The sequence below is a fragment of the Sorex araneus genome, chromosome 5, assembly GCF_027595985.1.
Source record: "Sorex araneus isolate mSorAra2 chromosome 5, mSorAra2.pri, whole genome shotgun sequence".
NCBI classification, from domain to species: Eukaryota; Metazoa; Chordata; class Mammalia; order Eulipotyphla; family Soricidae; genus Sorex; species Sorex araneus.
In genome coordinates, this window is record NC_073306.1 from 57,092,489 (window position 1) to 57,161,766 (window position 69,278).

At 58.0% G+C, this 69,278-nt stretch overlaps 1 protein-coding gene across 1 annotated transcript; it reads left to right on the forward strand.

Moving 5' to 3' along the window:
- Window positions 1–13,274: 13,274 nt before the first annotated feature.
- Window positions 13,275–45,345, forward strand: EPHA2 (EPH receptor A2). Its single transcript, XM_004603367.2, has 17 exons — window positions 13,275–13,476; window positions 18,328–18,395; window positions 20,893–21,562; window positions 30,117–30,272; window positions 30,363–30,695; window positions 32,251–32,366; window positions 32,881–33,034; window positions 33,477–33,576; window positions 33,885–33,940; window positions 34,142–34,267; window positions 34,360–34,545; window positions 34,664–34,725; window positions 35,349–35,558; window positions 35,762–35,911; window positions 37,654–37,847; window positions 38,360–38,515; window positions 44,347–45,345. The coding sequence occupies exons 1-17, from the start codon at window positions 13,392–13,394 to the stop codon at window positions 44,450–44,452; spliced, it is 2,928 nt and encodes a 975-aa protein (XP_004603424.1). The 5' UTR covers window positions 13,275–13,391; the 3' UTR covers window positions 44,453–45,345.
- Window positions 45,346–69,278: the final 23,933 nt, after the last annotated feature.

Sequence of the window (69,278 nt, forward strand, 5' to 3'; positions counted from 1 at the left end):
CTGGCATCTGGAGGGCACCAGGGCAGACCCCAGGAGGGGCAGAGTTTGAGCCGCGGGCTGCAGAGGGTCTTGCAGAGAGAGGGTCTTGCCTCTTGGGGCTGGTTCTGCTCCCTCCGGGTTCCCCTCAGCCCAGACGGGGAGGTTTACGGGTTTCCTGGGTGTCAGAGTGGGGTCAGCAGGGCAGGGCCCTGCAGGGCGTGGGGGTCAGGAAGCTGGTAGTTTCGATGACTGGTTTTGGTGACGCTTTTTTTTTTTTTTCTGATAAGAAAAAGGATGGGCAAAGTCTGTGAGAGCTGACCGGACCAGGGCATGGGTCTGAGTCCTGGTCTGCCTGGCAGCGTCCCCTTGCTGCCCTCGGTCTAAGGACCGCTGCCCCCTCTTCCTGCCTGGCACCCCCCTCAATGTTGGGGGGAGGGAAGGTCAACAGATGATCTTAGATGGTCAGGGCTGAAAGAGACAGCATCCAACACAGAGCGGATGGGCTGGGGACCGTCCCAGTCTGATGGCAGAGGCTTGACCTCTGCCCTAGAAATCTCTCTATCCCGAGGACACCACTTGCCATTCCTCGAAAGACACCCTCACCCCCACTCCCACCACAGTAGGCTGCTGGAGGCATTTCCTTGGTGGCAATGCCAGTCTGAGGACAGAGGCAGACACACACATACACACACAAGGCTAACTGTCCACTGCTCAGAGTGCTGGGCCGTTTTGGAAGTGCGCAGGGCAGGGCAGGGCAGGGCAGGACTCCCAGACCTCTCACCCCCTCCAGGGATCAGCCTGGGGTCAGGCCCGGCTGTGGAGGGGTGGGAGGGGGGGAAATTCTCTGTCAGACTGGCCCCCCGAGGCATATTTTCAGGCTGTGACATGAGGAGGAACCGCTGTGCAAAATAGTTATTACCGCCTGATCCTCTGGTCCCGGCAAGACAGGGAGGGTCTATTACAGGGTTGGAGCTGCAGGCGGCCCTCCCTCCGCACCCCACCCGGCCCACCGCACGCGCACCGGCTCCGACAGGCACGCAGACAGACGTGCTCATTGTGAGGTTTGCAGCCAGTGCCCTCGCCTCCCTGGGCTGCTTCCTCTGGAGAGAGAGTAGGAAGGGTGTGCGGGCCTGGGTGTGGCGTCGGCCCGCCGTGTGCCGGTGCCCGCCTCCCTGCTCGCTCCACTCCTTTTCCCCCGGCAAAGCTCTGGGCATCTGTGCCTTCCCGCACACCTCCTGGCCACTCACGGATGCCCAGTGCAGCCCTACCGAGACCCTCCAGCCACCCGGGAGCCTTCATACGTGGGCACACCTCTAGGCGTACGCAGCCAGGGCAGCACAGTAGCGTACCCCAGGACCCTAAAGGGAGCCCTTATATTCCCAACAGTATTCTGACAACTTAGCCAGACCCCCTCCCCCACCCCGCAAAGTCTGTTCTTTCAGTGCCCTTTCAGTGTTCTCTCCTGGGGAAATGTCAAATTGGCACCAGGGGAAGGCTGTGACCTGACTTCAAGTGCCAAGTCTACCCCTGCGCCTCAGTTTCCTTGTCTGTAAAATGGGGATAGGGAGAGTCAATGAGAAGCCAACAGGCGAGGGACAGAGGCCAGGAGATGATCTGTACTACACGGAATGTGGAGAAGTTTTCTGGACACACTCCATGGTCAGTAAACACAAACTTAGATAGCCTGGGAGAGGCAGGACCCACTCAGCGCAGAGATAAGGACAAGTTTAGTCAGGTGTGGCCTCAAGCCTGTGAGGTGGACTGGAGATGACAGCGGGTAGGACGCTTTCCTTGCACGTGGCTGATGCACATTCCATCCCTAGCACCACACATGGTCCCAGAGCCCGCCGGGAGTGACCACTGATCCCCCGAGCGCAGGAGTTAATGGGCATGGCCAAAACAAACAAACAAGCCAACACCTGGAATGTTCTCACCCATAACCTGAGCACAGGGGTCCCAATTTTTTTTTTGGGGGGGGGAGGATTGGGAGGCCTCTCCACTGGTGCTAAGAGGTGTCTCCTGGCTCTGTGCTCAGGAATCACTCTTTTTTTATTTTTGGGTCATACTCAGCAATGCACAGGGGTTACTCCTGGCTCGTCATTCAGGAATCACTCCTGGCGGTGCTCGGGGGACCATATGGGATGCTGGGAATCAAACCCGGGTTGTCCGCGTGCAAGGCAAACGCTCTCCCCGCTGTGCTATCGCTCCAGCCCCCTCAGGGGTCACTCTTGGGGGGCTCTGAGAACCATATGGTATACCAGGGAATCAACCCAGGTCAGCCATGTGCAAGGCAAACTCTACCCACTGTCCTATGGCTCCAGCCCCCGGGTTGTTGCTCAGGCAGTGGCCCCTGGACTCCTTCTTTCTTTCAGAGCCTGATTGGGGAATGTGTCAGAGGGTCTGCTGCAAGGCTGTCTAGTTCCTGGTCCTGAGGACCCCACATCTCAGGCACAGGGTGAGGGGCTAGTGCTGACTGCTCACTCAGAGACAGAGGTGGCTAGCCACAGGCATCTGCATATTGTCAGTGACCTCAGACCTCAGGATGTAGCAGAGATGAGACCCACACAGTCTAATGGGAGAGGCTTTCCACCCCCACATGTCATAGAGTCCAGTCAGAGAGGGGAAGCAACAGAATAAGCCAGACCCTTCAGAATACTGGACCTGGGGCTGGAGCGATAGCACAGCGGATAGGGCATTTGCCTTGCATGCAGCCGACCCGGGTTTGATTCCCAGCATCCCCTATGGTCCCCAGAGCACTGCCAGAAGTAATTCCTGACTGCATGAGCCAGGAATAACCCCTGTGTATCACCGGGTGTGACCCAAAAAGCAAAAACAACAACAACAACAACAACAACAAAACCCCCAGAATACTGGACCTGGGGTCAGAGGAAATAGCTCAAAGGGGCGAGTAGCTGCTTTGCACATGGGAGGCCCGGGGTCCATCCCCAGCACTACTTGAACCGCCCAGCACTGCTGGGGGAACTCCTGAGCACAGAGCCAGGAATAACCCAGAGAACTAGTTGTGGCCAAACTGACTTGGGGCCTCCAAAAGAATCTTAGAAGATACACCCTTTAGAAGAGATGTATCAGAATCATCAGGAAGAGATTCTCTGTGGGGGGAGGGGTGCCCAGGAAATGCAGAGGAGTCTGTGGTCCTCGTCCAGGATGGTCCCCTGGCAAACCCCAGAAGCAATTTTAGGAGCAAACTTCCCTTTTACAGATGGGAAGACTGAGGCTAAGAGGAGGAAGCAGTGTTCTGCCCTTGGGATCCTGCACAGGTTGCCTGGCAACCTTGAGGACAAACCCCAGCGCCTGGCCCAGTGGATCCTAACTATGGCGATGATTATTTATTACTATTGTCTTGGGTTTTGCACTACACCTGGCAGTACTGGAGGTGCTGGGAGGACATTGCGGTGCTCCAGCCCATGTCACCTTTTTTGGTTTGGTTTGGGGAACACACCGACGGTGCGCAGGGCTTACTCCTGGCGTTGCTGGGGGACTCTATAAGGTGCCGGGGATCGAGCCCCAGTCTCCGCGTGCAAGGCAAGCGCCCTCCCCGGCGTCCCCGCTAAGGCCCCTTCGTGTGATCATTATTATTAATACTGTCGCGGAGCGCCACCGGGACCGCCAGGCGCGGTGGCGGCGGCTACGGCTTTCGGGGGAGGCGGCTCCTCCAGGCTGGGAGGCGAAGCCAACGGCGACGCCGGAGTCAGAACCTGGCGAGCGTCTGCGAAGCGCGTCGGGCGCGCGGAGGCTGCGGGGGCGCCGCCTCGCCGGGCTCCGGGTCGGCATCCCGCGCTGCCCTGTTCCCATGGCGACCGGGGCCGCCCCTCGCGGGCCCCCTGACCCCTTTAACGAGGCGCAGAGGCGGTTGCTCACAGCGGGGAAGGGGCTCGGGCCGGGCTGTAAACCGCACGCGGCGACCCTCAAAGGCGGCACCTGCGGGGCCGGAAGCGCGGGCGGGCCGGGGTGCGCGGCGCGAGTGGGGGCGTCGTCCCCTGTCCCCCCCCGCCCCCGCCTCCTCAAAGCGCTTCCCGCCGGGGGCCCCCGACTTCACCCCGCGCGCTCGCCCGGCCGCTGGGGCGCGCGCGCCGCGGGGAACCGGAGCTGCGACCGGACACCCCGCCCCTGGCCCGGCCTCCCTGCCCGGGGCCGCCGCTCGTTCCATTGTCTCGCTCCCGCTCCCCCTCCCTTCTCCCCGGCTCTCCCCGCTCCACGTGGCCCCGCTCCTTCCGGGGGGCGGGGAGGGGGCTCCTCTGGGCTCTCCGTCGGGTCCCACCTCCCTGCGCTCCTTGTTTGTCTTTCCCGTCCTCTCTGTCCCAGCGGGGCGGTTCTGAGAGCCCCTTTCCGGGAGGGGGGTTGGCTGGCTCCAGGGGGTGCCAGGGACCCCCCTACGTTGGAGGCTTTAGTAGGGTCCCTCATAAGGAATCAAGAAATCAGAGTAGAGGTTGTGGAGCTCGAGAGACTGCACACAGAGGAGGGGGCTGGCCTTGCGCCTGCCCGACCCTGGGTCCATCACCGGCATCCTACCCGCCAGGAGTGGTGCCTGAGTGCGGAGCCAGGAGTAAGCCCTGAGCATCGCTGGGTGTGCGCCCTCACTCCAAAAAAGGAGAAAAGAGTCGCGATTGTTCCCCCCGCACACCCCACCCCTTTATGGATTGATTTTAGAACAGGGCATAGAGGCATATAGGGAAAGGGCCACAGCACACAGGAAGGGCAGAGGAAAAAAGGTAATAACCCTGCACCCGCACCTTGGTTCCTGTATTCTGGACCCCAATATCTCTAGGCAGGGCTGTCTTCAGGTGGCCAGGCCAGGAGGTTCCCTACAAACCAGATGTGACATGGAGCTGAGTCTGCGCACCCCCTACCACTGTGGCTCAGGGCTCAACGGCACTTGGGGGGGGGGGGGGAGGCAATCACGGACTGTGCTGGAGGCCGGGAGGGACAAGTGGCCTGAGGCATGACAGATGGCATGGCAGACAGATGGATGGACTGGTGGACAGACAGACGGCCGGGAGCTGCCAGAAGTGACTACCAGAGTGACGGATGGGACACAGTCTGAGAGGGGCTAGGTCCACTGGGGGATGGAAGGAAGTCAGGACGATAGATGGACAGAGACTGACAGACGAGGGAGACAGATGAGGGACTGTGGGGCTGGGGAGCTTGGCAGGGAAGGAGCCACGCCGGGAGATCCTGCTGAGAGAGGGGCCTGAGTCTCACCGAGGAGGTGATGGCAGGGATGATGCATGGGACAGGGTGAGGATGGATTGCCCACCGCTGGCTATAGACGGATGGACAGACAGATGGACTCGTAGGGTGGGTGGGAAGGGGAACACGGAAGACGTGGCCAGACCCCTGCTGGGAAGTTGGATAGACAGATGGAAGGAGAGAGGACAGGAAAGAGAGGAGGGGGCGTAGGAAGCCCATGTCTCAAGGTGGTTCCTAGGGAGACCCTAGCCCCGTCTGAGGGGCCGGTGCATGGATGTGTGCGTAAGGTCTGAGGTGATGGGACGCGTGCCTGTACCTGTGTGTGAGCAGAGGCAGGGGCGGCCGCGGCTGTGTCGGCAGCCCCTTTCAGCGTGTGTGTGGGCAGAGTCCCGAGGGTGAAGCCTGGCCAGAGGTGAGGCAGCGGGGAACCGGAGTGTGGGATTCCTATTAGGTTCCTTCCGGGCTGGACGGGGTCCCAGTGGGTTTATCCGGGGAGCAGGGCTGGAAGGGGACCTGGGGGCGGGCTCCTGGTGAATGAGCCCTGTGTTTCTGTCAGCGCCCGAGGTAAAATGTGGTGGTTCTCAGAGGCAGAAAATAAACAATCGCTTGCTTCCCTTCCCTTCCTCCCTTCCTCCCTTCCTCCTTTGGAGCCTCCGCCGGGCCTGCCACCGAAGTGTCGGGACTCAGGAAGGAGGGTGGCACCTGGCAGGTACTGTGCCAGCCCGGGCTCCCAAATATGGTGTCAATGATAAAAATAATCACGGCTGACATTTCCGAAGGACTTGCCATGTGCCAGGCACCGTGCCAAGAGCTTTCACACCCTCACAGCTCCCCCACAAGGTGGGCATTGTCTTATTTTTATCCCCACTTGACCAGGGAGAAAACAGAGCCCTGGGAGGTGGCACTCCTCAGCCGAGTGTCACAGCTAAAGGATCTGAGAAGCCGGAAATGTGCCCTGAGCCCTGCGCTATCCTCAGAACACAGCGGGGTGGAGGGGGGAGAGGATATGAGGGTGAGGAAATGACAGGGGTGATCTGATGAGGGGGGCCAGGCAAACAGCATGGGGGGAGGGAACCGTGTCCCCCTCCTCCCCATGAACTGGGGTGTTGAATCCTGGCTTTGCAGGTACCCGTGTGACTTCAAGAGGTCCTGTTCTCTCTCCAGCCCTCAGTTGTCCCTGACAGGTTGGACGTACTACCCTCGCAGTGTCCCTGTAAGGATGCCACGGTAGGGAATGCAGCTGGCCTTGGGGAGGAGAATCCTGGAATTGGGTCAGGCCACCTGGGGCAGAGGGGGACCAGGCACCATGTTGCCCCACCTTCTGCGGCAGCTGGAATCCCCTATTAGCCCTGTTAGTTGTTAGCTCCGGAATTCGTGCCGGGTGTTGGGGTGTGACAAAGAGCTCTTAACCAGTGCCTTTCTTCACACCTCCCGTGGGGAGGGGGCTGTGATGCCTCCACGGTTTACTGATGAGGAAAGTGAGGGAAAGAGGGAAGTAGCTCAGGTCACACCCAGATCAAGAGTCCTTAGCAGTTGCCGGGAGGCCAGGGAGGCCATCGCCTCTGCCTGCAGCATTCTGCAAAGCCCGTTGTGAGGGCAGGGGAAGGGCACCAGGAGCCAGCGGGCTGCAGATCTGGCCCTCCGGGTCCTCTTGGCACCTACATACTGGGGAATGGAGGTGGGGAGAGGTGAGACTGACAACAGATACACAAAAAGCTTGAGGAGGGTGGGGGTGAAGAAGAGCAGGTGGGGACCCAGGGGGAGCCGGGCAGTTTTAAATAGCTCAGTGAGGTGAGCAGGAAATGGATCTTTGAGCGGAGTCTGCAGGGAATGAGGGAGGCACCCCTGAATGAGGGGCTGAGATGGAGGAGTGGGGATGGGGTGGGGGGCTGAAGAAGTGATGCAGACAGAGGGAGGAGTAAGTGCAAAGCCCTGAGGTAGGGCCCGGGCCTATTTCTGGGTTCCAGTTCTGCTCACTCCCAGCCTTCCTGATGCGGCATCTTCCGTTCAGCTGACAGCTTTGGGTGCTGCTGTGAGGACAGAGGAGGACCAACAGTCCGAGCACTGAGCTAGGAGTCAGGGTGCTGATTGTCACTCTCTCTGGGATCTTCAGTAAGTCTGTTGCCTGCTGTGGGCTGTAGTTTCTACCCTTGTAAAACACAGAGTTTGGTGCAGGAGAGAGCTCAGAGGGGCTGAGCAGATGCATTGCAGACCGGAGGCCAGGGTCCCATTCTCTAGCAACTTCGAGCACTAAGCTGCAAGTAGCCCCTGAGCACTGCTGGGCATAGTGCACGAAACAAAATGAAAGTATGCCTTTGAAGAGTTTGGTCTTTATCTCCAAAGATTCCCTGGGAGGAGGGTCCCACCTGGATGGCCCAGGGGCTGGTGCAGGGAGGGACTTTGGATGTACTTCTGTCCCTTCAGGCTTCTAATTGGGCTTAGTGACTGAGCTTTGGACCATTGATTTCTCTTCTATGAAAGGGGGCTGGGAGGCAGGAAGCCCCTTTCTTCTCTTCTGGGGGCGCTTGTGTGCAGGGGCTGAGGTCATGCTGCCAAGCTCTAAGCTCAGGGTCTGATGCTTCATCAGTCTTCAACAAGTGGGCGTTGCTCCCATTCTGATTTTGGAAACACCTGGTAAGGACGGATGCTCAGAGAAGGGAGAAAGACCAATGGTGGGGGTCATCAGGGTGGGCCTCCCAGGAGAGGCGGGGTCACGAAGGATTTTGGAAGGAAAGGCAGATGTGTCCAGAGAGGGAACAGGAGCCGGAAGCCGGGTGCTCCAAATCCAAGTGGAAGGCGCCCCAGACGGCAGTGGAGCCCCCTAGCTCCAGAGCTGGTGAGGCTCCGCCCCGTATCCAGGCCCCGTATCCAGGCCCTGCGGGGAGGATTTGCCCAAGAACCCACTTCAAAGGGTCCCAGGAAGCTTGAGCAAACCCCAAAGGAGGCGGCACAGCCTCTAACCCAGCTCCGGGGGTGGGGGAAGCCCCGCAATTATGGGGGGGGGGTGCTTCCTCCCTCATGCTGGCCCCTTCCCAAAGCGGGAGCCCACATTGAAGAACACCCTCTACTCGGGAAAGCACCCCCTCCGTGCCCCCAACCAAACCACCTCCTTGAAGAGGGGGGAGTTCAGCAGGACGACTCAGGCAAGTTCATACGGAAGCCTCACATGAAAAGCTGGACGTGGAGTCTCAGTTCAGAATGGGTTCTCTTGGAAAGGGGTGAGGGTGGGCAGGAGCTGAACACATTTGCAACCCACAAACCTTTTTTTTTTTTGCGGGGGGAGGGCGCCTGGCGGACCACCGTGACACCAGGAGTCAGGCCCCACCTCAGAAGCACCAGCCTGATGGCGAGCAAGTCAGACCTTATAATATATATGTGGGAGCTGAGGTTTATTCCAGGGAAAAACCTTTGATCTGGCCTCAGGGTGGGGTGGGGTGGGGGGCTGGGGGGTGGGGGTAGGGGAGCCCAGCCAGCTGTCTCAGAAGTGACTTTCCACTGTGCAGGTAATTGCACTCATTTCTGGGTCATAAACAACAACAGCAACCTAGTAGGAGACTAAGACCCAAGGACAGTAGGAACAAGGATTGGTCCACGCTTGGAAGCCTGCATCAAGGGCCAGCGGAGAAGGCAGTTGGGATAGAGAAGGGACCACTATGACAAAGTGAGTTGGAAGTGATTGCTCTGGATGGGAGATGCATGCATCAAACATGAAGGCCTCTCATCGGTATCTATGTTGCAAACCAGAATGCCTAAAAAGAGGCAGGGGGGGAAGAGAGAGAGAGAGAGAGAGAGAGAGAGAGAGAGAGAGAGAGAGAGAGAGAGAGAGAGAGAGAGAGAGAGAGAGAGAGAGAGAGAGAGAGGAGCCTGCCTGGGAATGGGGGGAAGGGGATTGTGTTTGAGGTGGGGGGGGGGTATTAAGAGGGATACAGGGACATTCATTAGTGGTGGGAAAATGTACACTGGTGGAGGGATGGGTGTTGGAACATTGTATAACTGAAACCCAATCATGAACATATTTGTAACTGTGTATCTCATGGTGATTTAAAAAAAAATAGCTGAAGGGCTGGAGCAATAGCACAGCAGATAGGGCCTTTGCCTTGCACGTGGCCAACCCAAGTTTGATTCCCAGCATCCCATATGGTCCCTTGAGCACTGCCAGGAGTAATTCCTGAGTGCATGAACCAGGAATAACCCCTGTGCATCGCTGGGTGTGGCCCAAAAAGAAAAAAAAATAGCTGAGATTTAAGCACAGAGTGTCAGTCTGGGTGCAAAAGTCTTCACCGGTATAATCTCATTTAATCCCAGCCTCGAGGGGAGGAACTATGGTCATGTCCATTTTACAGACTGGGTTGCTGAGGAGAAAAGGCTCCCCCACAACCAAGCCGTTGGTTAAGTGGCAGAATCTGGTGTTCCAAATCTGTCATGTGAAATCCATTCATGCACTCATTCATTCATTCATTCATTCATTCATTCACCCACCATGTCTGTCTTGTATAGTTCAGGCCCTCTCGGATTTGAGGGGCTCCAGAGTCTTTTCTCTCCTAAGGTGCTTCAAATTTTTTTTTTATTATTATTCGTTTATTTTGGTTTAGTGCCTCACCCAGGGGTGCTGGGGGCTATCCCTGACTTGGTGTTTGGGGGTTGTACCAGGAGGTACTCGAGGGGTGCTGGGAACCCACACCAGGGCCTTATCCTTGTAAGGTCAATGCCCTTCTCCTGGGCCATGTCCTCAGTCCTTAGCTCCAACTGAAACAATTTCTAGGGCTTGGCAGGTGGTACCAGGCTTAGGCTCGTGCCTTGCATGTGGCTGGTTTCCATGGCACCGCCTGTGCTTCCATAAACATCCTCTAGTCGTAACCTTTGAGCACAGAGGCAGGAGCAAGCCCTGACTACCACTGGGTTTGGCCCTGATCCTCCAACCGCCCCCCAATTTATAATGCATTTATTTCTGTTTGTTTAGGTTTGGTGCTAAGGGGTTGCTCAGGTGAGCTGTCTCTCTCAGGCCGCTGGCATCAACTTTCATGAGACAGTGTCCTAAAAAGTGACCCTTTGCAAAATGGGAGCAGTCACAAGGTCCCTCCAAGGGGGCACAGGAGAACTAAGGTGGTCAGAGTAGAAGCGCCCGGAGCTGGGCTGGAAGAGTGCAGTGCTTGTATAAACGTCAGGGACAGGCCTTTTCTCTGATGCTCTTGGTCAAAGGTCCCTCGAGGGGGACTGTTGCCTCAGTGTTTATCTTTGGTGCCTGCTTGTTCTCCGCCAAGTCCTAGCAAAGGTGGGCACCCGAGGGCTGGGGCTAAGGGTCAGCAGGGGAGTCCCAGGCAGCTGCCGCTCTCAGGCGCTGCCCGCCCTTACCGGAAGCCTGGCTGGCTACAGTGGCACTCAGGCCCTGAGGGCTCTTTGGGGCCTTTATGGGGTAATTCCATCTCCATTAGGGCTTATTATGTCACTATAAATACCACCTTTCCTTGCTGCTTTTTAAGACTCACCAGAGAACTTTCCTTCTGTATCCAGTCACCCAGAGCGGGAAGGACTTTGGGTTGGTCGGGAGAGGAAGAAAGGGAAGGGTGTGTCACTGGTGAATGACTAAAACCAGAGAACTGTCCCCACCCCACCTCCTCCTGCCACCTCATACCTCTACCACCAGGCTTCTGCTCACATCACTTCAACACCCAGCTAGGCAGCTAGGCTCACTCACTCAGCCCATGCTGGACACACAACACGCCTGCCCAAACTCTGGCGTGTGTGTGTGTGTGTGTGTGTATGTGTGTGTGTGTGCGCGAGCGTGCACACGTGCAACCTGTCAGGCCACTCAGAGAAAGCTCCCGATGTGCCACACAACAACCAACCCAGGGTGCAGAGATAGTACAGCAGGGAGGGCCTTGCAAGCAGCGGACCCAGCTTTCAATCCCAGCACCCCAGCACCCCATATGGTCCCCAGAACCCCACGAGGAGTGATCCCTGAGTACAGAATCAGGAGCAAACCTAAAAAACCCAAAACGACCAAATAAAAGACCAGTCAACCCAGTCACCCAACCCAGGAGACTCAAAGACTCAAAGCCACAGAGACTTGGGGCAACTTAGAAGTGAGCACGCCCCCACGCACGCAAGTGCCATCTTGTAGCCCAGTTTGCTGAAGACAAACAGACAAACCCTCCAGAGACACATTCACCACCCAGAGCCTGCAAGTGGCACGCAACATTTGTGTGTAGCTGTGTATCACACACACACACAGAGGCACATACTCCAGTCTGCACAGTGCAGTGCAGGCCACCAGGCCACCAGCCCTGCCCCTCCCAGCGGCTGCTTCCTGTGGCTACATGGCAGGGAACCCTAATGACAGCGGAGATGAGAGCGTTCCGTTGTCGTGGCTGCTGCAGTCGGCATGCAGGCCCTCATTTGCTCTTCACAGGGACCCTCCGAAAGCTTGTAAATCTTCCAGAGGAGCAAACCAAGGCTCTGGGAAGTGAAAGAACTTGTCCAAAATTCCACCAGCTGACTCTGCCCCTGCGGAGGAGGGCACGCTCACACCCATGCTCCCCCACACCCCAGCCCCCCTGCATCAAACACAAACCTTCCTCGTGCCTGCATGTCCTCACACACATGCACATACCCCAACACGTCCACAGACACTCATGCTCGTGGACTCCCGTGTACACACACATTCTCAGAAGACCAAAGCTCTCCTCCCATCATCCTAGTCCAAGGCTTTAATTACACTACCCCAATACCTGTAATTACCCCTCTCCCCCCCTCAGGGGACCCACTTCCCTCAGGCACGCAAGAGCTATTGCCACATCTGGCAGAGAGGATCTGGTACCAGAGTAGCCCCACGTGGCCCCTGGCAGGTCCGGAGGAGCTGGGGAGGGGATGGTGTCTGGGAGACGGGGTGGTCAGTGGAGGCTGGTGCCACCCTGGAAATTCGTCCCGCTATAGTTGTTCCTCCCGGACGGGCCCAGTGGTGATTGGATAACAGGCGGCCTTGGGTGGTCAGGGCGGGCAGGCAGGAGGACACAGAACCATAAGCTCATATCCGAGATATGCTTGGGGAGAGGGTTGGAAGGGGCAGGTGGGAAACTGTGTCCACCAAGGGGCCCAAACAGTTCTGCCAGGCCAGTGCTAGGAATAGGGGCTCTCTCTGCACTGCACAGGAATCAGTTGCCCACTCACTCTACACAGAGCAGTGGTTCCAAAAGACCCAACCCAGGTCCCAATCCCAGCTCTCCAGCCTCCAGGCCGGGCAGCCTTAAGGCTTAAGTCCCGAAAGCCTGACTCTTGGAACCTCAGCTTCCTTTTCTGTAAAATCGGGATAATGATCCTTCCTCCCAGATGAGAATAAAACTGTCCTGCCTAGAAATAGCTGTCCTTGGTTTTATTTTTTTTGCTTTTTGGGTCACACTCGGCGATGCACAGGGGTTACTCCTGGTTCTACACTCAGGAGTTACTCCTGGCGGTGCTCAGGGGACCATTTGGGATGCTGGGATTCGAACCCGGGTCGACCGCGTGCAAGGCAAACACCCTACCCGCTGTGCTATCGCTCCAGCCCCTGTTCTTGGGTTTTGCTGATCTCAGAGACCCCCTCACTGGCACCTTCCTGCAGAGGTGCTCCCCTGCACCTGCCACCTCCCACCTCCGCAGTGCTCTTCAGAAGTCCCAGGAAGAGGGAAATGCGGCCTGTCCTAAGGTCTGCAGTTTAGGAGGCAAGTGCTACTTAGACCCCAGCCCACCCGCTTCCAGAACTGAGGGCCCGGGTACTAAGGGCATGGGGACGGTGGGTATGGTTCAGCGGATCAACGCCTGGACTGGGGTTCAGAGGCAATCCTCCTCCACCCCCAGAACTAACCCTCGGGGAACTGGAGCTTTGAAGCGCCCACAGGTGGGAGGGTTTGTTGCTCCGGCAAGTCCAGAGGGCCCCCGATGGCCCTCCCCTAATCTCGGGGCCCTCTCCTCCTCCGTCCAGCCCGGTCCCTTTAAAGAACATTCCTGAAGGCGGAGCTTCGGTGACGTCAGCAAGGGGCATGAATGAACAGGAGCCGGTTCTCACCCAACTTCCATTAAGGACTCGGGCAGGAGGGGCAGAAGTTGTGCGCGGGCTGCGAGCGGGAGCTGGTCAGCAAGACCGGCGCGCGGGCGTGCGGGCGGGCGTCGGGCACCGTGGGAGGATCGGCTACCCGCGAGCGGGCGAGCAAGCGCGCACGGAGCGTGTCATGGAACGGGGGGCGCCCCGCGCCTGCCTCGCCCTCCTCTGGGGCTGCACGCTGGTGGCGGCCGCGGCGGCGCAGGGCAAGGAAGGTGAGTGTGTGCGGCGGCGGCGGCCCGACCCCTGGAACCCGGGACCCCCGCGCCTTCCGGAGCCGGGCGCACCGTGGCGCGCGTACTTTGGAGACCGACCTGGCGTCTCCCGGCTCCTGTGCGCTGGAGTCGGGAGGGCGCGTCGGCTGTGATCGGGGCGAATTTGGAACCCCTACCCTGTCCTCTCTACCACCCCCCGGCCTGGGACTAGGGGCTCCGAGGACTAAGGGGCAGCGGCCCGGGCTTTCGAGGCTTGGAGGCCGCGGAGAAGGGGACGCGGCGGCGGCCACGCGGTTGCCGACCCGGCGGCGGCCGCAGGAACGCGACCGGCTGGGGGCGCGTGGAGCGGGGGGAGATGCTAGGAGAAACGTTTGTCGGGGGTGTGCAGGCGGGGCGAGTGTTTTTGCGGGCTCAGCTTGGGGATGATAGACCCTTTTACCCTGATTTTGCCGAGAAGGCGTGTCTGCGAGGTCCCCACAGTTTTAGGGAGGGGGTCCCCTTGGGATTGTGGCGACCCCTTTGCTCCCTGAGATTGCCTCCATGCCCTCTTTTGCCTCCTATCTGGAAGGAGTGCGCTGGGGCAGATTGGGGCCAACCTGCGCGCTTGAACCCTCGCTCCTCCCCGGCCCGCACTCCTGGGGTTGCGGACAGGTTGGGGGCCGTGAGCACGGACAGGAAGTCCCAAAGTTTAGCGTTCTGAGCAAGGGGTGACTCAGATCGAGGAAATGCGGCAGGTGGGGGCGCGGCCACCCGAGGTGTGGAGTCGTCACCCCAGGGCCACCGGGGAGCCCGGGCACCCCGGGGGTGGGGGGCTGAATCATTCACCCGCGCCCTGCGGAATCTGACCCGAGAGGGGCCGCAGCAGGCTTCGTCCCTGGCTCGGTGTGTGGACGGGGGCGTTGTCCCCGCCGCCAGGATCACGGAGACCATGGGGGCTTCAGCCCCTGGCGCAGGACCTTCCTGGCCACCTGCTGACGAGGGCCTCAGTTTCCAACAGGGAGAACCAGAATTCCCCGCCTGCCCGCCGGCCCGCATCGAGCGATGCTCCCGCGGTCTTCACCCGGGCAAGTGCAGAAGAAACCCTGGAGAAGCTCCCTCTGGTGCCCCTGTGTTCTCTTTCCGCCTCCCAGACCCCCGACTGGACATCTTGCTGTTTCAAATCTGGAGGAAAAGAGGCCGAAGCCCGAGCTGTCGGGGAGAAGGAGGGGGCGGGGAGGGGGGCCCCATCCTGTCCCGGGTTCCTGCCAGACAGGACTCCAACTTGCAGGAGGAATGGGTGGCAGGGATTTCTACGACCCTCATCTGCCCCTCGGCGTGCGCCGCCACCCCCCCCCCCCCTGCTTGGGTCCTCCCCCATCCACCGAGACTGTGGTTGGAGAGAAGGGGAGAGACAGCTGGAATCCGTACAGGCCTTTCTCGGAGGCTGCCCTGCGGGGAGAAGGGGGATTAGCTGCGTGCTGACATCCCTGATGCCAGCCTGGAAGCCTGAAGCTGCCTTATCCTGCAGCCCGTGTGGGTTGCCCGCCTCCCGGGACAGGGCGGCCCGGAGTGTGTGTCTCCCAGGCCCTGGGCTGCAGAGCATTTTGCTTAGGCTTCAGGCGCCCCTGTGAAGGACTCTCAGGAGGGTTGGGGTGGGTGGGGGTGGATGGGAGCTTAGTCGCAGCTGCCGGTTTGTTGTGTTCTGTGGGATTTTGAGGATGTGGTGGATCCTTCCTGGGCGGAGAGAGGGATGCAGGGAGGACCCACAAGCCCCTTCCAGCCACAGCCTGGGGGGAGAGGAGCCAGGCTGTGGGTGAAGACCCCCGAGGAGCCAGTGAGGTTTTTACGGTACTGGGGTGCTGGGGGAGGGGAGAGGGAAAAGAGTCCCTGGTTAGTCTTTTTTACAGATGGGGAAACTGAGGGAGGCCCGAGCCCTCAGCAGCCAGGGCCCGCTCAGCATCTGGCTCTGTGGGCTGCCAGAACCCAGGCCCCTGCACTGTGGTTTCACGGCTGATTTTCCCCAAGAAGCAAGAATAGCTGGGCGGCGGGGGGCGGGGGGTGCTGGGGAGGCCTGGAACTCCATTTTTTGATTCTGTAAGAGGTCCACATGCCCTGTTTCCTTCAAGACCCCCAGCCCCCAAGTCCTCTTCTTTAGTCGTGGTTGAAAAAGGGATTGGAGAGATAGATAACAGGCGGGGCATGAGCCTATTAGCTTTGAAGGCAGCGACAAGGCTTCATCCCCTAAGCTCTGCCAGGAGTGGTACCTGAACTCAGCCAGGTGTAAGCCCTGAAAACCACTGGAGGTAAACCACCCCCCACCCCCCCAAAAAAAAAAGCAGAAGAAAAGAAGGGTTAGGAAGGGCAAGCAAAAATAGTCCGGTGGGTAAGGCACTTTCCTTTCCTGTGTGGCCAACCAGGGTCCGTCCCTGGCCCTGCATAGGGTGCCCCAAGCACCGCCAGTGCCACTCCAAGGAGGAGTCCTGGGCATTCTTAGTGTAGCCCGAAATCCAAGAATAAAAGGGGGGGCCAGTCTGTAGAGCAAGTAGGGCACATAGTTGGCAGGCACCTGATCAGGGTTTGATTCCTGGCACCCCAAGCATTGCCAGGTGCAGCCCTGAAGGCCTCTGAGTACCATGGGGTGTGGCCCTGGAAACCCCAGTACCACTGGTTGGCCCAGGTACCCCCAACACCACAGGGCCCGAATAGCACTGCATCCTCCAGCTCTTGCATTGAGCTGTTGCTCCCAGTTGGCTAAGAATTGTCAGTGGGTCCCCAGGTCTTCTGAGCACTGCTTGGGAGCCTCCCCTTAAAATAAAAAAGGATGGGGGAACAGGGAGGTAGCCCTAGGGGAGTGGATGGTCACACTGGGTTACAAGAACCCCTGAGAATGACATTTATGATATTTATGATGGAGCGAAGATCTTCCTGGGGCAGAGGGAGACAAGAGGGCCCCCAGGAACCTGGCCCAGACCAGGCCTCCTTCTGCGGATGCTGAGGCTCCAGGAAGAAGCCGGAGAAAGAGCTGCCCACTGGGTGGAGGGAGCGGCTGGGTGCAGTCCCAGGGCTGGGCTCTGGTTCCCCGTGATTGGTTCCGGGGAATTTCCTGGGAGGGGGCTGTGGCTGGAAGCCCCTGGGGAGGCTCCTTCCTGTGTGAAGGCCTCTCTTCTTCTCAGCCTGGTTCCCGTGGTGCTCCCAGAGCCCGGCCTGGCCCGTGAGGGAGTGTCTCAGTCTGGGGTGTGGTAGGGACCCCTCAGAGCCTGGAGTCTGATGCCCACTCCCTCTTTGGGGAGGTGGAGTATGCGGAACTGGGTGGAGCCCTCATCCTTGTCCTCTTACCCGCCCAGAAGCAGCCAGAGCCCCCGGATTTCTTCTGGGTAGCTGGAACATTCCATTTACAGTGGGGTTAGTGAGTTTTCCTAGCCTGGACTCTGGGCAAGTCCGAACAAATCCCTTCCTCTACCCACTCTCCCAGATACCTCCCTCACCTCGAAGCCCCGGGGTGGGGACCACCAGGGACTTCCTCTTCCTGGTCTGGGCTGCTGGACCCTTCCTCGGCGGCTGGGTCAGTGGCTGGGTGGCACGGCCTCACCCCAGGCCGGGCGCCTTCCAAGCAGGTCAGTTAGTTGTTCTAACTTCAGGGAAGGGTTTCGAAGATTCCTCCCAGCCCTTTCACCACTCCCACCCCCCAACTCTAAGTGAGGCCCCATCTCAGCGCCTCACCTGCCCTTAGAGTCGTTCTTCCAGACCCTGACCTTGAGGAATGCTAGGCTGGAGGCCCTGTTTGTTCCTCATAGTCTTGGGCCCAAGAACTTGGTCCTCGACCCCTCCAAGTCCCCCTTAGAACTTGGCCCTCTAAGTCCAGGGACTTGAGTGGGCTCGTGCCTCAGTTTCCCCTATCTCTTTGCCCACCGGAGAACTTGGTGTTGAGTGCCTGGGACATGGAGGAAGGGCAGTACTAGGGTCATGGGTTTTAGCTCCAGCCCTCGAGTGTGGCAGAGCAGCAGATAGTGCCAAGGTCCAGCGCAGAGGAAGGGAAGCCCCTGGCGTGGGCTCCTCCCAGGCTCCAGATGCTTCTCTGGGTGGGGGTGGAGGGCAGCAGAGTCCACAGGCACCTGCTCTCCTGGGGTCTGGAAAGTCCCCTGGAAGGGTTTCCATCCGTCTCACCACTGCGGGCTGCGGGTCGTGGCCGGAGTGTGAGGGCCGGGGCCGGGTGGGGGGGTGGAGAGCCTTTCCCAGGGAAGGGACCCTGCCAGCTGTGTGTGTCTTGGGTCCCCTCCTGGATGCCTCTGTGGGCTCAGGGCTTTATCCTGCCGGCTCTGTGGCTTTTGTGGTGGGAAGAAGATCATTTTGCAGATACCCCTTACTGGCCACCTTTCCCTTTCTGGAGCTGTTTCCACATGTTCCAGCTCTCCAAGGCCTGCAGACATGGAGTATGCATGACACACATATGCATACGTGTGTGCCCCGTGCAGGGGGGGGCAGTTCATGCTGGGGGAGGCATCAGAGCAGACACGGATGTCCCTGGTGCCACCCAGGGGTCTGGTTCCAGGAAACAGATAGGCTGGGGGGAAGAGTTACTTACCAGTCTTGCCACCTGGCTCTCTGCCCAGCTGGAAGCTGGCCTGGCGGGCACCAGGGGCGGGTCCTCATCCCTACTTGCTGCCTGGCTTGGGCCAGACTTACTCTGCATCTCTTCTCCTACACATGGGGGGACGGGTCCCTTGGCAATGGTGACACTGTGTAGTCTCTCTTTGAGGGATAAGGAAGCCATCCAGGTTTCTGGGGGCTCCTGGGGGACTGTTACTTTTGCCACCTTGGTCTGAGACACCCCCCCCTCCTACTCACCTGACCCCCCTCTCTTGTCTCTTTCAGTTGTTCTGTTGGACTTTGCTGCATCCAAAGGGGAACTCGGCTGGCTCACAAGCCCCTATGGCAAAGGGGTAAGACTTCGGGGAATGGAGGGGGCATGGGAATGGGGAAACCGAGAACCAGGGAGGAGGGGTCCGGCGTTGATGGAGCAGCTCAGCCAGGTCCAGGCTCAGATCTTGCTTCTCAAGTCAGACTAAGCGTCGATTTGCTGAGGACAGGCTGACTGGAGCGGGAGGTGCTGGAAAGCAGAGAAGGGGCCTGAGGGTAGAGGTCGCTGAGGAGACAGTTGAAGCTCCCAGCAAGGCACAGGGGGTCAGAAAGAGCCCCTGGAGTCCCCACCTGCCTCTTCTTAGGAGTTCACTATATCACTGTCACTGTTGTCAATTTGCTTGAGCGGGCACCAGGAACGTCTCCATTGTGAGACTTGTTACTGTTTTTGGCATATTGAATACTCCATGGGGAGCTTGCCAGGCTCTGCCGTGCGGGCGAGATACTCTTGGTAGCTTGCCGGCCTCTCCGAAAGGGGTGGAGGAATCGAACCTGGGTCGGCCACATGCAAGGCAAACACCCTACCGCTGTGCTATTGCTCCAGCCCTTTAGGAGTTCAGGGGTGAAAAGCTCCTCCTAGCTTTGAGGTCCCCAGCCCAGGAGGTGAGAGGGAGAGAGGCAGAGTGATGAGTCCGAGAGGTGGTAGGGAGAGATGAACCCGGCCTGCCATGTTCCCCAAACCAGGAGGGGAAAAGCAGGGAGAGTTTCAGTTCCCCAGACTTCCTGCCAGACCCCTTACCTGCCTCCTCAGCTGCTGCTTCCACTTCCTGCTTAGGACTGAGGGTTTTTTTTTTGGGGGCCTCTTCCCGGAATTTCCTCCCCTCAGTCCCACACTGTGGTGAACCGGTGAGCAGATGCTGGGGTCCTTCCGGGCCCAGCTGGGACCCTGGGATTTTAGGAAGGATCCTGCTAACTCTCTGGGTCTCCACTTCCTCCTCTGGACAATGGGCCCTGGAAGGGTTTGTCAGCTCCTGAACTGACAGGATGGTGTCTCCAGGGGGCAGCTGGGGCCCATTCCCCGCTGCTCGTGCCCTGTGCATGAGTGTCGGGTTCTTGTCTGTGCTGCCCCCAGCCTTGAGGATCCTGGAGTGTAGGCCTGAGTGATCTCCTGGATCCTGGAATGTGAGGCTGGGAGGGGACACTTGTCACATAATCCAATTCAGCCATGAAAGAGGGCTCGGAGGACTGCGGGCACTGGATGCCTGGGCCTGTGGCCTCTTTCTTCGGCTGCTCTGCTTCCATTCCTTCATCTGCTCATTCACTCAGCGGGTTCTTTCTTTCTTTCTTTCTTTCTTTCTTTCTTTCTTTCTTTCTTTCTTTCTTTCTTTCTTTCTTTCTTTCTTTCTTTCTTTCTTTCTTTCTTTCTTTCTTTCTTTCTTTCTTTCTTTCTTTCTTTCTTTCTTTCTTTCTTTCTTTCTTTCTTTCTTTCTTTCTTTCTTTCTTTCTTTCTCACACCTGGTGATGCTCAGGGGTTACTCCTGGCTCTGCACTTAGGAGTTACCCCTGGCAGTACTCAGGGGACCATATGGGATGCTGGGAATCGAACCCGAGTTGGCCGCGTGCAAGGCAAATGCCGTACCCGCTGTGCTATTGCTCCGGCCCCTCAGCGGGTAGTTTCTTGAGCACCTACTCCACTGCAGTGGGCCCTGGTGAAATGAGTTTGGGGAAGGAGCTCGGAATCTATCCTGGGAACCAGATTGTAGGTGTCACCCTGTACATGGTGGGGCCAGAGCGATTGTCCAGCGGGTAGGGTGTTTGCCTTGCACGCGGCCGACCTGGGTTTGATCCCTGGCATCCCATATGGTCCCCTGAATACCACCAAGAATAATTCCTGAGTGTTGAGCAGGAATAGTCCCTGAGCATCACCAGGTGTGACCCCAAAATCCAAAAGGACATGGAGAGGGTGGGATAGGAGGGGGACACTAGGCTGACCTTGGTCCAACCTAGGAAGTCTGGAGAAGTGCTTTGTTCTAAGGAAAGAAGAACATGCTTTGATCTGTTCCAAAGCTCAAAATCTATAGCACGGGAGAGCATCTCTGGTTTCACTTTGACCCCTTCCTCTGCTGCTCACATCTGCATACATATGTGTATAGTGACTAACAACGGTAATAAGGATAATGATCTAATGAGACCAGCTGCAGTGTTTTATGGATCTTCTGTTACTCACGCAACCACGTAACCATCCTGTATAGCTGTCCATTTGTTCCCATGTATCACGAGGGACCTTGAGGCTCCAAAAGCGTAAGGGAGGTCACCCCCCTGCCCCATGCTCTGCTCACCTCTCTTAGAATTCAGCAGCTGACATTGGAGTAGAGATATCGGGGTCAGGCCCCAGCTCAATCCCTCCTAGTGTGTGTGAAAGCCTTTGGAATGAGTCTCTGGGCCTCTGCTTTCTTCCCTGTAAAATTAGATTTATTTTACAAGAACCATGGGGCATTTTCTTGATGCCCAGCTCTGCTAGCTGGGCATTGCCTCTGGGCCTCCATTTTTCCCACACTAACCCATTGGGCCTCCCCGCAGTGGGACCTGATGCAGAACATCATGGATGACATGCCCATCTACATGTACTCCGTGTGCAACGTGGTGGCCGGCGACCAGGACAACTGGCTCCGCACCAACTGGGTATACCGCGGCGAGGCTGAGCGCATCTTCATCGAGCTCAAGTTCACCGTGCGGGACTGCAACAGCTTTCCCGGTGGCGCCAGCTCCTGCAAGGAGACCTTCAACCTCTACTACGCGGAGTCGGACGTGGACTACGGCACCAACTTTCAGAAGCGCCAGTTCACCAAGATCGACACCATCGCGCCCGATGAGATCACCGTCAGCAGCGACTTCGAGGCGCGCCACGTGAAGCTGAACGTGGAGGAGCGCTCCGTGGGGCCGCTCCGCCGGAAGGGCTTCTATCTGGCCTTCCAGGACATCGGCGCCTGCGTGGCGCTGCTCTCCGTCCGAGTCTACTACAAGATGTGCCCTAAGCTGCTCAAGAGCCTGGCCTCCTTCCCCGAGACCATCGCAGGCTCTGACGCGCCCTCTCTGGCCACCGTGGCTGGCACCTGCGTGGCCAATGCCGTGGTGCCTCCCGGGGGGGAAGAGCCCCGAATGCACTGTGCGATGGACGGCGAGTGGCTGGTGCCCATCGGTCAGTGCCTGTGCCAGGCGGGCTACGAGAGGGTGGAAGATGCCTGCCAGGGTAAGTGATGGTACAAGGTGGCAGGGAAGGGGGCCCGATGGGGCGGAGTGGAATCTCCATGCCAGGTTCAGTCTTGATTCTGGTGTCAAAACAGGGTCCTTTGACCTGGGCCTGAATTCACTCATTCCACGGGAGTGACTGGGGAGGGGGGTGAGAGGCAGCTCAGTTGGCCGAGTGCGTGCTTTGCATGCTTGAGGCCTGGATTCCATCACTGGCACATGATCCCCTCACCAGGCACCACGGGGAGCAACCTCCAGCCTCACTGGGTATGTCCCCAAAGCCAAAATGCATGAATAGAGAGTCAATGTAGTTTGCCATTTGTTTTCTTTTGGAGGTGTTGGGAATTGAATCCAGGGCTTCACACGTACAAGGCAAGTCTTCTGCCGAGTTACGTTCCAACTGAGACAGTATAGCATGGTGTTTCTGAATAAGGACTCTAGAACAGAAACGCCGGGGTTCTAAACTTATTTATTTATTTATTTATTTGCTTTTTGGGTCACACCCGGTGATGCTCAGGGGTTACTCCTGGCTCTGCACTCGGGAATTACTCCTGGCGGTGCTCAGAGGACCATATGGAATGCTGGGAATCAGACCTAGGTTGGCCGCATGTAAGACAAACGCTCTACCCGCTGTGCTATCGCTCCAGCCCACGCCAGGGTTCTAATCCCAACTCTCTGTTAATGGTGTGGCCTGAGCCTGAGCCTGAGTTTCTCCATCTGTAAAATGGAGATGAGCGGAGTGGCCATCTCGGAGGGTTGTTATGATAATCAAATGACCTAACACTCATAAAGCGCTTAGCTCAGTGTCTGACACATAGTACTTTTAAGTGCAGTTGTTATTTTTGATTCATCCCACTGAATGTCTGCTGTAGACCGACGACTCTCTGTGTGATTGTAAGCGTGTCACCTAGCCTCCCTGGGTTGCGGGCTCTGAACATGGAGGTGTGTGATTCAACCCAGGGTTCCCATCGCTGCCTGCACATTGGAATCCCTGGGAAGCTTTGGAAACGGGAGGGGGGAGAGGGGGAAAGGGGAACGGGAGAGGGTAGGCTCTGCCCTCCCCAGAGCCACAGGCCCAGATTCTCCTCATTCCCCCATCAGTGCTTCAGCCAATGACAAGTCGAGTCCAGAGAAGGACCACTTTAATCAGAGACTCTGTGGATGCGGCCTGGGAGCGATTGTGCTCCCTCTTGTCAAGGCCCGTGACAGCGGAAATCTCGACAATGTGGATTTTTTTTTTTTTTTTTTAAATTTCAATGGGTGGCTTTTTCTGGAAACTTTTTCTGGCAACGGGGCCGGGCATTTGTGGAATGCAGGCCGACCTTTGGAAGGGCAGCTCGCTCATCTGTCTCCGAGAGCTTCTTCACTGAGATAAGCGGGGAGTTGAGAAATTGGGCTGTAGCCCCCACACTCGCACATGCCGATGGCGCGGTCTTGGGTCCGTCCCTTCTCATCTCTGGCCTCGGGTTTCTTGTCAGGGAAGCAGAAGCCCGGCTGCTGGCTCTGTGTGAGGGATCACTCCTGGCAGGGCTCGGGGGACCGTGTGGGGGGGCCAGGGATCGGACCTGGGTCAGCTGTGTGTCAGTGCCCGATCCCTGTCCTATTGCTGTGGCCCCTGGAATTCTTGACGGGGGGCCCCCTGTGCCTCCCGAAACAAATCCTCAGATCCCTAACACCATCCTTTGGAGCGCTGGGCGAAAGTGCTCTTTCTGGCCCACCTGTGCCAGTGTCTGCTCTGACCTCGCCCCCCACCCTGTCCTCTCCCCAGCTCCCCTCTCTTGCAGAGCCCCTCTCCCCAGGCAGCCGTTGCTGTAGGTGACCTCAGGAGGACACTCCCAGTTTCAGACAATGACTGTGGGGTGGGGGGGGGCCGCAGACTCCTCCCACATGACATCCTCGGACAGGAATGCGGGGGTGGGGGTGAGGGGCAGCTGAAAACTTTCCACAGGCTGGTGATTCAGGCCCTGCAGAGATAAGTGCATGGTTGGGGGGGGGCAGGGGGTGTCTTTCCTGAAAGGGGTGCTAGCCTTCCCGCCCCCGGTGCTGGGGGGGGAGGCCAGGGTTGTGACTGGCTTTGTGTGTGAAGTTGCGCGGGCCCTGGATTTCACAGCTGCCGACCCCTGATTTCCCTGGGTTTTCTTCTTGGGGATCCCCAACCTGATTTACCTTCCGTATGGCTTCAGGGGGCTCTGGACAACTGTGGTCCCCCAGTCTCCCCTAACAGCTTCTCCCCGGCATATCCCCCCACTATGCCGATGACGCATCTACCAGCACCCACCCCGAGCCCAGGGCTGCCTTCAAGGGCAGGGGTGAGCGGGCCAGGCAGGCTTATGGGGAAGCCCTTTGCTGATCTCAGAGGGATGACACAGTACTGGGCCCATTGAGCAGAAAAGGGAGGCTCAGAGAGGCCACGAGACTTGCCTGGACTCACACAGCTCCCGTGCCACTTCAGGTTCTGGATGCCAGACATGCAGCGGCGCCTGGCCCAGAGGATGGGCCAGGAAACAGGGTGGGAAATGACCAGTTCCTCTGGAATCCCTGACTCAGCTTCTGGCCCTGGGACAGGCTCACGGGGCAGCCCCAGGATGGCAGTCCTGGGGCAGGAGGTAGGGAGGGGTTGGGGGGGTTGTTACTAAGCACATGGATGGAGGGAGGCAGGCAGGCACTGGACTGTTCCATCAGGAGGGCCACAATGGTCGCTGGGGCCCAGAGAGCAGCCCCCACACCCAGCCCTGGGGTCGTCTTTAGTTTGTTTCTCCCCGGTGGCCTTCCCTCCCCCGCTGCCCCAACCTAGAAACCCAGAGCTCAGGAAAGAGTTAAATGGGCAGCGGAAGGGAGGCACCTCTCTCAGGTGCTGTGTTCGGACAGGTGGGCACGCTGCCCGGGAGAGCTCTTGTGAGCTATGTCAGGAATGAAGCAGCTTCTCTCCCCCCCCCCCCCCCCGCCCGGGGGACAGTGGAGTCACTCAGGCTGACCGTCATCTCCCCCGGGGCGCCTTTGTCTCCCCGTTCATCTCTGCTTCCTGTGCTGGCATCGGCTGGCGCCTGGGCCACGGGGGCTGCCGGCCAGGTGAGCAGGTGGCCAGCGGCTTGGGCCAGAGGCGGGTCCCGCAGCTGCGAGGGGTGGGACCAGAAGGGGCGGCGTCTGGGATTCCCTCCCCCAAGGAAGGGGCTTGTCTCTGGGGGAGATCTCGCTGCCTCCCTGTTGTGAGAGAGACACCCTTTCCCAGCACGAGGCCGAGCATGTCACCAGCTAAGCTTCCCCGTGGGTGATAATCCCACACGGCCCAGAGGGGCTGAGGACGCGACCCCCATTTCACAGGTGAGGAAAAGGGGGGCTCAGTGAGAACATAGGTGACCAGCCACCAAATGAGCTGGGTCTGGTGTGGTGAAGGCACACAGTCCCCAACGGCCTGTGACACAAGCCCTCTCACGCCTAAGCAGTATGAACTTGACCCCTCTGCGCTGGCCCCCTCTGCAGAATGAATGGGCTGCTTCCTTGCTGACCGAGTGGTCAGAGTTAGCTTTCTGCGAGTTTCAGTCTAAGGGTCCAAGGGTCTTCTGGGTCTAAGAACCTGGTCGTATTTCAGGCTGTTGACCCAGTGACCTTACCACGCAGGATTAGGGGGTGGGTGTCCCAGTGAGGGGGGCTCTGGTTTGGCCATCCTTAGACTTGGGGTAGCTATCCTCGCTCGGGATAGCTCTGGACCGAGGCCTCTCTGGGCCTCTGGTTCTGCCTCTCAGGTCTGTCCCCTCCCTGGGACACACCACGGGAACTTATTTCTTTACAACTTCCTCCGGGCTGCCGGGGTGGGGGCCCTGGATGGCAGTCCCCCTCCCGCCCCCCTTGCTCTCTGCCCGGCCCAGGCGGCCCTGCCCTCTGTTCACACTGGGGCGCAGCTCCTCCCTCCCACACACTCCCTCCCGGGAGGTAAGAACGGAAGGAAGGAGGCAAGGAGAGCAAATAGAAGATAAAAGGCCCGTGGCTGGGGGGGGCGGGGGGGGAGCAGGAGGTGGAGGCTTGGGGGGTGCTGTGCTTATCGCGGCTAGGTAGAGGAATGTGTCCCCAGATAATTCCCAGGGTGTGTGTGTGAAAGGTAGCCAGGGCCAAGGGGCACGGCCATGGGGTCAGGGAGTCTCTGTAGAGGACAGAGGGAAGCCTGACTCCCCGGGGAGCCTGGGGGCCTTAGCGCCCCTCGTCTGCTGGACCAGTAGCTTGCAGGCTGCCACCAGCTGCCTGTCAGGGCATCTAGACAGAGTCCAGGCTCCTGTCCTTGGGCTGAAGTGGCACGTGTGGTCACCAGTTGGGCTTGACTAGGGGTGGTGACTGGCCCTAGGTGAATTACGGCTGCCACCTCTTGACCGTGTGACCTCGTCACTGCCTGCCTGGGAGGTGGTGGAGCCGGGGTGTGGGTGGGGGTGGGGGCGGGGGCGGGGGGGGGGCGGGGGGTGGGCGTGGAGGGGGCTGCTTAGCCAGGGGATAGATTTGCGTCATGCCAGAGGGCGTCTGGTCCTGAGTCACCCCACGCTGCCACCCGAGGGGCGGGCATGGGGAACTGGAAAAACCAGGGTGCAGCCATCATGCCCCAGTTCCCCTGTTCAGAGTGGCCCAGGCCTGCCAGGGATGTACTCTCTGTTTGTGCCCAAGCCAGGCCCTCGTGCCAGGCAGGAGGGGACATCGTCGTCTCGGGGTCTCCCGAGCCCCGGACACAGTGTGCGGCTCTGCCCGAGCGTGGTGTCTGACGAGGACGTTGTAGGTGGGGCTGCTCACTCCTTCACTCATTCAGTCCTTCGGGAGGCGCCAGCCGAGCACCTGCTGCGTGCTGGACCCTGCAGCCGTGGGACTCGGCTCCTGCCTTCCAGGTGCTGCCAGGCTCATCGGAGCGGATCCCAATTCGCGCAGAAACGGTTTCAAATGGAGCACGAGAGCCAGGCTGTGAATTCCCCTCCAGCGTTAGCCGTGTTTATCTAAGTCCCAGTCGGAGCCCAGCGCTCAGCACCGTGCCAGACACGTAGGAAGTGCTCGATTTCTGCTTTGTAGACAGCAGGTTGAGTCATCACATCAGTGCCCTCCTGGGCGCAGAGGGGGCCAGAAACGGGGCTTTCGGGGCAGGTATGTGGAGAAGCCCCAGCTCCAGTTGGGTGCTGAAGGATGCATAGGAGTTTTCTTGGGGTTGGCTCGGGGTCAGTGCAGCTTTTGTGCATGTGGGTGTGTTGGAGGGTGTGTGAACCCCAAGTGTGTGACCCCTGTTCTCACCTGCCTGCGTAGGATACGAAAGGAGGAAGACCGTGGGGTGGAGGCAGGGGGGGCTTGTGGGCATTTTCTACATGAGCTCGGGGACCCCTGAACCGGGGCAAACGTGGGCGGGGCTGGGGCCTGGCCCTGCCGCTCTGCGGTTGGAGGAGGGGCCTCACATTCCCGTCAGGCAAGCACATGCCCTGTTGCCGCGGCTCCGCCACTGTATTATCTGGCACATCCGCAGCGGAAATCTCTCCAAATTCCCTCTTTCCTGCCGGCAGCAGGCAGGCCACCCCCGGGCTCTGGGGCCAAAGAATGGAACCCAACTCCCCCCCCCACCCCACTTCCTCCTCTTGGCATCAGGCTGGGGGCTTGCAGTCAACCACGTGGTGGGGCGTGAGGCCCAGGGGAGCTGGTGCAGGTGGCTGCAGCTTTCAAACCCCAGCTCTGTGGGTTCGTGGTCCCGGCCCCAGCCTGAGAGCCCAGACGGAGAAGGTGCGATTGTGCTTCGAGAGGGCCCCAAGCAGCACCCCCACTCGGCGAAGCCACCTGCAACCAGCATTTAACTCGGGGCATCAGCCCCTCGGCGGACAAGTCAGGACATCTGGGGGAATCGGAATTCCAGGGTAAACATGGCTTCCTGGAATCTCCTTTTCACGGGGAGACTTAAAGAGGGGAGAGCTATTTTTATTTTCTGACATCTCCGTGAGTAGTGAGATAAAAGACATGAAAGACTTTGGAACTTGCAGGAGGCCCTTGTTGGCTACCCAGCCAGCTCCTGGGGGCCAATCCACTCTTTCATTCGTGAAGATCTGTGAGGGGGTGGCCCACCGCCCCCGCCCCCCTCTGCCCCCAGCTGCTCTGAAATTAGTCTTGGGGTTTTCTGGCTGTTGGAACCAGTTGGGACTCATCCCCTCTCTCTTGGGGCTGGCTCAGGATGTTGATTCTTTTTTGCTCCAAATTTAAGTGTTTGTGGGAAAGGAGAGGCCCAGAGTCAGGCTTCCTGGGCTTAGAAAGTTGGCTCCTGTCTTAGGAGCTTGGGGGGATACCTTGGACAAGTTGTTCTCTGTCCTGAACCTCAATTTCTTCATTTCCTCAGGTGCCCAACCAAGTATAATTGACTTACTGTGAGGGTTGAGTGACTGTCTCTCGAGCTTGGCGTAGGGGCTGTGCGTAGTAGCCGCTGAACAAAATGGGGTCCCTGTGTCAGTGGGACTCCAGGCTCTGAGCAGGGAAGAGCTGGGTGCTCACTCTGTCCGTTGCCCTGGAGAGGCCCCCCGCTCGCTGGAACCTTGTGGAGGTCCTGCGGGAGGTTGCTGGTGTGACCCCAGGGCTAGGGCAGGAATGGAGCGGGGCCCGCGTCCTAGCACAGGGCCGGGAGGTAATAAGAAGTCACAGTCCCAGGCCGTAAGGAGGCGGGTGTCCGGGTCCTGCCCTCCGTTCCTAGTCCCTCTCTCCGCTTCTGCTCATGAGGGGATGGACTGGGGGAGAATGCTGTCCAAGTATTTACTTGGGGAGGCACAATCAGCGGTGCTCAGGGATCAATCCTGGTGGTCCTTGGGGTGCAACCCGCGGTGCTGGGAATCAAAGTGGGGTCAGCTGCCGGCAACCCAAGCCCCTTATGCTCCGAGTTCAAAGTTCCAGCCCCGTCTCTCTAGCTCTTTCCAGGAATTTTGACATTTTGGTTTGTTTTTTTTTTGGGGGGGGGTGAGCCACACTCAGCAATGCTCAGGCTCTGCGCTCCAGGATCACTCAATTGTGGTTGATTCCAGTTATAGAGTGTTACCCCGATTCAGGGGGATTTTAGAGGGCTCCAGGAGTTGAACCTGGCTTGGCCATATGCAAGGGAAGTGCCTTACCTGTGTGCTATTGCTGTACTAGCCAGCCCCGACAGTGCCATTCTTGCCGACAAGAATCTTTCTAGCAGATAGCAGGGGCTTCTTTACTTTATTTTCCTGGATTTTTTTTTTTTTTTTTTGCTACACAAAAAAAAAAGTGTGGGGGGGAAGTGTGTCAGTGATTGAACCCAGACCTCCTTGCGTGCAAAGCCCTAAGTCCAGCCCTTTCAGCACTCTCCCTTGGCCCCAGCTGTTGGGTCTGGAGAAAGCCCCAGTTCCTTGCCTTGGCACCCAAGGTCTTTGGTCTACCGGAGACCTCGCAGCTTTCCTGCCTGCTGCTCCCTCTGCGCATGCTCAGCCATGCTCAGCCTCACCCCTTACTCTTTCTCTGCTGAACTCCTGCTCAGTCCCTAAGCCTCAGTCCCTCCATGTAAGAGCCCCTCCATGACTCCTTAGCCCCTGGGGCAAGGTGGTCTGTCCCCCATAGCTCTTGGCCCACCTCTTCAAGGCAGATGTTGTCATTGGTTACTGCTTCGTGAGCTCAAGTCGGGCTTCTCGGTCAAGCATGGGGCAGGACAAAGGACAGAGGGGCAATGAGCATCTGATGAATGTGGCCCTGAGGCTGGGGGTGTCTCAGAGCCCCTGCCTCCTCACTGGTGGTAATCAGGTGGTAGAAGAGGTTCACCCTGACTGTGGCTCCCCAACTTCTGCACAGTGGACCCTGTGTCTGAGCAGCTTCCGGGGGCTGTGGGGCCAGGAAGGGGCTTGGGGTGGGGGCAGCAGAGGGTGATGGGAGGAAGACGCTTCTGGAGTCAGGTGGCTGAGGCCCTCTCTGGTCCAGCCAGGGGGGGACCTGCCGGCGGCAGTGGAGCAGGAAGAGCGGCTTCCTGGCTGCCCTTGAGCGTGGCGGAAATGACCCGGGCTTGTGAGCAGATCCTGAGAAAATTCTAGGACGTGGCCTTTCCTGCGCTCCGCTCGGCCGGCCGCGGGACAGGAAGGCAGCCGGGTCCCGGGGTGAGCGGAGCACCTGCAGGGTGGTATCCTGAGCTGATAGCAATCACACGCATGATGAAGAAGAGGTGCTGGGTGGCCTGGAGCCAACCCCCCCTCCCCCCGCCCCGGGGATGGTAGTGAGGCAGGGGGCAGGGGTGCAGCCTCTAGTACAGATGGAAGGTGCTGAGACAGCCCAGCGGCATTCTGTGGCTGGTGCGGTACAGGCTGCACCAACGTTTTCAGGAAGCTGGGCACTGCTCTGTGGACCTTGAACAGCAGGCTCGGAGTGTGGCATCTTGGGAGGGTCAGCGGGGAGTGAGTGATGCAAACACTGGAGCCCACGGGCGAGGCACTTCCTGGAGCTCCCGGGAGCAGGTGTCGCCTTGTGCTTTGTCACGGCAAGACGTTTTGCTGATGAGAGAAAGAAGCCCGGGCAGGGCTCACCAGCCGGGTTGAGCTGATGTTTATCCCTGTGCCCCCCCCCAGCCTGTGGCCCCGGGTTCTTCAAGTCTGAGGTGTCCGAGAGCCCCTGCCTGCCGTGCCCTGCACACACGCTGCCGTCCAGCGAGGGGGCTGCCTACTGCGAGTGCGAGGAAGGCTACTACCGGGCGCCGCTGGACCCGCTGGCCCTGCCCTGCACGCGTGAGTCTCACAGCGGGTCGGGTCGGGGGGGGCCCCGGGAGGGGTCGTGTCCCGGCCGAGCTGGGCCCCAACGCCGACCACTCTCTGCAGGTCCGCCCACTGCCCCACACTACCTCACCGCCGTGGGCATGGGGGCCAAAGTGGAGCTGCGCTGGACGCCGCCCCAGGACAACGGGGGCCGGGAGGACATCACCTACAGCGTCACTTGTGAGCAGTGCTGGCCCGAGTCGGGCGAGTGTGGGCCCTGTGAGGCCAGCGTGCGCTACTCGGAGCCGCCGGTCGGCCTCACCCGCACCAGCGTCACCGTCAGTGACCTGGAGCCGCACATGAACTACACCTTTGCCGTCGAGGCCCGCAACGGCGTCTCGGGCCTGGTGAGCAGCCGCAGCTTCCGGACCGCCAGTGTCAGCATCAACCAGACAGGTGAGGGGCCTGCAGAGCCCTGGGGTGCACGGCGAGAGGGGAAGTGCGGGCAGCAGACTTCGAGAGGATGGATGCGTGGGTGCGTGGGGCTCGGCTGTGTCAGGGAGACGCAGTGCAGGGTGGTTGAGACACAGCCTTGGGGCTGGAGAGGTCGCACAGCGGGGAGGCTGCTTTTTCTGCACACACCTGACCTGGGCTCTACCCCCAGCACCCCGTATGATCCCCTGAGCACTGCCAGGAGTGATCCCTGAGCGCAGCGTCAGGGGTCAGCCTTGAGCACTGCCAGGTGAGTTCCCAAAACAAAACAAAAAAGCGCGGTCTCCAGTGCAAGAGAGATAGCATGGGGCCTAAGGCCACTTGGCTTATATATGGTCAATCCCAATGTGATCCCTGACACTATCTGGTGCCGAAGCACCGCTGGGAGTGATCTCTGGGCACCACCAGGTATATGACCCCAAATACAGAATACCCACCTACCTCCCCCCAAAAGTACAATATTCAGAATGATTTCCTAGCTCAGTTACCAAAAAGCAAGTTATTTGATGTCTCTGAACCTCAGTTTCTTCACAGGGCCATTGTGAGTATTTAATAAATTTTTACATGTAAGGCTTTTAGAACAGTGATTCACACACACACACACACACACACACACACACACACACTATGGCAAGATATAGCAAGTCAGGTTTTTTTTGTTTTGTTTTTGTTTGGGGGCCATACCTGGCAGTGTTCAGGGCTTACTCCTAGTTCTGTGCTCAGGGGTCATTCCTGGGGGACCCAGGGGACCATGTGGGATGCCCAGGATAGAACCCTGGTTGCCTGGGTGCAAGGCAAACGCACTCCTCTGCTTTAGCCTAAGTCATCTGCTTTTGTCTATGTGTATTTTTTGGCTTTGGGGCCATACCTGGTGCTCAGAGGACCATGAAGAATTAGGGATTGGACCCAGGGTTTACACATGCAAAGCATGTACCCCAGCCCTCCTCCCACCCCTCATTTTTGGGGGAGGGGGCGTTGCACATCCAGTGGTGATCATGAGCTACTCCTGGCTCTGTGCTTGGGAGTCAATCCTGGCAGTGCTTCGGGGACCATCTTTGGTATCAGGGATCAAACCAGGGCCAGCGGCATACAAGGCAAGCCCCTTCACCCCGGTTCTGTCACTTCAGTTCTTTTTTTTTTTTTTTTTTTAAATTTTGATGTCACAGGTGGGGCTAAACCAGGAGCTGGTGGTTGGTTTGTTTGTTTTTTCTTTTGGGTGGTTGGGGAAGGCAAGCATACCCGGCATTGCCTCTAGGGCGCTTCTGAGATGGTGCTCAAGGGTCACTCCTGGTGGTGTTTAGGGCACCGTGCAGCGCCGGGGTTCGAACCTGGGGCTCCCGCCTACAGAGCATGCACTGTAGCCCTTGGAGCCATCTCCCTGGTGCCTGGAGCCCAGCGCTCTGCGCTGCAGGCTGAGCGTCCTAGGTCGGGGTCCGAGGAGCTGGGCTGTAGGTGGACTACGCATGTTCTCCCACCCAGCGGCGGCTCCTCACACCCGCCCGCCTGCTCTCTTCCCCAGAGCCCCCCAAGGTGAAGCTGGAGGGCCGGAGCAGCACCTCGCTGAGCGTCTCCTGGAGCATCCCCCTGCCTCAGCAGAGCCGCGTGTGGAAGTACGAGGTCACCTACCGCAAGAAGGTAACTCCCGGGGCCCGGGGAGATGGGTCAGGCGCTCGCATTGCATGTGGCCAACTTGGCGTCCACCCCTGGCACCCCATTTGGTCCCTGAGCCTGACCGGAGTGATCCCTGAGCACCGAGCCAGGTGTAAGCCCTGAGCACTGCCAGGTGTACAAAAATCAAAGATGGTGCCTCCGGGTGGGGTTGGGCTACTTAGTCCTGGCTATGCTGCAGGCAGAGGAGGGTCCCCTGTAAGTTCTGCTGCTGAGTGCTCCCCACAGCCAGCTGAAGCGGCTGCACCCCACAGGTGGGGAAACTGAGGCTGGGGATCCTGGACAGGTGTCCCACCGCAGAGGTGGGTGGGAGACGAGATGTGGGGGGGTCTGGAATCCAGGTGCTGGGGATCAGACAGACGTGCGTTTGCTGGCTGTGTGACCTGTAGCTAGTGACTTCCCTTGTCTGAGTGGGTGTGTAAGGGTGGCGAACCAGCGCCCAGCTCTGGCTCACGGCTCCGTCCCCCGCTGGCCACCGCAGGGAGACTCCAACAGCTACAATGTACGCCGCACCGAGGGCTTCTCCGTGACCCTGGACGACCTGACCCCGGACACCACCTACCTGGTGCAGGTGCAGGCGCTGACCCAGGAGGGCCAGGGTGCTGGCAGCAAGGAGCATGAGTTCCAGACGCTGTGTGAGTCGAGGCTCATGTCCCGGGGTGGGAAGCGCAGCCGTGAACTCAGACACGCTCTGTCCTGCTCACCCAGGACCTGGGCGGCCCTGGGGTGTTGGGGCGGGTATCCCGGGCCAAGCCTGGGTGGAGAGTGGGGAGAACCAGGCCTGCATAGGACAGGGGTGGACGTGGGTTTCGGCCTTGGCAGACCCTGTTTGAATCCTGCATGGTGGACAGCAGGGACTCAAGCTCCCCACCCCCACCCCGCTACGGGGTCAGTCTCTGTTCCCCTGGGAAGGCCCCTGCTATGACTCGCGGAGGTGGGAGTAATCAGCCTCGTTCTCAAACTGAAGCCGGTGATGGCACCCACCCCGTGTCTGGGGTCCCTCCGGTGGCCCTTGGTGCCATCGGGGTTGTCGCTGGGATTTGGGGCTCCCTGGTCATCACTGCGTCTCCCTGACAGCCACGGAAGGATCGAGCAACATGGCGATGGTCGGCGGAGTGGCGGTCGGCGTCCTCCTGCTGCTGGTGCTGGCGGGAATCGGCTTCTTCATCCACCGCAGGTGGGTGGGGGGCCCCGGGCTGGGAAGCACTGCCCCTGACCACGCTGTGGGTCCCCCCCGCCCGGCTCACGGTGTGTCACTTCCTCTGGGCACGCCGGCAGGAAGCACCGGGGAACTTTAGTGAGGAAAACCCTGGCCAGGGCCACGTACGGGGTCACTCGAGGGTTGTCGGTGGCGAGGACTGAGCCCTGCGTGGTCATTTCCTCTCCACCCCTCCTCGGCCTTCCCCCTGCCCTCTGCCCTCTGCCCTCTGCTCTGGGCGCTCTCAGGGGACCCGTGTGATGGGCTTCTCACGTGGTGTTTTCCAGGAGGAGCAGCCTGCGAGCGCGCCAGTCGGCGGAAGACGTCTACTTCTCCAAGTCAGGTGAGGAGCGCCTGGTCCCGGGGGCAGGGCTGGAGGGCGGGGTCGCAGGCGGCCCACGGGGGCTGGTCCGGAGCCTCCACACACCCCACAAGCCGGTGTGTGTCTCCTGACGCCCGCTCAGAGCATCTCCTGCCGTGGACCCCCTCCCGGGACCCCCTGCCCTGAGCTGCTTGTGAACCCCCCCTTTCTTCCCTGCTGCAGAACAACTGAAGCCCCTCAAGACGTATGTGGACCCCCACACCTACGAGGACCCCAACCAGGCTGTGCTCAAGTTCACCACGGAGATCCACCCGTCCTGTGTCACTCGGCAGAAGGTGATCGGCGCAGGTGAGGCGGCACCTCTCTGCAGGGGCCGGGCCGGCGGGGAGGCCGAGGGCTCCCAGCTCACCCAGGAACTCCGCCCCACGTACTGCCTGCAGGAGAGTTTGGGGAGGTGTACAAGGGGATGCTGAAGGCGTCGGGGAAGAAGGAGGTGCCCGTGGCCATCAAGACACTAAAGGCCGGCTACACGGAGAAGCAGAGGGTGGACTTCCTCAGTGAGGCCTCCATCATGGGCCAGTTCAGCCACCACAACATCATCCGCCTGGAGGGCGTCGTCTCCAAATGTGAGGCTCGCCCCCCTCCCCCTCTGCGGACGGAGTCTACCCGGGCGGGGGTGGGGGGTGAGGGGGACCACTGCCTCCCACACTGTGTCTCTCTCCTGACCCTGTATCACCCCTACAGACAAGCCAATGATGATCATCACGGAGTACATGGAGAACGGGGCCTTGGACAAGTACCTCCGGGTAAGGAAGTGGGGAAGGTCAGAAAGATAGGAGTTAAGGGGTAAGGGGCTTGGACATGGCTGACCCGGGTTCTAGCCCCAGCATCCCTGCTATGATCCCCCCAGCCCTGCCAGGAGTGATCCCTGAACATAGAACTGGAAATAAGCCCTGAGCATGACTCAAAGCCCCTTCCAGAAAGCTTTAGGGGGACCACAGTGATAATACAGCGGGTAGGGCACCAGCTCTGCAGGTGGCTGATTTGCGTTCACTCCCTGGCACCCCGTTTGCTCCCCTGAGCCCACCAGGAGTGTCCCCTCAGCACAGAGCCGGGAGTAAGCCCTGAGCGCAGCTGGGGTGGCCCCCACACTAGAAACCTAAGAAGGGAGGTGAGGGGCTGGAGCAATAGCACAGCGGGTAGGGCATTTGCCTTGCACACGGCCAACCCGAGTTCGATTCCCAGCATCCCATATGGTCCCCTGAGCACTGCCAGGAGTAATTCCTGAGTGCAGAGCCAGGAGTAACCCCTGTGCATCTCTGGATGTGACCCAAAAAGAAAAAAAAAAAAAAGAAGGGAGGTGAGCATGCCCAGAGGTGAGGGCCCCGGGGGGCCTGCGGCTGGGGGCTGAGGGCCTGTGTCCCCGCAGGAGAAGGACGGGGAGTTCAGCGTGCTGCAGCTGGTGGGCATGCTGCGGGGCATCGCGGCAGGCATGAAGTACCTGGCCAACATGAACTACGTGCACCGCGACCTGGCCGCCCGCAACATCCTGGTCAACAGCAACCTGGTGTGCAAGGTCTCGGACTTCGGGCTGTCCCGCGTGCTGGAGGACGACCCCGAGGCCACCTACACCACCAGCGTGAGTGCCGGGGACCATCATTGCCCGGGCTGGGGGGGTGCTGGATGGTGGCGCCACCGCCGTCCTGCTCCAAGGTCCTCGCCCATGTCCACCCGAGCTATGGACAGCGGGAGCCAAGGTCACCTGCAGGGGCCGTGGTGGAGGGGCTGGGGGGGCAGGAGCAGAGGGGGCCGTCCCGGTGATGGGGCCTGTGTCCCCCGCAGGGCGGCAAGATCCCCATCCGCTGGACGGCGCCCGAGGCCATTTCCTACCGCAAGTTCACCTCGGCCAGTGACGTGTGGAGCTTCGGCATTGTCATGTGGGAGGTGATGACCTACGGCGAGCGGCCCTACTGGGAGCTGTCGAACCATGAGGTGGGTTCCCTCCCCACTAGAGCCGACACCCCTCCCCTCCCTACACGCTCCCGTCCCCCGGGCTGTGCAGAGAAGGGCTGTCAGGGGAGAGGGGCCACTAACCGTCCTCTGGATCAGCCCTTCGGTTGCTGAGTATATGTGTTAGGTGGGTGGGCCTGTGAGACACCAGGCCTCGTGCTATGTTCCAGGTACAGGATCTGGAAAGTGTGCAGATGTGCAGGTGTGTGTGTGTGTGTGTGTGTGTGTGTGTGTGTGTGTGTGTCTGTGTGTGTCTCTGAGTGTCTCTGTTTGTCTCTATGTGTCTCTGTGTGTGCATGGAGTGTGCATGTCTGGTGCCTTGTGCAACCTGGAAGCCTGGAGTGGGTCCTGCAGGAGGTTGTGTGTCTGCAGACCTGGGCACAGTAGTGTGGGTAGCAGGTGAAGGCAAGGAGGGGAAATGTGCTCCAGCCCAGAGCTTCCTAAGCTCCTTCCATGCCTTTTATTTACCTTTATATTTATTAAGGATTTTGGTCATACCCGGCAGTGCTCAGGGCTTACTCCTGGCTTTGTGCTCAGGGATCACTCCTGATGGGTCTTGGGGGACCATAACGGGGTACCGGGGCCCAAACCCTGTTGAGCAGTGTGCAAGGCAAGTGCCTGCCCACTGTACTATCTCTGGCCCCTTGAGGCCTCTTTTCGCATGATGAGAAATGAAACACAAACAAGCACTTCCAGAAACGTTTTGGATTTGTGACATGGTTGATTCGAGTTAATTTTTGGTTGTGGTGTGTTCAAAAGCCTTTCATTTCTTGCCAAATTGTTGCAACCCCCATATTCAGTTACACGGCCCCATGTGGGGTGGCAACCCACATTTTAAGAAACTCAGCTCTCTTGGGGCTGGAGCGATAGGAAAGGGGGTAGGGTGTTTACCTTGCATGTGGCTGACCTGGGTTTGATCCCTGGCATCCCATATGGCCCCTTGAGCATTGTCAGAAGTAATTCCTGAGCACAGAATCAGGACTAACGCCAGGTATGGTCCCCAGAGAACAACAAAAACCTTGAATCTAGCCAAAGGGCACAGGACAGACCAGACTCCATGTTTTCCAAAGTGGGAAGATGACCCCAGTGTGGTGCTTCTTTGGTAGCCCAATAAATTGAGTCATAGGGTCATTAGCCTCCAAATTCCACTCTGCACTCGGGTGGTTGAGGGGGCGTTCGTGGCCTCTGGTGCAATCATGGGTGCTTTCTGTTGGTTCAGTTAAAGAAGGTAGAATTCCAGGTGGGTGCTGAGTGATTTATTTTTTCTGAAAAAGGAGCAGTAGGCCAAATAAGTCTGGGACCCTCGGGACTGGAGGAAGGCTGACTGCAGGGGACATGGTGCGGTTGCTGCCTGGGGTGTCCGCTGGGGACTCCCTGGAACTCAGAATGAGCCTCATAGCACCCGCTCCTAGTGCAGTTCTGAAGATTTGTATCCAGCACAAGGAAGGGCCCGTGAGCGAGAGATGCTCAGAGGCCATTAGGAGTCACCCCCAAGTACTGAGCTGGGAATCGCCTCCAAATACCAGCAGATGTGGCTCCCCAACAAAGCAAGAGGAAAGGAGAGAAACTTATCCACCTGTTTCTGGGCCTCTGCTCACCTCTGTATGATTCCTGGGGGGCCTGCACAGGAATGAATGGGAGCTGTGAAGTTGCCCCCCTCCCACACACATCCAACCACTTCCTTCCATGGCAGTTTTGCTCATTTGGCGCGTCCCTTCCTTCAGGTGATGAAGGCCATCAACGATGGCTTCCGGCTCCCCACGCCCATGGACTGCCCCTCTGCCATCTACCAGCTTATGATGCAGTGCTGGCAGCAGGACCGCGCCCGGCGCCCCAAGTTCGCCGACATTGTCAGCATCCTCGACAAGCTCATCCGAGCCCCCGACTCCCTCAAGACCCTGGCTGACTTTGACCCCCGGTGAGCACCATGCCCCGTGTCCGAGGCAGCTCCCCCACTGAGCCTCTTCAGCCAGGGAGGGTGGGGGGACACTGCTACTAAGTATAAGCGGAGCAGCTGCCCTGATAGGAAGTGGGCCGGATCCCGCATTCAGCACTGCCCATGTTGAAGTGCATTCAAGCAGACGGCCTCAGCGTGATGCTCTTTGGGAGCCCAGGAAACTGAGTCATAGGGTCATCAAGGGTCTGCGGTGCTGGCCATGGGCCAGACTGGGGTTGTGACTTTCAGACCCGCGTCTCCCTCTGGATAGCTTGCTGATGGTGATTCTCGGCAGCAGGGGCAGAGGGAGCAACCCTAAAGCTAAACTAAACCATTGAGTGTTGATGGACGGACGTGCCCACTGTGTCCCTGGGTCCCACCAGCCACGGCGTCCCCATCACCCAGAGGAGGAAGCTGAGGCATGGTCCAGGGGGAGGGAGCAGCCACGGGGGGAATGCTGCAGCACCTCATCGTGGGTGGTGGTCTTGTTGTAGGGTGTCCATCCGGCTGCCCAGCACCAGCGGCTCAGAGGGAGTCCCCTTCCGCACGGTGTCCGAGTGGCTGGAGTCCATCAAGATGCAACAGTACACGGAGCATTTCCTGGCGGCCGGCTACACCGCCATCGAGAAGGTGGTGCAGATGACCAACGAGTAAGTTGTCCAGCCTCTGCCCGTCGGGCATCCCCCTCCTCTTGGCGCCCTCCTTTCTCTTCCTCTCCTGCTCTCTCTCGGGCGGAGAGAGAGACTTTGCAGGAAGGGCAGGACCAGGCTGGCAGCCAGCAATTCTGCACGCCTGCTCTTGGCTCCCTCCTCTTCCTGCGTCTCTTTTTCCAGAGTGGGAAAATAATAGCATTGTAACAACAGCGGCGTTTCTCAGGGCCCCCTGTGTGCCAGCTTTGGGCTCAGCACTTTGGATCAATTCTCCCGATAACTTGGTGCGGTGGGGGCTGTCGGTTCCAGGTGCACAGGTGGAAGACAGGTACAGGAAGGTGCAGGGACCTGCCACGAGTCGCATGGCCACGAGGGGCAGAGTCAGTTTGCCGCCGCTGTGGCTAGCCGAGGTCCAGAGCTCAGGGATCATCAGCCGGTGGCCGTAGGTGGAGAAACTAAGGCTTGGAAGGTTCTGTTTGGGCTGACTCCAGGTCCCGAGGCTTTCTCTGCGTCTGGGGAAGGAAAGACTTACCTTCGCTTCCCTTGACAGCCATTCCCTGGCTGGGTTCCCTTTGAGCCTTGCGAAGAGATGCTATTCACCTTTCGCCGTTGAACAAATGGGGAAACTGAGGCCTGAGAGGTTGCATAGCTTCCCCCAAGGTCATTTCGTAGCAGCCTGTTCAGAGTTCATCTCTCTAGGGTGCCAAGAAGAAAGGGGCAGAGCCTTGGCACCTCGTGGCTGGATCCAGAAGTCAGGGCCCCAGACTGCTCCCCCCGCCTCCCAGTACCTCTGCCAGTGTGTTAACTCCCAGCCTTGTGCTCCAGTCTGGTGAGAAGGACCAGCTGCCTCATCCCCTGGGTTCAGACCTTGGCTGCCCACTGTCTCCTACTCAACATCAGGGCCCTTTCCCGGCAGGGCCTTCCTTGGCCAGACACCTCCTCCCGCCCCAGAAAGGAGAGGACATTATCTTCTTGGCCTTTTGTGCCTCTAAAAATAGTGTTGGTCTCCATAGTCCAGCTGGGACAGGGTCCAAGGTCATGGCAGCAAAGGGGCCCAGGGCTGGGAGGTTTTGGGAACCCCAGGGAGGGGATGAGCCAGGCCTCCTGCTGTTCTGGGTCACAGAAGTTCTGGGATTTGGGCCTGTGTCCGAATGTCCTGAAAACCCCTCGGCTGGGAGTTTGACGTGCCAGTCACGGCCGCACGGGTCCATCCCAGCGCAGGGCCAGGAATGCAGTCAGGCCAGGCCAGAGCTGTGGGAAGAGCTGGTGGGATCAGACCGTTTGCTGCCCGTCAGTGCAGGGACCCCTCTTGGACTCGGCTGCCGCCATCACTGTTGCTCTTTGGCAGAGGGGGCCCCGACCCTGCCGCCTGGCTTTCCGTCCTCCCCACGGGATGGCCGGTGACCAGCCTGGTGCACAGGGGGCTTTCCTGGGTCCCGCTCCTCCCACTCTTGCTTCCCCCTCCCCCCCGCACCGTCAGGCTTGCAGCGTCAACCAGGGCTTCTGGGTTCCTTCCTTTGTCCCGGGACCTTGAGGCAGCCACCACTGCCTGTCCGAAGGCCCCCACCTTGGACAGTGGAGCTTCTCGGGGTGAGCAGAACTGAATGCAGAGGGGAGCTTGCAGGAAACACATGTTCTTGGAAACGTCCCGAAATAGCCCGGGGTGCTCCTCGGTCAATTCCTTTCCCACGGACGGAGACAGGGGCTGTCTTGGACGGATGGAGGCTCTGTGTGTGTGTGTGTTGTGTGTGTGTGTGTGTGTGTGTGTGTGTGTGTGTGTGTGTGTGTGAGATATGTTTTGAAAAGGCCTAGATAAAGGCAGGAAATCATTCCACGCTCCCTCTTCCCACCCGCCCGTTGGTGTTCCAGGCCGGGGCCTGTGACTCACCCCACCACCGCCTCCGTTGCACTCACTCTTTACAAATACATGAAATAAATGGGGAATGGGGATCTCTGAGCCGTTTTCCAGTCCGCAGGCCCTGTCCACACATGCCGTGGGGGCTGGTGGGATGTGTTGAGGTTCAGCGTTGCCGGGACAGGGTCGGGGTTTGGGCCTAACCCTCCTACCTCGCCTTCTCACCCTCCCTGCTTCTAAGAGCTGGTCTTGGCTGCCTTTCTCAGCCCGAGTTGTCAACAGGTTATTTTATTTTATTTTATTTTATGGGTGTGTGTGTGGGGGAGGTTGGGGGCGTTGGGTCATACCTGGCAGTGCTCAGGGGTTACTCCTGGCTCTGTACATAGGAATTACTCCTGGTGGGGCTTGGGGGAACCACACGGGATGCTAGGGCTCGAACCCAGGTCAACTGCATGGAAACCAAGCGCCTTACCCACTGGCCTATCTCTCCAGCCCCTCAACAGGTTATTTTATTGGTTGATTTTATTTCTTCTGTCTTTTTTTATTGGGGGAGGCCCCATTAGTGATTATTACCCATCTGGGCTGGTGTTTCAATGCAGGGGTCAGAGGATGTGGTGCTGCTCGGACCCCATGGTCCTGGGGAGACCCGGGCCACCACCCCTGCCTGCTGGGTCCAGGGGGAGATTGAACCCAGCAGCTGCTGTGCCCACTGGGGCCACGTCCCTGGCCCTCTGAGTGTTTTGGCTAAGCAACACGGTGGATGTCACCCCACGCCCCCCGTGCAGGACAGTGCCAGGCCCGACCCAAGGCCAAGCTGGTGTCTGGGGCACAGGCAGGCTCATGAGTCTCTGGATCTTCGCCGGCCTCAGCAGAGCCATTCTCCACTCATTGGTCCTTCGGCCCAGAGCAGGTGCTCACAGTAGGTGCTCCCGGAGGATCAGGGCTGCCAAAGCTTCTGCCCAGGTGGCCCAACTTGTGCATGTCCATGAGGGCAATGGAGGGAGTATCTGCCCCGCCTCCCCGGAGTGGGACGGGGATCAGAGACTGGGCCAGCAGCAGGCGGGGCATGGACCACAGGAGGCTGGCTGAGACCCATAGCCCAGTGTGCCTCTGTGCTTAAGAAACGAGGCGGATGGGCCGGAGTGAGAGGACAGCATGCAGGGCATTTGCCTTGTGTGCAGGACAACCCAGATTGGTCCCTGAGCACCACCAGGAGTGATTCCTGAGCTCAAAGCCAGGAGTAGCCCCTGAGCATTGCCAAGTGTGACCCCGCAAAGCCAAAAAATAAAAAATAAAGTAAAATAAGGTGGGAGGGGGCGGGGGGGCGGGCATGAGAGATGGCAAACAGGGTTCACGCCTCTGCTTTTTTTGTTTGTTTGGATTTGGGGCCACACCCTGTGGTGCTCGAGGCTTATTCCCAGTGCTATGCCAGGGCTTGAACCCTGGTTGCCCGCCATGTGCAAGCCAAGTGCCCTGCCCACTGTACAATCTCTCTGGCCCTGCCTGGCTCTGCTTTGCCTGCAAGTGTGTGTGTGGGGGGTGGTGCTCAGCTTGATCTCTGGCTCGGTATGATCCATCAAGCCCTACCGGGAGCGACCCCAAGCACTGAGCTAGTTTGTCCCTGACCATGGCTGGGTGGAAGCCCAAAGTCAAAAGAAGCACAGCGGGCAGGGCATTTGCCTTGCGCGTGGCCAGTCGATTCCCAGCATCCCATATGATCCCCCAGTACCGTCAGGAGTAATTCCTGAGTGCAGAGCCAGGAGTAACCCCTGTGCATCGCCGGGTGTGACCTGAAAAGCAAAAAAAAAAAAAAGGGAAAAGGGGCGCAGGGATCAGGTTGGGTGGCCAGCTGCATCTCAGCAAAGAAGCCAAGGAAGGCTCCAGCACAGGGAGCGTCATCCCTGGCTTTGAAGGTCGTGGGGACCAGTAGCCTCCTGCCCCCCAGCTGGCACCAGTCTGGGAGAGGGCTTCCAGAGCCTGGGCACTGGCGCAGTCTCCACTAAACATTTATTCACTCACCCATCCATCCACCCATTCATTCATTCCTTCAGCAGACAGGCCTTGAGGGCCGACTGTGAACCAGGCCCCTCTGGGAGCCTGGGAGGGGGGCAGGGAGAAGCCCACCCGCCCCACCCCACCCCCCGGGGAAGCAGCTCTCTGCCCTGGCCCTCTGGGTGCCCGCACACCCCGCTGCATCCTGAACCATGTGCCAGCGCTGGATGGAGCAGACTCTCGGGCCGCCGTCACAGGTCCTGGTGTGCGACTCCGGAGCTGGGCCCAAGGTTCTGCCTTTTCAGGCCTGGTGGTCCGGGTACCTGGGGGGCAGCCACTGCAACCCTCCAGGTGCGGGGGGAACCCTGCTGCTTTCTCCACACCCCCCCACCTGGGAGATAGATAGGAAGTTCTTCCAGATGCCCGACCTTTGCCCTTCCCGGTGCAGCACCAGCCCCTCCCAGGCCCGTGGCCCCTCCCCACGCACCTGGGGCCGCCTTCCCTGTGGGAAAGTCATGGCTCCGGAATTGCCAAGCGGAGCCCTGTACCGTATAATTAGCTCCATTTACTGCCAGGAGCCGGCCCGTAAAAACCTGGGTGTTTTCATGGGTTTGGGCTGGTGGGTGAGGACAGTGGAGGAGAGAACTCCCAGTGTGCGCAATAAACATCTGCTCCAGGGCTCCCGGGAGCATAAGTGGTTTTATGAGGGATGGAGGGGCACGGCAGGGGTGGCAGGGACGGCTCCTGGCACCTCTTTTCCTCTGCTGCCCCTTCCGGGGGGCTCCACCCTCCAGGGGTGCTAGAATCCCGCTTTGCAGGGAGGACACAGGTACCTCAAGGGAAAGCTCCCCTGACTTGGGTGACTGAGTCAACTGACGGGGTGACCCCAGAGCCCCTTCTATTAGAAACCAGCAAAATCCTTGACGGGACCGTAGCAAGAATTTCCTGGGGTTGGAGCGACAGTATGGTGGGTAGGCATTTGAGGTACACACAGCTGACCTGGGTTTGATCCCTGGCATCTCAGAGGGTCCCCTGAAAACTGTCAAGAGTAATTCCTGAGTGCAGAGCTAGGAGTTATCCCTGAGTATCGCTGGGTGTGGCACAGAAACCAACCAACAAAAAAAATCCCTGGAGCTGAGGAGATACTCAATGGACTGCAGCATGTACTTTGCATGCCGGAGCCCTGGGTTCAATACCCAGCACCTTATGGTCCCTTGAGCACCCTGGGGAGTGAGCACCAAACTGGGAATGGTTTCCAAGCACTGCTGGGTCTGGTCCCCTAAACACCAAAGTGTTCCCGAGTCTCTCGGTGAGCAGAGGGAGTGGGGGTGAGGTAAGGTGATGACTGGGGAGAGATGTTGGGTGGAGACATTTAAGCAACACCTCTGTACCCATGCCCCTGGGAATGACAGCACTTCTGGGGAAGGGAGCAGGTGTCAACTGGGGACATTGAGATACATAAAGGCCTTAGGGGCATTTGTCACAGTCCGTCTAATTTCCAGCTCTTGTGCCTCCCTGCTGTGGGAAGGAGTCACCTTGGGCAAGTCACTGCGCCTCAGTGTCCTCATCTTAAGGCTAGAGGTGTGGAACAAGACCACCTCCCTCGAAGATAGCCTTGCAGAGGCTAGAGTGAAAGCACAGTGGGTAGGGTGCTTGTATTGCATGTGGCTGACCCGAGTTTGATCCCGGCACCCCCTATGACCCCCTGAGCCCCGCTTGGAGTGATCCCTGAGCACAGCTGGGTGTGCCCACACACACCAAAAAAGGAAAAAAAAATAATGAAGCAACAAAGATAATCGCGCCGATTTGACTTAGTTGGAGTGTCTGTTGTGTTCTTCATGTGGCCGATGGCTTTCCTGATGCAGTTCCTCCTGCGAGACCTTGTCTCCCCTCTCCCCCTCCCAACCTCCTTTCCCCCATGTCCCCTTCCCCCATCTCATCTCATCAGGCCCCTCATGCTCCCTCTCTCCTTGTCCACCTGCAGAGACATCAAGAGGATTGGGGTGCGGCTGCCGGGCCACCAGAAACGCATCGCCTACAGCCTCCTGGGACTCAAGGACCAGGTGAACACAGTGGGGATCCCCATCTGAGCCCTGGCAAGGCCTCGGAACCCCTCGGCCAAGAATACTTGAAGAAGCGGCCTGGCTTCCCTGCCCGCTCTGCGCTGGGCCACCACCAGGGACCTTATTTATTTCTAGTTGTTTTTATTGGTGCCACTCTGAGACCTCGGCTGGGGCCGTGGACGACGCTTTGGCCTGAACTGAGACGGACCCTGGGCTGGGAGGGTCTTCTGCGATAGAGAACGGACAGACAGCCAAGCACTTAGCAGGCACCGGCGTGTTCCCAGCATCCCTTGGGGCAGGGGCCCTGCCAAAGCCTTCGGACGTACCAGACATTTCCCATTGGACTTTCTCTTCGCCGCCTTGGGGGAAGGGGGTGTTAGCCTGAGGGCTCACGGATGGGGCACCTCCAGTCCCACCCCCTCACCACCAGGTAGACAGCAAATTCAGCTGCGTGACACCCAAACTGGTTCCCCCGCCTTCTAGTGCCTTCCTCAGCCCCCCCAGGCCCTGTCCTCAGCCCCAGTGGGCCAGACTCCTGCTCCCCAGGGCCCTCACAGGATGCTTGGTTGTGTTGAGGTGTTTTTTTTTTAAAAAAAAAATATATAGAGAGAGATATATATTTTTTGTACTTGGAGAGAGTGTGTGTGTGGCAGGGGGGCCCCAGCCGGGGCTGGGGACGGCCAAGGAGGGCCTGTATCAGACATTCCCTGGGCTGGGGTCGGTGCTGGCAGGATTATCTGCCTGTCCCCCAGTCCATCCGCTCTCTCTCACCCCTTTAGACAACATTCACTACTCTGTCAGTGTTAATGACTTTGTTTTGTTGGGTATTTTTTTTTTTGGAACTTAATTTATTATTATTGTTTTTTATATTTATTGTTAGGAAATGACTTGTTTCTGCTCTAAAATAAAGTTGCAGATGGTTCAAACTGATCTTGGACTCTCAGTGGGGGTGGCGAGGCCTTCTGCGTCAGAAGTGGGGCACGAAGGGGTTCCCCCACCCTCCATGGTTAAAGAGTTTCTTCTGTAAGGCCTATGGTGTGTAACCTTGGGAGCAGGGGTGGGTGGGAGTTGGGCAGGGGGCCAGAGAGTGGGAGCCCCACCTCCTTGCAGGCCTGTCCATCACCTTTGATGTCCAGGCTTCTGAGAAGCCCTGCCCTCCTACACGTCCCCACAGAGCTGTTGTAAGATTCTTCGACCATCCTCGGAGAACTCTAAGGTTTACCAAAGCTTTGACAAGTGTCGGCTTGCTGAAGCCTTTGCATGCCCATTTTACAGAAGAGGAAGACCAAGGCCAGACCCAGGGACCAGGCTTGCCCAAGGCCACACAGCCAGTTAAAGGCAGAAGCCAGCATTGCAAGCAGGGTGGGGAAGCCCAGGGAGGTGTTTTTCTCACAGGTGAGGAGACAGCCTCAGAGATGTGCAGCGACTTGTCCTAAGTCACACAGCAGGAAGTTGCCGAGGACAGGGCGGGGGAAACCCGAGTCCACACTTCAAACTCTGAGCCTTCTCCGCTAATAGCAGGTTGCTGCCCTGCGTGCCGGGGCTTGTCCGGAGCGGGACTTGGGGAGGTGTTGGGTGCAGGTGGCCGGGTGAGTGGAGCTGGTCCGGGCCTCGGGAGAGGGCTTCCTGGAGCTCAGGCTTCAGGGACAGAGAGGAACAGTGCGGAGCAGCTGTGGGAGAGGATGATGCAGGCAGGGCTGAGGCAGAGGCATGAAATCGGAAGGTTGTGCAAGGGACCACGGGCAGTTTGGTGTTATTAGGGCGTGATCCGAGCTGGGGAGGCTCCGGGGCCTTGTCAGCAGGGCCAGGAGCAGCGAGATTAAGTTTCAGGCAATGGGGAACCACTGAAGGTTGAAAGTAGGGTCAGAGTAATTATTTTTTTTGGGGGGGAAGGGAGACTTGGGGCCACACCTGGCAGTGCTTAAAGCTGACTCTTGGCTCTGCACTCAGGGATCATTCCTGGAGGGGGTCCAGGGACCGTCGGTGGTACCTGAGGCCAAACACAGGTGGGCTGCATGCAAGGCAAGTGCCTTGCCCACTGTATATCTCTCCGAGCTCTGATGATGATGATGATGATGATGATGATGATGATGATGATGATGATGATGATTTTGGTTTGGGGGCCACATCTGCTTGGTGCTCAGGGATTGCTCCTGGCAGGCTCAGGGGAGCCTACGGGATGCCGGGTATCGAAGCCAGGTCAGCTGCATGCAAGGCAAAACACCCTACCCTCTTACTATTGCTCCGGCCCCTCCAGCCTCTGTTTATTTTTGAGGGGGTGATCCTGAGCCATGCTTAGGGCTGCCCAGTGATCCTCAACCAGCCAACTGTGCCATCAGCCAAAAAGGTGGAGCTGTGCCTGGCCCAGGGCCCACCAAGACTATGCTGGTGTACTGAGGGTGCCATGAGGTCTGGGGGTTGAACTTGAGTCTGGTCAAGCAGAGTTTGCGCCCCCGGCCCCCCGAGATCTGACCCCGGAGGCATGACTCATAAACCAGACAGAAGGCCCTGGTAGGCTTAGAACTCAAGTCTTGACTCTCAGCTTAGAGCCTGGGGGGTCTGGGGGTGGGGAGTTCTGTCCAAGTCCAAGTTCTAGGCCATGCAAGGCCTGTCTCCTGGGCAGGGGAGCCCCTTCCTGAGGAAGAAGAGTCAGATCTAGGTGCTAACATACCCCACCCTCATTAGTGACGTGTGTGCCCGCTGGGCCTGGCCCTGGGGCTGGGAGGATCAGGGTCTTCCTCCTGGTCTGCTGGGCAGCTGGGCCTGGTGATGGAGCCTTTCTCCACCCATTCCTGTGGCCTCCAGGCCGCTGTGATGGGTTCCAGCCATCACATGGACAGAGCTGCCGGTTCAGCGGGGAGCAAGCTGAAGATCCTGCAGCAATCTGGGGGGGTGGGAGCCGATGATCGGCCCTTGAGCCTCTTCCCAAAATAGGTCAGCCCCTCCTGTCCCATATCCTCACGGCTGTGGACACAGGAAGTAGCTCAGCGTCGTGGGGAGACAGCCTTAAGGATTCTCTCTCACACAGGCCTGAAAAACATGAGGTTGCACAGGCCCGAGCTCAGAGGCTTCGGGGAGGCTCTGGGACCTTCCCGGAGAGCCTGTGATTGGGAAGAGGAAAGCTGCAGGCCAGCTCAGTCCCCTCCGCTGGTGCTTCTTCAAACACTTCCCAGTTGTGGCCCCTGCTGACCTTGTTTCCTTCCTGCGGCCCAAACCCTACCAGTTGGCCCGCTAATCTCATGTCACGGCTCCCTATGTACACGATTTTCACCTGTGGCCCCCTTGGAATATCCTGTGGGCTCTTGCAGTTCCGTCTCTTTCCTAGGGGCCATTCTCCAGTCAAGGGAAGGCATCATTGCTGTGGGCCGGGAAAATTCAAGGTGGTTCTGGAGTATCTTTACGGAGCGAGGGTGGAAGGAAATGCTCAAAAAGTAGAGATGCGAGAAAGCAAACATACTCAGGACCAACCAGAAAGCAACCCTGTTGGCCAAACCTAGATCATGGTGAGCAACAGGACCCATGGGAGAAATAAATTATAACTCGAAGTTTCTAAGAAATATGTCTACATGAGGGGCTGGAGCGATAGCACAGTGGGTAGGGCGTTTGCCTTGCATGCAGCTCACCTGGGTTCGATTCCCAGCATCCCTTATGGTCCCCTTGAGCACCACCAGGAGTAATTCCTGAGTGCAGAGCCAGGAGTAACCCCTGTGCATCTCTAGGTGTGACCTAAAAAGCAAAAAAAAAAAAAAGAAAGAAATATGTCTACATGAGGGCCAGGGGCAGTCAGGGTTAAAGTTCTTGCCTCCTGTGCAACCGATCTGAGTCCACCTCTAAGAGTGACTCTTTAGCACCACCGGGTGTGACCCCCAAATCCCAAAGCAAAAGACGAGTACCCAGGAGTCCATAGTAACATAAATATGACTGAAGGGATCAAGAAAGGGAAACCACGCATACCTTCCATCCAGAATTCCAAATCACTCGTGTAGCCCACAACACCTTCCAATAGATGGAAATTCATCCCCTTCCCCACCACCCCCGCCCCTTCACTACCCTCAGAGTATAGACGGGCCCAAGTGGAAGCCTTCTAAAGAAGGGAAGAATAGAAAGGGTTAAGGAGAAAAAGAAGATATTGGACAGTGCAGAAACCTGGCAAACATGACCGTAACCAAGTTAGCACCGTCAGTGAAAACACAAACAAACCAATCCAGAGCAGCAAGAATATCGGCTTGAACTGAAGATCGGGTATCAGCAAACACTTATGCAGGGCTTACTGGGTGCCACCCACGGCTTGAAGTGGTTTGCCTGTGCTTACTCAGTCTGTTCAACAGCTCTGCAGCCTGCACGGTGCATGGCACCGCGAGTCCATTTAACAGATCGGAATACAGAAGCATAAGCAGCTTAAATCATTCTTACGCACATGGTGGGGGGGAGAGGGTGGCATGGGGCCCAGGTGGTACAGAGCCTGCGCCCTTAACCCATGCCCTATGGAGCTCCTGATAAAGTGACTTTTCCTTGGGGCGTGTGGGATCCCATGCCAAGACTTGGCGTTCTGGGGCTAAAGAGGTAGTGTAGGAGCCAGAGACGTAGTGCAGCGGGTAAGTTACTGGCCTTGCGTGTGGCAGACCCGGGTTTTATCCCTGGCATCCTATATGGTCTCCCAAGCCCCGCCAGGAGTCATTCCTGAGCACAGAGCCAGGAGTCAGCTCCGACACCACTGGGTCTGCCTCCCCTCACCCTTCCAAAGACAATACAAGACAACAGCAAAGGCTTTCTCTGCCAGGGGCTCCTCTCTAGATAAGGGGCGAAAATTCCCAGTTCTGGAAAAATGGATGCCCCATGACCTGCCCAGAGTCCACATGTTGCAGTGCCTCCCCCACCCCTCCAGCACCACAGACTGTGCAGGAAAGAGCATGGGGGTGTGTGTGCGGGGCTTTGCTGCTTTGCTGCGCCCCTGCACACAGTGCCTGCTCGGTGCCCGGGGTGCTGGGGCCTCTGCGAGGAAGGCATCTACCTGTCCCCATGGTGCTTTCCGCGTGCCAGCACAGCAGAACCCAGCCTAGAGGGGAAGGACCAAGGTGCCACCCCTGAGACAGAGGCCGGGAGGTTCTGGTGAGTCCCTCGAGCTGAGGTGGGAACCCACAGGTCAGGGAGAGAGAAGTACCCCCAGAAAAGCTTGTCCCTGCCCACCCCAGGTCTCTGTGGATGGGACTGGGGTCTCCTTCCAATCCAGTCACCCCGTTTTCTGAAGCATGCACCCCTCCATGGCAGCTCCACCCCGTCCCTGGCAGGAGCAAACCCGCAGTGCTGCCCGGTTATTCCCATGCCAAACAGAACCTCCGGCTCAGCAGCGAGCTGCCAGCACAGCCCTGCAGGCCGCCCTCCGACGCCCCCGACAGAGCCCCCAGTGAGGCTCCCAGTCGAGGCAGCAGCTGTGGGGGGCTGAGCAGGCGTTTCCCTCCCTCCCAATGCTCCAGTCTGGATGGCAGTTAAAGCGCTATCACCAGGCCTGGCTCTGGGATTCCTGAACCCATTAGCAAACCCTGGTGGAGTAGGACACCCCCACCCCTTCTCCCTGTGCCCCCCGCCCCCACTCCCTGCGACCCAGATCCAAGGCTGGGGCCCAGAACAGCCTGAAGCTGGGATAATCAACAGGCAATGACCCTCTTCGAGAGCTGGAGTTCCCCACCAGGTGTCTCGACACATTGATCCCTCTCCCAGGAGCAGGGCCTGAGCTCCATTCAACAAATACTTGCTCAATAAATGAGCGAAGGGCAGGGGAGCCAGGTTCAGGGAGCACACTGTGGAGCCACCGAGAGCCAGATCAATCAATCAATCAATCAATCAGGAGCCTTTCCGGACACTCCTTCCTGCTGGCCGGCTGCATCTCATGAGGGGAGAGGGGGTGAGTCTTTTGGCACACCTGCTCTGTGCCATGTCTCAGACCCCTGGGATCTGCTGAAGGGTCACAAGGACCCTGCCAGGCGTGGATTTAGTCCCATTTTGCAGACGGTGACTCTGAGGCTTACCAAGACAATGAGGGTCAGGCCAAGATTCTACAGTGGGGAGCTGGTAGGAGACCAGGAGACTGGGAGACCAGGGCTACCCTAGACCTGCCATCACGTAGATTTGGGGATCTTGGTGGTTCTTAGGGAGCCAGGCAGCGTGAAGCCTCTTGGATGGGGGAGGAAGTGGAGGCCAAGGAGACGGACCACGGGACTAGGTGTGTGCAAACAGGAGGCCAGGGTTAGACTCCCAGAGCTACATGTTCCACACCCCCGTCTCACGAGCGCTGACATAAGACCCCTGAGCAATATGCCAGGTGAAAAAAGCCTGGGGGGGGAAGAGGGAAAGGGGAAGAAAAATGAGTTAGAGAGGCTGTAGTGGGGGGCAGGCGGGGGCAGAGCAATAGTACAGAGGGTCTGGCGCCTGCCTTGCATGCGGCACATCTGGTTCACTCCCCGTACCCCAGATGGTGCCCTGAGCACTGCCAGGAGTGATCCCTGAGTGCAGAGCCAGGAGTGAGCCCTGAGCACGGTCAGGCGTGGCCCCCAAACAACGCACACACAGCACATACGAGGGGCTGTACTGGACACTTTCTGTGGGGCCCCGGGCACCCCTGGGTCTGTCTCCTCGTAGCGGGAGGGCTCTGCTCCCAGGACCCGCCCTCCCATCCTGGCGGCCCCGGCAGCAGGCCCCATGCCACCCCTGGGCTCCAGCCTTCCACTTCAATCCTCGTCCTCTGTGTCCCGAGGCAGCACCAGGCCCAGGGTTCTGGGAAGCGGCAGCCGCATCCCGCCCCTGCCAGGGGTGGGGGCCCCTCGCTCCCTCTGGGTCTGGGCCCCGTTTCAGCAGCCTCATCACATTCCCCAGCGGCCTCGGCAGCCCGGACAGAGGGATGTAGTTTCCACACTGGTCTGGCAAGGCCAGGCGGCTGCGTGACTGGGGCCTTCTGAGGGAGGAAGCCCCCTACCCCGCCACCCTTCCCCGCGCCCCACCTCCACCCCCAAAGCAGGCCTGGGCACAGAGTCAGGCCCCTAAGCCCCCCAGGAGGCATCGACTGTGCGTGCTCACTTCCCCAGACGCCGCACCCCTGACACAGCACCCCTCCATCCAGACACCCCAGCCCACAGGCAGCTCTTCACCAGGGCCCTCCCCCACCCCGCCACCCAACTTCTGCCCGTGGAAACTGGACTCATCCTCCAGACTCAGTTCAGATTTTCCATCCTCCCAGAGTCCCTCAAAACCACCCGCTACCCACTGATTCGGAAAACTCCCAGGCTGCAGCTCCCAGGCCTCTGAGAGAGAACCTCATCTCCTCCTCTCATTTCACTTATTTTTATTGCCCCCCTTCCCTTCCCTCTGTTGTTTTGGGGTCACCCCCGGCAGTGCTCAGGACCGACTCTTGGCTCTACACTCAGGGATCGCTCCTGGTGGGCTCAGGGGACCATACGGGGTGCCAGGATCAAACCTGGGCTGGTTGTGTGCGAGGCGAGTGCCCTCCCCACTGTACTATGGCTCCGGCTCAGGCCGCCTCCCATCCTCTCTGTGGTTCTGGTTGTTAACATCCTTGGTTGTGATGCCCCCACATCCGGTACTCGCCGGAGCATTGAGCATCTTTATTTATTTATTATTTTATGCACTGTGATTGGCAATATTGATCACGGTGGGGTTCTGTGCATAAAATAGTCCCGCACCACAGCCTCCACCTGAGTATTGGCTTCCTTCCACCACTGTCCCATTCTCCCCCCACCCCCATTCTCTCCCGCACCCCGATTCTTCCCATTGGCAGTGATAGGCTTGTTACTGCTTTTAAAAAGACTTGTTTTCAGTTTCTGCTGCCTTGGAGCAGTTGTTGTTTCCTTACTGTTGCTTGATATTCCACATGTGAGAGATCGTTCTGGATCTGCCCCTCTCCTAACATCACCCAGCACGATACTCTTCAACTCCATCCACGTAGCAGCAAAGTGCATGATTTCATCTTTTCTTAGAGCTGAGTAGTATTCCCGTAGTGTACCTACCAGTTTCTTTATCCTGGCATCTGCTCTTGGACCCTTGGGTTGTTTCCAGATCCTGGCTGTTGTACACAGCGCTGCAAGGAACATGGGTGCGCAAACATCTTTCCTAATTAGAGGTTTGGGGCCCTTGGGGGTAGACGCCAAGAAGTGGAATTGCTGGGTCATATGGAAGACAATGGATTGAACCCCTCTAGCTGAGGTGTTTGCACACGTGCGGGATGGCTGAGGTGGGCATGGTCTGCACTCCTGGCCACAGTGCTCATAAATCTTTGCACCTGTGGCTTACTGGGGGCAGGGATCACAGTCCTTAGTTTTGGTGCTCTTTCCTGGGTACAATGCTTATGGTGCCCACTCTGTGCTCTCTGGGGCTCACACATGAGACAGCAGTGCTCACTCACCTGGCTTCAGTGTGACCAGCACTCACTTGCAAGTGCTGGGGATAGCAGACAGCAGAGTGGCCCTGTGCATGTGACAGCCCAGGGGATCGAACTCACAACCTCAAGCCTGCAAGGCACAGGTACTGTAACCACTGACCTATCTGCTGTCCCCTTAGTCCTTTTGTCAAAAGCTCCAGAGTTGTCCCTATGATTGTCTGACCCATGAGTTGGGGGGGGGGGGTTGTAGACCCCATTGGTCAATACCCAGGGGGTGTCCTGCCACGTAAACTCATCATAGCAGTATCGGAGTCATAGCACTGAGGCTGGGGTGCTTGCCCTGAGGAGCTGGGGACTTCCAGGCCGCCCTAGCCATCCTCGAAGACTACCAAGGCTATTTCTGGAGATTTAGGGAACTATGTGCTATCAGGGATGGAATGGAGATGGACGGATGGAAGGCATGTCCCTGTACTCCTGTACTATCTTTCCAGACTAAAAAGAGGAGGAGAGGTATTATTTATTTATTTATTTATTTATTTATTTTTGACCAGGTGGTGGTGAGTACTCCTGGCTCTGTGCTCAGGGATGACTCTTAGGGATACTCAAAGAACTATTTGCAGTGCTGGGAATCAAGCCCATGTTAGCTGCATGCAAGGCAAGTACCTAACCCACAATTCTCTCTCTCTCTCTCTCTCTCTCTCTCTCTCTTTCCCTCTCTCTCTCTCTCTCTCTGACCTCTTCTTAATAAAATAAAAGTAGAGTCAGACAGATTGTGCAGAGGTTTCGGTGCTTGATTTGTGTGCAGCCAACCCTGTTTCTATTCCCAGTACCACGGGGTCCCCCAAGTACCACCTAGAGTGATCCCTAAACACGGAGCCTGGAGGTGCTCCTGAGCACCTTGTATGTGAACACCCTCTCTTTGTTTTTTTCTTTGGTTGGTTTTGGGGCCGCACCTGGTGGTCCTCAGGGCCACTCCTGGTAGTGCTTCTAGGACCCCATGCAGTGTCAGGGATTGAACCCTGGGTTGGTTTCGTGTGCAAGGCAAGATCTCTTCAGCCCGTTTTTTTCCCCCATTTTTATTTTAGTATTTGGAGGGGAATTCTCAGCAGAGACTTCCAGGGCCCGTGGACGGGAACGTTCATCCTGGAGCACCCAAGGGAGAGCTTCTTGGAGGAGGTGGAATTTGTGTTGAGACTTATAGGATGTGTGTGTAGGGTGTAGTGAAAAAGCTTTGCTTGTTTTTTTGTTTTTCTTTTTGGACCACACTCCACGGTGCTCAGGGGTTATCCTGGCTCTGCACTCAGGAACTAGTCCTGGTGGGCTCAGGGGACCATACGGGACGCTGGGAATCCAACCTGTCAGATGTCTGCAAGGCAAGCGCCGTACCTGCTGTATTATTACTCTGGCCCCTGAAAATAGTATTTAATGGGAGCAGAGAGATGGAACTAGAAAATCTGAAGTTTGATTCCCTGACAAGGCAGTGCTGCCTCCACTATAGAAACGACCTTATAGTGCGGCCTAATATATATATAAAAAAAAAAAGTGTCCACTGTGGGCCCCAGCCCAGCCCTGTGAAGCCTGCGCTCTAAACAGCTCCCAGGACTGAGCCACCTCGGTGGCAGGTGTCCTTCCTGGCCACTCCCCCATCCCCCAGCCGGCCATCTGTCTGGGTCGGCCCATTGTGGTGGCCTCTGACATCACAGCAGGGGGGCAGTGTGATGTCACAGGCCCCATTGTGGGGGGAGGGGCTCCCCACCCCCGCCGGACCCTATTCAGCCGGGCTGGGGACAAAGGGAGGCCCTTTGTGTCTGTGACTCACAGGGCTGCAGAGGGAGGGGATGGCCAGAGTTGTACATTCCAGAGCCGGCTGCCTCCCCAGCGGGGCCTCCAGGTCAGGCAGAGGGCCTGCTCCGCTCCAGCCTGTCCCCAGGCCCCCACCCGCCTTGCGGGGCTCCCAGCAAGCACCAGAGAGGGGGGCTGGCGGGGCTGCTCCTCTGGCCCACAGCATCCCGGTCCCGTCAGGACATTCAGAGGTTGAGGGGCCTCTGGTGGACAGAGAAAGGCCGCGCGGGCCCAAGGGGCGGCTGGCACCCGTGGCAGCGAGGAACGCTTATTGGCATGTGCTGGATGCAGCCCCAGGTCTGCTGATGGATGCCAGAAGCCCAGGACGGGGGCAGCGGCCAGCACCCCAGGCCCGGCCACTCTGGACAGGCGCCCAGGGAGACCTGGCTTGGGGCCTGCCAGGGGCCTCCCGTACGTGGGCTCTCCCCCTCTGGAGCAAGGACGGGGCTCCTGGCGTTCAAGTTGCGGGGCTGGCAGCCTGAGGGGCAGTCCAGGCGCCTCTCCTCGGCCTCCGTTGGCTCGTCTGCGGAAGGGACAAGCCACCTCCCGTCCAGGGCTGCTGTCAGGGCTGCTCGGGGGGCCAGAGCCCAGAACCCCACCCTATGAGCCTGCCCCGTGCCCCACCCACCTGCACTTGGGGACGGGCTAGTTTGGCGTCCTGGCCTCACCACCCCAGCTGCCCTCAGCCGAGCCCCTCCTGTGGTGGCGTCTGCACCCTCGGCAGGAGGGTCTGGCCCGGCTGACCGGGGACACACAGGGGAAGGGGTGGCGGGTGGGCAGGAGGAGAGGCCCTAGCGCACCGCTGCCAGCCGAGCGGGTTTCTCCATCCTTGGCAGAGTGCCCGGCCGTGGAAGGAGGCCGGGGGCGGCTCAGTTTCGGGCAACAAAGCCCCCTTTCTCCCCAGCTTGAGGAATGCCTGGCACCCCCTCCCACCCAGCCCCGATCCATATCTGTTACCCAACCCCAGACCCCAATGTTCCCTCCGTGGGGCCCCGTCTGGGCCGTGGCTCTGCCCTGACTGAGCCGCCCTCCCTCCCCCCACCAAGTACACCCCTACCTGCCTTCACACACATACAAACATGCACATGCCTTCACATACATACTCATGCACATATGTACACACAGACAAACACACATACACTCCCTTACCTACCTTCACACACATCCTCATACATACACTTTCACGCAGATGTTATGCATACACACGGACATACTCAGGCATTCACATATACACAGTACATAATATTCAGACATATTTATTCACACGGGCACATGCATATTCGGAGCTGCATGTATACACTCTCATGCATATATGAACACATGCCCTGCATACACACATGCACACACATCTGTAATAACCTTCATATACATATGTATACACGTGTACATGTGCTTATACACATCTATACCATGTACTCCCTACATGCACAATAAGCACATGAGCACACATACGTGTGTGCACACACATGCATGTCCATATGTGCGTGCCCATTCCCACATCCATCCAGCCTCCAGCCCCCAGGTCAGAGCCCCGAGTGGGGTCGGCGGGGGGGCTGGGCAGCACCCGCCTCGCCTTGGCTGTTCCTGTGTCTTTGTGCCTGACAGTATTTTTAAAAATACCCGAAGTTGGCAGAGCTAACATTCACAACTATGCGCACAGCTGCCGCCATTCTTTTGACTTGGTATCAGCATGTGAAACCCCAAGGTGCATCTGAGACCAGGTGCGTACGCCCCCCAGAGGACAGGGACGCAGGGAGGAGAGAGGTTTGCCCAAGGCCACGGAGGGGCAGAGGCAGAAGAAGGGGTGTCCCCTACCCCAGCCAGCAGTCGGGAGAGTGGGCACGCCCTTTTTTTGGTTTCTATTTATTTTCTTATTTATTTATTTATTTTTGGTCTCATCCAGGCGTGCTGTGGAACCGTGCGGTGCCGGGGCTTGAACCTGGGGTACCCACATGTGAGGCGTGAGCTCTGGCCTTTCGTGTCACCTCTCTGGCCCTGGACACAGGCTGGTCCAGGCAAGAACACAAGCTCGGGGAGGAGGGGCCGAGGTGCGGGGTACAGCTCCGAGCAGAGTGGCGTCTGCGCCCTCCCACTGGGCCTCAGGGAGGGCAGGTCCGACCGGCATCGGGATTTCAGGCCCAGGCTGACCACCCGGATCTTGACCTTGAGGTGGGGTCTGCCCCCGCCCGCCACAGTTCTGGCCAGACTCTGCCCAGACACCTCAGGAATGTAGGGGAGGGGAGGAAGGTGGGGCCTGGGGTCCAGGGTGGACAGGACAAAGAAGCCGTATTGGTCTCTCCCTCTGCCCGGCCCTGAGCACAGCAGACAGAGGAGGGCCCGCTTGCTGTGTGACCCCTGGCACGCTCCTGCCATCTCTGGTTGCTGGGGTTGCAGAGGGAGGCCGGGGGGTGGGTGTGGGGAGCCAGGAGGCAGCTGAAGGTCTGAGGCTGATGCTCCTGGCTCACGGGTAGAGAGCAGCGGGGCCCAGCCGTGCAGTGGGTTCTTCTCCAGCCTCCCCCAGCCCTGTGGTGGGCTCCGCTCAGCCCCCCCAGCCCCCAGCAGCCTCAGGAATCGCCTTAATTACAGCGTCAGCCTCTGCCTCTCACTGCGCTTCCTGCCATAAACCCAGGAATCTAAATTAGAAGGCAGGAGCCTGGCTCCCCCCCTTCGCTCCGACCCCCCAAGCCTGCCGGGAAGTTCTCCTGGAGACAGGCCGCCAGCGGGGGGCTGACTACAGAGGTGCCCAGGACCCAGAGCAGGGGGGAGCCCCAAGGCCTGGGTGGGTGGGCAGCTCTCTGGCCGGCTCCTGCCAATCACTGGAAGGGCCCACTGGGTGCCAGGAGGGCTGCACGAGCCCATTAATCCCCCCGGCATGACCGCAAGGCCCCCTTTCGCAGAGAGGGAGAGTGAGGCGTGAGCCTGCAGCCACGTAGGTGGGGGATGCCCGTGGCAGAGCCCCTGGACCTCGGTCTCCTGCTCCAGGACAGGGAGGCTGGCACCTCAGCGGCGGGGGGCGGGGGCGCAGGGTCCTGGCTATGGGTCAGCCCCTCCGGCTGCCGGACAGGCTGCAGGGTGCGGAGGGGCTCCTCTGGGGTCTCCATGACGGTCCTGGACGTTCCCTCCCCTGAGGCTGTGGCCCTTTGCATTCAGGGGGAAGCCCAGCTGCGGCCACAAGCATGTGTGTGTGTGAGACAGACCGTGTGTGTGTGTGTGTGTGTGTGTGTGTGTGTGAGACTGTGTATGTGTGTGTATAACACATTATCCTCGTGTGCGTGTGAGAGAGGTTGTGTGAATATGAGATTTGTGTGTGAGTATGTGCCTGTGCATGTGTGTGTGTGCATGTGTGTGTGAGACGGAGATTGTGTGCGTGTGTGAGTGTGTGCGTGCGCCTGTGGGAGACAGATCATGTGTGTATGTGTGTGTGTAGTGGGAAGTGAGGTCATCTGGGCAGAAGGCAGCTCAGCTCGTCCAAACCACTGGAGCCACTGGGGGAGAGACAGACTGGGGGCGGGGGAGAGATCAGGGCAGAGAGAAGAGGCAACCGAGAGACTCAGAGACAGAGGAGTGAGGTGGGCGGGAGAGAGGCAGGCAGGCAGAGGAGGACGAGGCAGCGGTAACTGGAAAGAGCCCTGAGATACCTGGAGAGTAGATGAGGTCGATCGAGGCCGGAGGGGAAGGGGGTCTGCACCGAGGGGCGGTCCCTGACGTCTGCTCCTCCCCCTGGTCACGGCCCGGGGTTCCCCGTACCTAAGGGCAGTTTGGAGACCCTGCACCTCACAGGGGAGGGTCTTCCTGAAGGAGCCCCAGCTCGGAAGCTGCAGAGCTGGGTGCGGGTGTGGGGTGCAGGGTGCGGGGAGGTTTCCCGATGTGCCCCCAAAGCAGGGCAGCCAGGAGAGGCCCTTCAGGAGAGGTAACACGAGGGGGCCAGAGGAGGCCGAGCACACACCCCAGCGGGGACAGTGCCCACTTCTCAGCCCCCCAGCCAGCCCCCAGAGGTCCCCCACAGCTCCCCTGGAGGCTCACAAGGCCCCCTAGGTCTGCGGCCTGGCCCTCTCCCCTCCACATGCGCACTCTGACCCTGGACTGCCGGCCGCAGGGATTTGCCCCCTCGGTGGCCTTTGGCGTTGTCACGCCAGATGAGGTGCCCCTGTGTCTCGTGGGTAGAGAGGGCAGGGGCACTGTTCCACATGCCGAACACAGCCTAATCCCACAATGAAGACCCACCTGCAAGGGTACTTGCCTTGCAAGTTCTATCCCTTGCATCCCATATGGTCCTCGAGCCCACCAGGAGTAATCCCTGAGCACTGCCAGGAGTGGCCCCCAAACAAACAAAAGACACACCCGTGGGTGGGCATGCAGGGCATACTCACCTCCAGCCATCCCAGTTGCTGGCCAACGCCCGCCTCAGGCCCTTTGCACATGCCCCAAGTCCTGCCTGAAACAGACTCCCCGCAGATGTGTGCACAGCCACTGCCTCCTACCCTCCCAGAATCTGCTCAGAATCCCCTCCTTCCAGCAATTTCCCCACCCCTCCCGCACTCTATCATCAGCCTCTGATTATCTTCCTTCCAGCACTTATCCCCAAATAGTGCCCATCTTGTTCATTTATTCAAATCCTTGTGATTATCATCGTCTCCCCTCCACTTGGCTGTCAGCTCCACACAGGCTCGCAGGCTCAGCACCCGCTCTCAGCTGCACCCACTCTGAGTCCTAGCTGATAAAACGGGGTGGGGGTGGGGGTGGGGGTGGGGGTGCGGGCGGGGACGGCCGCTGCTGTGGCCCACGGCTGCTTGTGGGAACCGTGAGATTCTGAGCACTCACTTGGCCCCTGTGCGCCACTTCCCTGTGGTCAGCGCTGCTGTGATGCCCGGTTCATGGCGTGGGGGAAGGGAATGCAGAGCTCAGCGACATCAAGGGACCAGCCCAGGGTGGCACAGCCCCTCACGGGCCACCTGGGACTTGAGCCCTGTCTCCATGCCCCTCGGCAGCTGCTCTGCAAAGGGAAGTTGAGCCCCTTCATGTGGCTTCACGAGGCAGAGCCAAAGTCTCCCGTGGGGAAGGTCCTAGCGCAATCCCGGCAGGACCACCCGCCCCCCACCCCCCCAAGGAGAGCGGAGCATGTCAGAGCCGTGGCTGCAAGGGCTGGAGAGAAGCATACCGCTGCCCTTGGCTGGTGCGGGCACACGTGGGAGCCCGCCCTAAGCACTGCCAGGTGGGAGCCCTCGCCTCGTCAAAGAAAACCATCGAGTCCGAGTTGAGCTGTGGCCTGTATTCCAGGTGCCCCTCTCCCCAAGAAAGGTGCCCCCCGTCTGGGGTGCTGCTCTCAGTGGGACAACACCCTGCAGAGGGGGACGGGCAGGGGCTCCTCATGGCCTTATCTCTGTCCTGGCAGATCCCCGAGGGAGGCAGCGCCCAGGGACTGGGTGTGACCCCCCCACCTGGAGACCCCACCACGAGCCCCAGTGGAACTGCACAGGAAGTCCCTGGTGGCTGAGCCCCTGATGGGGGCCCCCAACCTGCCCACCACAATGAAGACAGGCACTTTCTCTGGGAGGCCTGGAGGCTGCCCAGATTCCTGGCTAGAAGCCCCTCACGGCAGGACCTGCTGATTACTGCCCCCTCTTCCCCTGCTTTTTGTTTGCCTTTTGGGTCAGATCCAGTAGGGCTCAGCATGTACTTCCAGTTCTGCACTCAGTGCCTGGTGGGGCTCAGAGGACCCTAAGTGGTGGAGGGGATGAACCAGGGTCAACTGCATGCAAGGCAAGCCAGAAAAAAACCCTGACCTCTGACCACTGTACTTTCTCTATGGCCTAATGTGTACTTTCAGTGTAACCTCCTTACTGGTACCTGGTGGAAATTCTTTTGGTTCCCATTTCCACAACAATTTTAAAAACGTAGAGGATCTTTTCATGTGCTTCTTGGCCATTCATAGGTCTTTGGGTAAACGTTCATTTAGATCTCTTAGGGCTAGAGAGATAGTACAGCAGGTAGGGTGATTGCCTCGCACACAGCCCATCCAAGTTTGAGAACAGCATCCCAAATGGACTCCGTGTACCATCAGGAGTAATTTCTGAGAGCAGAGCCAGGAGTAACACCTGAGCTTTGCCAGGTGTGACTTGAAAACTGAAGCATACAACTGAGGCTAATCTGAAGCCAGGGAGATGGCTCAAGGGGTCAGAGGACATGTTTTTTGCATGCAGAAGACCTGTTTGCATTCCTGGCACCCCATGGTCCTTCAACCCCTCTGAGCTCACTCTGTGTGCTAAGTAGAGAGTAGACCCCAAATAGCTCCAGGAATGGCCCCCAAACAAAAAACAATTTTTTTTTAATTTTTTTTTTTTTTTTTTGCTTTTTGGGTCACACCCAGCGATGCTCAGGGGTTACTCCTGGCTTTGCACTCAGGAATTACTCCTGGCAGTGCTTGGGGGACCATATGGGATGCCAGGGATCGAACCCGGGTCGGCCGCATGCAAGGCAAACGCCCTACCCACTGTGCTATCACTCCGGCCCCTTTTTTTAAATTTTGATGAAGTCAAATTCACCTATTTTTTCCTTTGCTTAAGTGTGATAGCTCAGAAGCCATTAGCTAATGCCAAGGTCATGAAGATTTACACATGCTTTCTCGTAAGAGTTTTTGAATCTTGACTCTCAGATTGAGGCTATTGATCATTTTGAGTTAATGGTGCATGATATTAGGCTCCCTGCTCTGCGGTCTATTTCATCCACAGTCAGCCACATCTGAAAAACAGACAATAAGAAAATTTGTGAGCAAGATTACATTCATATCTCTTTTGTGAAAGTGTATTGTTACAATTGTTTCCAATTCATTATTAATATTACTATAAATATATCACTGTCTATAAATTAAGCATTATAGCAGGTATGTTTATTAGGAAAAATTGTAGTGTCTAAAAAATTTAATTTAATATGGGGACCAAAGAAAGCAGTGCCAAAATAAGGCACTTGCCTTGCATGTGACTGACCCAGATTCTATTCCCGGCATCATCCCCTATGGTTCCCTGACCACTGCCAGGAGTGATTACCAAGTGCAGAGCCAGGAGTAACCCCCGAGTATCACCAGGTATGGTCCAAAACCCAAAAAACAAAATAAAAAATAATTCAATATTATCTGAAGTTTCAGGCACACACTTGGGGAATCTTGGAATATGCATCCCCCATGGAGAACAGGGAATGATCGTGTCTGTTGAGAAGTAAAGGCACAACTTCCTCCATTTCTTTTGCATGAGAAAAATGCAGCTGTTCCATTGTTAGGTTTCCTCATTGGACTTTCTTGGCAACCTGTCCAAAATCAATCGAGTCTAGTGTGTGGTTTCTCTAGACTCTACGCTCCATCCCCCTGAACCATGTTACTCTCTAGGTCAGTCCTACAAGTCTTGATTACTGGAGCTTTGAAATTGGGAGTTCTCGGTCCACCAAATTTGTTCTTTTCCGAGGTTGCCTGGTCTTTTTCTGTGTTCTCTGCATTTCCACGTGAATTTTAAGATGCCCCTGTCCATGAGGATTCTTGTTGGCTATTTTTTGGGGGGATTGGGGGGCCATACCTGGCATGCCCAGGGCTTTCTACTGCTTCACAGTTCAGAGATCACACCTGTTGGGGCTCAGGTGACCATACGTGGTACCCAGGGTCAGCTGCATGCAAGGCAAGCATCTTCATCCCTGTACTATCTCTCTGACCCCCTTTGCATCTATGATTCTAAGATATTAAAAATATTTTTTTTATTATCTGTAGTTATTGGGTTTTGGGTTATTTTCTTTTTTGGGGGGGAGGCACACTTGGTGTGCTCAGGGTTTATTCCTGCCTTTGAACTCAGTGATTATTCTTTGGGGGGATTAGGGGACCATACGTGGTGCCGGGATGGAACCAGGGGTGGCTGTGTGCAAGGCAAGTGCCCTACCCACTGTGCTATTATTCCAGCTCCAAGCTTCTATTTCCTTTTGACTCTTTGTGTGAGTGTGTGTGTATGTGTGTGTGTGTGTGTGTGTGTGTGTGTGTGTGTGTAAATATAGTTGATTTCTAACATGGAAGCTAAAGGTATACAGCATATTAACTTGGCACCTTCATATATTTCAATATGATTAGCACTATGGCATTAGCTAACGCCTCTCCCACATTTCATAATTGCTACTTCTGTTGTCTTTAGCTTGTGCTGATTCTCAGCATCTTATTCTCTTGTTTGCCAGGTTGTCTTGGACCACAGTCTGCCCTCAGTGTTTGAAAATTATTTGTGAAAATAATAGGAGGCCTGAAACGAGGACCCATCCCTTCAGACACATATTTTGTTTGTTTCTACCAAGTCCCTGGAGATATTACTGACCCAAGACCTCTTGAATTCAAGTTCAAGACCTGAGTATCTTTGGTCACTTAGGGGCCTGAGCTCAAGGTTGATCTAAGGATGTTGCAGGGCCTCAGACTCTTCATCTGAAACAAAAAGCTGGGTTTACCTTCCATCATCCTTCTCTCCAGCCTGTCCCCTGTGGTCCCTGTCCCTGCAGCCTTCCATCAATACCACAGCTCAGTTTCAGAGTCAGTCAAAACCTCAGAACCAATGAGGTTTTCCTCACTGGGTTTCTTCCCTGAACTTTTTGCTTTTATTTTTTAATTTACTTCTTTCAGTATTGGGGCCACACCCAACAGTATTCAGGGCTTACTCCTAGTTCTGTGCTCATGGGGATCATGTGTGATGCTGGGAAGGATCAAACCAGGGACATGGGCAAGTGTCCACATAATAGGTAAGAGTGGCCTTATTATCTCCCCAGCCCTAATTTTTAAATAAACATGTGTTGTGGTCACCTTGGTAGATAATGGTGTAACTTTCAGGAGTGTGACACTCTACTTTGGTCCCTGTCTCGTCTCCATCAGACTCACCACCATCCACCTCTTCCTTCTACTGTGGACCCCGTTCACACTTGCCCCCAGCCCCCCTCCCCCCGAAACTCTGGAAACCAGAATTCTTGCCTCTGAATCTGACTTTGGCTGTGATTTAGTTGTTCTTTGACTTTGTTCTTTATCTTCCACATAGCGATTCCATAAGAGTGACATCATAAGATGCCAGCCCTCTTCGTCAGCTTGATTTCATACAGCCTAATGCTCTGAAGACCCGTCTATGTCATTGCAAATGACAAGATTTTTTTGTTGTTGTTTTGGTTTTGGAGCTACAACTGGCTATGCTCAGGGGTTACTCCTGGCTCTGCACTCAGGTTCGATTCCCAGCATCCCATATGGTTCCCTGAGCACCACCAGGAGTAATTCCTGAGTGCATGAGCCAGGAGTAACCCCTGTGCATTGCCGGGCGTGACCCAAAAAAGGAAAAAAAATATTCCCCTCCAGAGAGACAGCCCAGGGGTCACTTGTACCATATGGTCCCCTGAGCACCTCCAGGAGTGATCCCTGAGCACACAGGCAAGCTCAGGGTCAGAGTAGCTCCTGACCACCAGCATGTATGACCTATCTACCCCCAAATAATAAAAAAGTAAAAATAAAAAACCCCCCAGTCAACTCTCGTCCCCTCTGTTGTCGTTGCTGTGATGACTGGGGTCCAGGCCTGGCTGCTGTGCTCTGCAGGTGGGACATTTTGTTCTGTGGGGATCTCGAATGCAAGACTACCCTGGGATGGAATTCTTCTTTTTCTTTCGGCTTTTTGGGCCACACTCAGCAATGCTCAGGGGTTACTCCTGGCTCTGCACTCAGGAATCACTCCTGGCGGGGCATGGAGGACAGGATGAGATACCAGGGATTGAAACCAGGTGCTCGAGTGCAAGGCAAATGCCCCACCTGTCGTACTATTTCTCTGGCCCCGAAGGATGGAATTCTTGGTGTCCCACTTGCAAGGCAGGTGCTCTGTCCCTGGACCCTCATCAATTTTCTTCTTGAACAGTTGAGTCGCATTTCATTGAACAGAGTGATACATCTGAAAGGACAGCATGTTCTTTATCCAGCCACCTTCTGATGGGCCCTAGATGTTTGCAAATCTTGGCTCCTGCGAACGGGACTATGATGTACCTAGGGAACCATTACCTTTCCAGGAATGTTTTGTTGTTGTTGGATAAATCCCCAGAAGTGGAAAAGCTGGATCATATTCCCCCTGCTTCGTCACTGGAAAAGTCTTTCCTTTCTTGCGAGTTCGTTGACGATCTTCAAAGGATCTTTGAGTTGCATCTAGAAACCTGAGTTGCCTTTTAGCAAAAGGGTTTGTCCAGACTACCCCCTGTCCCCCCACCCAACAGGTGGAAGAAGCCTTACAAAGCCACTGTAGCATACTAGCATCCTTTTCCCTTTGGCCAGGTTGTACCCAGGCCTGGACTTAGCCCCTGTCTCCTCCTCTCAGCACCCCTGCTCTCAGATACTGCCCAGAGTGTTGTAGCGGGCACGGAGATGCAGGTAAGCTGGATGACTGAGGCCCTGCTGGATCTGGACACCAGAGTATAATCCTCGTCCCCATGTCAATGGCCTGCATTCTTAGAGCATCAAAAGGAAGTGCTCACCCACCCACCTTTGTTAAAAAGGTATAAAAGGGGAAGGGCTTCAGCCTTTCTGCAGAACCCTGCTCTAGGGACCCCTCCCATGACCTGGGAGCTGCCCCTCCTTCCTCTCCCTTCCTTTCTGTTTCCCTAAAGTCTCTTACTGAATCCAGCCATTTGCTTGTCTGTTCCTTGCTTTCAGTTTTCACTGCCTGAAAATCTGCGCCCACTCCAAGAGCTTCACTGCCAACTGGGGCTGGAGCAATAGTACAGAGGTAAGGCAGCCGGCATTTGGATGGTTCCCTGAGCCCTGCCAGGAGTAATTCCTGAGTGCAGAGCCAGGAGTAAGCCCTGAGCACCACAGGGTGTGCCCCCGTCTGACACCTCTCCTCTCCCCGCAAAAAAAAAGAAAAAAGAGCTTTGTTACCACAAACTCTTTACTCCAGCCACCTCATGTCCAGTCTGGTCCCTAAAGTCCACCACTCTACAGCCACCCTTGCTTTCCATCATGCATTTATGTGGCACCCACTGTGTGCTGGGTTGTCCCTGGCACTGTAGACCCAACATAGAGACTGTCCCATTACAAGACCCAACATAGAGACTGTCCCCAACATAGAGACGGTCCCATTACAAGACCCAACATAGAGACTGTCCCATTACAAGACCCAACATAGAGACTGTCCCATTACAAGAACAGGGGGGTGAAGGTGGGAGGGGGCAAGGAGCAGAGGGAGCCAGAGTTAGGCTGCAGGGAGCTCCCGGCTGAGGAGACATCTAAGAGCCTAGCCTGCACACCAGCGGGGCTGGGGAGGGAGGGCCACTGCAGATCTGGGAAGGTGCAGAGAGGGGCCTGAGAATCAGAGCAGAGCGGGGTGCCAGAGGGAGGGGGGACGCCCAGCGGGAAGCAGGGACGTGGGTCCAGCTTCATTAGTTCTCTTTCCACTTCCTCGAAGTCACACCTAAAAGGAGCTTAAGGGGGGAAAAAAAAAACAGAACTTCCTTGACCTTACACAGAACGATTCCCGGGCTGCAAGGTCACAGGCTTGAGCCGCCTCTTCCCTCCTCCTTTTCAGCCTCCTTCCCTTCCTCCCGCCCGGGGCAGCGGAGCTGGACACGGGCCCTGGAGAAAGGGACTTTGGAGCTGCATGAAGCTGGAGATTGTCTTCCTGCAGCGCCCTTGCCTGAGTGCTCTGTGCTGCCCCAAGGCCTTCCTGCAGCGTCTCCGGCTCCAGCTCCCATCCTGTTTGACTTGGATGTGGTCCCTGATGTACAGAACCAGGTGGGACAAAGGTGACGGGGTGCAGAGGTGCTGAGCCCTGGGCCCCGAGTCCTCGGGATCCAGAGCCATACTGCTTTCTAGTGGGGACTGGAGAGCCCGCACAGTGGGGTGGGCACCTGCCTTGCACGTGGCTGACTCGGGTTTGATCCCCCGCATCCCATAGGGTCTCCCGGACACTGCCAGGAGTGATTCCTGAGTGAGAACCAGGAGTAGACCCTGAGCACTGTCAGGTGTGGCCCAAGCCACGCCCACCCCCCACCCCCTAAAGAAATACTGCTTTCCAGGGGCTGGAGTGACAGTACAGGGTAAGGTGCCTTGCAAGTGGCAACCTGGGTTTGATCCCTGGCACCCCAGATGGTGCCCTGAGCATTGCCAGAAGTGATTTCTGAGCAGGGAACCAGGAGTAAGCCCTGAACACTGCCAGGTGTGCCAACCCCCCCTCCTTCACACACACACACACACACACACACACACACACACACACACACACACACACACACACACACACTCCACTCTGAATTTGGAAGGCAGGGAGACAGGTTCAGTCTCAGAGAACCCGGAACAGCGGGAAAGGGACTCTGGCTGCCAGAGGGCTGACAAGCGAGCAGCCTTCGTGAGCTTCTTTACCGAGAAGGGGATCCCTAAATCACTCAGCCTCGACAGATGAACAGGCTCAAGTCACAGGGCAGATGGGAGGCCGCAGCAGGACCTCAGCCGAGGTCCCCTGTGTGACCCTTCTCCAGTGCCCTCACCCCCATGCCCAGCCCTGGGGGCAGCAACGGTGCTGGGTGGAGGGGACAGGGATCAAGGCTTAGATCTGGCAGGTGGGGACGCGGGGAAGGCCACCCAGCTGTCACAGGCTAACTAAGGTGAAAGCCGGCTGCCAACCCTGAACCTGGAACTCGGCCTCCAGTGAAGGGGCAAGGCTCCTCCGCCTCCTCACACTCCATCAGGGACTGGCGCTTTCCTGACCCGCGGCCCCGGGGGAGCCAGGGAAATAGCAGAACAAGCCCCTCGTGTCCCACCGTCTCAGGCTCTGTTGATGCCTCAGCCAGAGGCCACCAGAGCCCTGCTGAACACGACTGGGCTGGTGGGTACGTGGGGTCCTGTCGGGAAGAGGGGCATGGGGAGGATCTAAGCTGGGCAGCATCAGTTCAGGGAGTGGACTCTAGATTGGGTGCCCACAAGGAAGTGTGAATGAATGTGTGTGTGTGTGTGTGTGTGTGTGTGTGTGTGTGTGTGTGTGTGTGTGTGTTCCTGATTGGGTACTACAAGAGAAGCAGAATGAACAGAGCTCAAGCCAAGAAGCAGTGGACAGGAGGGTGGGAGTGAGCTGCCGCTCCGGGCTGGGGCTTGGACCTCAGTGCCCTTGCACCTGTATTCAGACCTGACTGAGGGATGGACTGGCTCCGTCTTGGTCCCTGAGTGGCCTGGTCGGCTGTGGCTGGCCCTGGAGATCACCTGTTTAAACGGGGGCTCCCGCTGGGGGGCACAACTTTCCTCTTTCTCAGTTTGAAAGGAAATGTCTCAGAGCCCCCGAGAGTTGGCCACGTCCCTCAGGGTGCCCGCGAGAGGTCCCTGTGCGCCTGACTTGGTCCACAGTCAGTCTCCAGGCGTGGGTGGCTGACCTGGGTATGCTATGGGTGGCCTCGTGTCCCTCCTGATCCTGCCCTCGCTCCCGGACTCCTCACTATCTCTCCTGACTGTCATCAGCAAACACCTCCGGCCCATCAGGAGTTGGGCACCTGCCTTCATTCTCTGAACCTCAATTTGCCCCCCTGGAAACTGGCAGCTCATTACATGCTCTCCCAGGCTCGTTGTGGGGTGCAGTGAAGAATGGGGCACCCCGAGCACAAGCTGTCTGCACCCTCAGGGTCCTCCCTCCCAGATCACGCTTCCAGAGGGCCCTTTATTAGTGCAAAAGGAGGAGCCCGCGCCCACCCTGCCTGGGTCAGCCTGCTTTGGAGAGTGACAGCCGCCCCACTCCCCACCACCCCGGACCCCACTCCGCTGAGGGATCCTAGCCCCCTGCTCCCTCCCCCCACCCCCTCCGCAGGTCTGGGGCTGCTCAGAGCAGGAGCTGATCACCCATCTGCTTGGGTGGGGAGGGGGACCCCCGATCTCAGAATCACCCCAAAGGAGGCCAGGCAGGAGCCCCCCACTGTGGCTGTGGTGTCCCCCCAGCCCCCACCCCACAGCCCAGCTCTGGCCACCTGCACACGGACAGCTGGACAGGCCCGAGGTGCGTTGCAGTGCTTCCCTGGCCGCTGCAGGCCACAGGCTCTGGGTCCCGGCAGGCGGCGTGGAGCTGGGCTGTGGGTGGGAGAGGGCATGTGCCATCCTGCTCTCCGCAGGCGTGGAGGGTGGTGACAGGAGGGCGTGGGATGGGCACAGAGCGAAGTGTGTGTACCTGCCAGAGGTCGGGGGGCGGGGGGGGGGAGAGGGCCCTGAAGTGGGCCTGGGGGGACCAGCCGGGGAGGGGAGGGCTGTGGGGGCTCTCAGCTGTGTGCGTGTGTGTGGGCTTGCATGGATGTGCGTGTGTGTGTGCTTGCGTGCATGCGTGTGCGTGTGTGTGTGCAGGCAGACACACTTTTCTGTGTGTGTAGGTGCTGCCCACTCCCTGCCCCCAGCAGATGGGTTGAACAAAGTGCTTAGGAGTCGGGTCCCCACCGGGGGGACTTCTCAGTGTGTGTCCTTGGCCCGCTCACGTGCCCTCTCTGAACCTCATTCATCGCTCCGCAGGAACACCTAGCGCGCTCGCAGGGATCGAGGCGCCAGGAGACGGGGGCGAACAGGGAGCCTTCCTTTCCCCATCTTGAAAGTGCTGTGGGTGGGGTGGGGCGTGCCCGTCTCCCAGCCGGGTC

Bases quoted from the DNA above. Each gene is read 5' to 3' on its own strand.
- EPHA2 (XM_004603367.2), top strand. From the start codon at position 13,392: ATGGAACGGGGGGCGCCCCGCGCCTGCCTCGCCCTCCTCTGGGGCTGC. The intron at 33,941-34,141 runs GTGAGGAGCGCC...TCCCTGCTGCAG, and splicing joins CGTCTACTTCTCCAAGTCAG to AACAACTGAAGCCCCTCAAG. The intron at 35,912-37,653 runs GTGGGTTCCCTC...CCCTTCCTTCAG, and splicing joins GGGAGCTGTCGAACCATGAG to GTGATGAAGGCCATCAACGA.